At 37.0% G+C, this 72,089-nt stretch overlaps 3 protein-coding genes across 5 annotated transcripts in view; 1 reads left to right on the top strand and 2 right to left on the bottom strand.

Moving 5' to 3' along the window:
- LOC132277478 (uncharacterized) overlaps positions 1 to 12,658 on the bottom strand; it is a 15,847-nt gene extending 3,189 nt beyond the window's left edge. Inside the window, exon 1 of the mRNA XM_059779331.1 lies at positions 12,295 to 12,658. Coding sequence (XP_059635314.1) covers positions 12,295 to 12,658 — 364 coding nt within the window. The remainder of the gene's footprint in view (positions 1 to 12,294) is intronic.
- A 24,512-nt stretch (positions 12,659 to 37,170) lies between these two features.
- On the top strand, positions 37,171 to 48,044 carry LOC132280219 (lysophospholipid acyltransferase LPEAT1). Of its 2 annotated transcripts, XM_059782394.1 has the most exons (9): positions 37,172 to 37,849; positions 40,195 to 40,314; positions 40,471 to 40,508; positions 40,767 to 40,831; positions 41,472 to 41,540; positions 43,889 to 44,022; positions 45,636 to 45,776; positions 47,020 to 47,083; positions 47,504 to 48,044. In XM_059782394.1, the coding sequence occupies exons 1-9, from the start codon at positions 37,313 to 37,315 to the stop codon at positions 47,512 to 47,514; spliced, it is 1,179 nt and encodes a 392-aa protein (XP_059638377.1). In that variant the 5' UTR covers positions 37,172 to 37,312; the 3' UTR covers positions 47,515 to 48,044. The 2 variants fall into 2 exon arrangements, with proteins under 2 accessions (XP_059638376.1, XP_059638377.1); XM_059782393.1 differs by lacking the exon at positions 47,504 to 48,044 and having other exon boundaries at positions 37,171 to 37,849; positions 47,020 to 47,348.
- A 983-nt stretch (positions 48,045 to 49,027) lies between these two features.
- Positions 49,028 to 66,468, bottom strand: LOC132276233 (deSI-like protein At4g17486). 2 transcript variants are annotated; one of them, XM_059777573.1, is made up of 6 exons: positions 66,212 to 66,468; positions 63,793 to 63,864; positions 63,415 to 63,672; positions 51,406 to 51,693; positions 49,817 to 50,041; positions 49,028 to 49,447 (listed from the first exon to the last, which is right to left on the bottom strand). In XM_059777573.1, exons 3-6 carry the CDS (start codon positions 63,623 to 63,625, stop codon positions 49,416 to 49,418), a joined length of 756 nt encoding a protein of 251 aa, XP_059633556.1. In that variant the 5' UTR covers positions 63,626 to 63,672; positions 63,793 to 63,864; positions 66,212 to 66,468; the 3' UTR covers positions 49,028 to 49,415. The 2 variants fall into 2 exon arrangements, with proteins under 2 accessions (XP_059633556.1, XP_059633554.1); XM_059777571.1 differs by lacking the exon at positions 63,793 to 63,864 and having other exon boundaries at positions 66,212 to 66,466.
- Between the last annotated feature and the right edge of the window lie 5,621 nt (positions 66,469 to 72,089).

The following is a 72,089-nucleotide window of genomic DNA, read 5'->3' as shown; positions in this document are numbered from 1 at the left end:
ACTATAAATGAAATAAAGAAATGAACAATAAACAACTACGAACTAGAAAGCAATAAAAGGATAACACCAATTTCGTAGGGAACATGATTGCATTTAGCATATGCAACAAGCCTTTTAATCCCCTAGGTTACCCTTAGTAGACGAGTGAAGTCTCATGAAGGTTTTCAGAAATGATACCCATAAACATTAAGCTCTTTCTCACTAAAGAGGCACCAAAATTCCAAACAAGCATTGGGAGAAAACTACCTCAAGTATGCAATTTTTCAACCATTTCTAAGTAATCTCCCAAAATCTCAACATTAAGCAAGCAAGGGTGGTCCTCCACACATCAAGACAATGATTAAGTAAATCAAAACAAATCTAGAATCCTTTTTAAGTGAACAGGCATCAAATATGTTGCTATCTAAGCCAACTAAAGAAATGATCACATCCGGTCTCAAACTAGCACACAAATCTAGTACCGATCATCAAGACAAAGAGTGGACCTTTTATTAAAGCTTTATTCATCTAGGTGCGCTTATTCTTTTCGCTCAATTTTTTTTTTTTTTTTTTTTTTTCTAATCCTAAGGATCAAAGATGGAAGCATAGTGCAATGTGTTAATCTATTAAGCTTTTTAGCGATCTATGAGGTCGAGCATTAGGTCATTGACTCCCAAACCGGACGACTTTAGGGCATTAGGTGTTTAAACACCCCTAAGGACTTACAAGCTCAAATCAACTAGGTTACAAATCAAAACAACCTCCATCTAATCATTTCCCACTTCTCACCTTTTGGGAGAAGTCCTTACCTTTTTTATTTGCTTTTGCAACAACATTTTTTTTTTTTTTTTCAAGTTCAATTATTAACCTAGAGTTTAGGCCCTCCACCTCTCGGCACGAGAAATTTAGTTCTTGATGAATCCCGGCTACTTAGTGAAAAGAGTTTGTTATCCACCTTTATCAAGTATGAAAGCTTTCAATGCACTACTAGCTCAATTGGGATATAACCAAATTAATAATTAACAAAGCATGTACCCCACAAATGAATGCTAGTATGCGCATGTGCTAGTGTAGAATTTTAGAGTGAATCTCAAAACAATCACAAAATCAAGATGATGTAAACCACGAGTGCAAGCATGATATCAATTTTTCAAAAAATTTACTCCTAAATGGCATCCACAAGGCATACAAGGAGTATTGGACTCTCAAGTCAAGCAATTTATAAATTCTAAGCAATATAGTCCTCAAAAGATCAAAATCATTGCTAAAATGGAATTAAGTCTCAAACTTAAGTAAAATGCAATAAAGTCACTTTATCCCCAAACTTAAACTGCACATTGTCCTCAATATGCAATGAGAACAATGGAAGAGATGGAAAGAATATACCGTGGTGGAAAAAACATGAGGCTCGATAGTGAACCCTTGGAAAAAGTGCACCCCCAAACTTGGAATCAACAACCTATTTGAATTCCCACACTAGCAAACTCACATCAAATTGCAAATCGGATTAAAAAAAAAAAAAAAACAAAAAAAAGAAAAAAAAAAAACTAACTCAAGCATTCTAAGGCAATATAGCACAAAATGAAAGAGGGATATGAGATCAAGCCTAAAAGAAAATATGAAAGTAGCATGACTACACATAAAGGTGCATTTTTTTTTTTTAGAACAAGAAAAGTAATAAAAAATAAAAAATAAAAATAAAAAGGAAATATGCAAAATGGGTGCTAAGTTTAACGTCTCTAGCAAGAAGGAATGCGATTTAAAATTAATTAATTTATTTATTTATTTATTTTGTAGAAACAACTATGAACTTCGATCGATCCAAGACCTGAAACCTGCAGAAAGCTTCGAGTGATACACAGAAAGATGATTTTTCAGAGTTCCAAAAATTTTCTAAGTATAGAACTAAGATCAATCGAAAATGAAACTAGATCGAACGAGGAAACTAGGATCGATCGGAGAAGAAAGTTCGAACGATACACAGAGAGATGAAATATGCAGGGAATCTTCGCATGATGGAACTGAGAGATGAGAGTATGTAGAGATAATGTTCAATCGATTGAACTTCTATTGTGATCGATCGAACAGGCAAGAATTCATGCATGTTTCATTGCACACTAATCCAAGCAAGTTAATGATGATGAGACACAGAGAATGAATGATACCAAAGGGGAAACAAATTGAACTCCCCTTGATAATATTGTCGTGACCCGAGTTTTTTAACCCAATACGTCAGCGATGACCCGAATGTTGACCCAGTAACGGATTCAAAATGCAAAAGCAAAAGATGAAACCATAGTCCTATGAGATAAAAATCATCTCTAAGACACCAATGTGACATTCCATGATGTCACAGAACTTAAGGAGAGCGAAGAGGAAACTAGAGTTAAAACGGGCAAAATCCTTCAATGAAGGGCAAAATGGTCAATTCACAAATGAGAGGAGAAAATTGACTCTAAACAAGTCAAACAAGGTGAATAAAACCTAATATAATCATTTCATAACATTCCAAGAGGTTCTAAGAACATTGGCCAAGAATCCCACAAAATGTCCTTTCCCGATTTAGGCGAAAACTGACCCTACCTCACTAAAACATGAATATCTCTCACTGTGTTTTGAATCTAAGGATAAGATTGGTACCATTGGAAATTTGACTCAACATCTTTGAGTTTAGGCTCAAGAATCACCCCATTTGGATTAGAAACGAAGAGGTTATGGCCTTTAGAAGTTGGACTATCAGTGCTAAAACCTAACCGGAAGCTGTGTGCGAGTTCAAGCTATTTCGGTTGACCGAAATAGAGTTTTCTGTCGACCGAAATAGAGTTTTGGTCGACTGAACTGGACAAAATGTTTTTTGAAAACATGTTTTTAAGTGTTGGTTGGTTCAGTAGACCAAATTGAAGCATCGGTCGACCGAAATAGGCCATCGGTCGACCGAAATAGGACCAAACAGTGAAAATGGCTACTAGAAATGCTGCTGTAAGGCCTGCTATATGCCTAAGGTGTTAAGGTTCAACCCATACTTTGAATCCCCTCATGAATTGGTTCAAAATGAAAGTTTAAATGTGATTTTCAATGAGATTTGAGTATGTGAACATGTCAACAAGCTTCATATGCATATTTAAATGTAAAACAATGGCTCCTAGCCTCATACATATTCATTACAAGATTTTCATACAACAAACCTCCAAAATTGGTAAAAGTACATTTTTATAACAAAAGTTGGTACCAAATGGATACAACTACTAATATAAACAAGCTTGGCCCTTGGCCTCCATACATACATGCTTCTAATATCAAGAGTAAGTACTTGGGTATCATTACACATCAAGAAAGCTATATAAGCTTCTAAAATACCATACACCGGTATACAAAATATGGCATCAAAAGTAAAGCATGCTAAACACTTGCATGTCAAGATACAAAAATGTTTCAAATTACTCATAAGCCTCTAAAGATGATAAGCATCCAAGAACATAGTCTCCTTACCTAAAAAACAACCCAAACCACTAGGGTGAGTAATCAAGTTACTCGTAGGAAGAAGCATATGTGTATACCCTAAAGTTTCAATATCATTGCAAGATCAATATAGACGAATACAAGGGAGCATTCCACTTAACGTCTATGTTCAAGGTGTTCTAAGGGATCATCTTAAGTTAACTTAAATATTCCTTAGCAACACATATCAATATCAATGTACTTAACAACATCAATTCGCCAATAACAAAAATCACAAGTTACAATTAAGCATTGGTTGTCAACTTGGAATTTAATGCAAAATCAATTAGTGGAATACTTGGACATCACGTCTCGGACTAAACCAAGATCAAAATGGTTATTCCGAGCATTAACCCACTGGGAAGACTACCCTAGTGCGCACTATCTCAATTAGGGAAAACTCATACCTCCCGCACTAGAGCCAAACTCTAGCCATATCATTTGTAACAATACTAGAATTTAGCATACTACAAAATTATATAATCCTTCTACACATGTGAAAATACTAGAATTTAGCATACTACTAAATTATATAATCCTTCTACATATGGTTTATACATATCATACATGCTTAAATCAATAAACCCTAAGTCAAGAAGTGAGAGTTTCTTATAATATGCAAAACTATCATATTAAAAGCATGTATACAATATATATTAAATCCCACAGATTATAAAACACTTAAAATATAAACATACTACCACCCCTACCTCAATAGAGAATTGAATCTCTATAATTCAAGTAACCAAGCTCAAAATGGAAAATAAGTTTAGGGGGAGGAGAGTGAGGGGAAACTTTTGTGTTCCAAGGTTTTAAGTCTAGGGTGAATGGAAGGAGGCCAAAAATGAAGTCAAAGCTATTAACCAAGCTTTTCTCCAAGAGTGGCTAGGTTAGGGTTCTTAGAGAACAAGTGAAAATGAAAGGGATAAAGTGAAAATGGTGAGTGGAAGGTCTAGAAATCCTCCACTCACTATGTGTTCTTACACTACCTCTCGCACACACGCAATGCAAGACTTATTTTGGTGCCTACACTTGTCACAAATCCAAGGCTCCTTCCTAGGCTTAATCCTAAGCCTACACTTGTCAACCATCTAAGCCAACAAGTGCTACAATCCTAGGCCAACAGGTGGGTGAATCTCCACCATTCAAATGTCAAGAGGTTATACATCCAAGTCACTCCACCCCACTGTCAACAAGTGGCACCATGAGAATGTGACACTTATCACATTTTCTAAAAATTGTAAAAAGGTCCTTTTTGAAAATATCTTCCAAAATAATTTGCAAAATGGTCCCCAAGACGAAAAATAATTACTTTATGTAATTACACAAAAACCCCAAAAATAAAGAATAATTATAATAAAGTATGCATCCATGCCCTTTATGAAAAAGTAAGTAACTAGAATGTATTTTCTACAAAAGTAAAAATACAAATGTCATGGAAATCAAATAACATGAATGCATGTAAAACTGGAATCAAATCCGAGCACAAAAAGTGAGGTTATACAAGGAAAATGATAAACGGGAAAAAGACGAAATAGGGAAAAGACAAAAAAAAAAAAAAAAATTGCCGAAAAGGGAAAAGGAGGAAAAAGATTGGGTCATTACAACCTACCCTCCTTAAAAGGATTTCATCCCCGAAATCGAGTCGTACCTGAAAGAAAGAACAAATGGGGATATAGAGAGCGAACCTCCTGTTCGAGCTCCCAGGTAGCCTCCTCAACGCCGTAATGTCTCCACAAGACCTTAACCAACATAATGGTCTTGGTCCGCAAGACCTACTCCCGTGAAACAAGAATCTGGACTGGACCCTCCTCATAGGTCACATCCTCATCAACAACAACATCTGTCCATCGTAAGACATGCGATGGATCCGGCTCGTACTTCCTCAACATAGATACGTGAAAGACGTCGTGAACCCTATCCAAGTCTGGCAGCAATACCAAACGATAAGCAACTTCACCAACACGCTCCAAAATCTGAAATGGTCTAATGAACCTGGAAGACAACTTGCCCGTTTGCCGAAATCTCAGAAGTCCCTTCCGTGGAGAAATCTTGAGAAAGACGTGGTCCCCTACCTCAAAAGACAAGCATCTCCTCCTCTTGTCAGCATAACTCTTCTGCCGGCTCTGAGCTATAGCCAACCGCTACCAAATCAACTTAATCTTTTCTGTAGTCTCAAATACAATATCGGGACCTAAGGCGATTGTATTACCTACCTCGGTCCAACAAACTGGAGATCTGCAAGGTCTGTCATACAATGCCTCAAAAGGTGCCATATCGATACTGGCCTGGTAGCTATTGTTGTAGGCAAACTCCACTAAAGGTAAATAGTCTTCCCAACTACCCCCAAAATCTAAAATGCAAGCCTGTAGCATATCCTCCAATATTTGAATGTTACGCTCCGACTGACCATTAGTCTGAGGATGGAATGCTGTGCTGAAATGAAGCCCTATGTCAATAGCCTCCTGAAAACTCTACCAAAAGTAAGATGTAAACCTGGGATCCCTATCCGAAACATTGGATACCAGAACCCCGTGAAGCCTGACAATCTGCCCCACATACAGTCCACTAAGCCTCTCTGCATCATCTGTCACTTCCATAGGCAAAAAGTGAGTCGTCTTAGTTAATCTGTCAATAATGACCCAAACAGCATCATTGTGACGGCCCAAGTTTTGTAAACCCGGTGCGTTAGTGACGACCAAAAGATGACCCGATAACGGATCCGAAATGCGGAAGCGAAAGGTGAAACAACGGTCTCTAGAGATACAATGCGTCTCAAAGACACCAATGTGACCCTCAATGAGGTCATGGAACCCAAAGGAAAACCAATGCGGAAGAGTCGTTTCAAAAATGGACAAAAAGGAACCTAGGGGCAAAATGGTCATTTTAAAAAAAAATGGATTCAAGTGCTATCGAGCACACCATTGGGAAGACAATGAAAAATTAAAAAAAAAAAAAACTCACTTGATTTGGAGTCCGGATGAGGGAGAAAGGTCAAAAATAAAATCGACGTCACGGCGGCCCGACGAAGGCCGTGACAGCTACAGTGCCGTCACCCACTACTGCTGCAACTGAGAGTAAAAACGGGCATCTAAACGGACTTTTCTGGAAAAACTCAAAGAAGAAACCCCCCTAAAATCAAGTTTTCTACCTGACATATGAACGGAAACCAAAAAACTGCATTGCAAAAGGTCCAAAATACCCTCAAGAAAATCAGGTCTAGAGGTCAAAAATCGTTCCAAGCTACTGCCCAAAGAAAGGAAATAGGGCTTCGGAAGGTTTTTAAATTGCCTAAATTGAAAATGCAATCTTAAAATACACCCACAAGACCCCCGGAAGTTTCGGATCGGTCGTCACGCTTTTCAAAAAAAAGTTGATGAATAGTACCAAGTATATTTGCACTAAAGTCGGCAAAAACCTGGCAGCAATGATTTTCCGGAAAAAAATCAATTTTTGAGGGCCAAGATGGAAGTTTCTAGAAAAACACAAAGAAGAAACCCCCCTCAAAATTGAGTTTTCTATGTGACTCTTAAGGAAAAATGAAAAAAACGCATTTTGAAATACCCGAAATTCCCCTAGAACAGAATAGGGTAAAACTCCCTAAAAATGCTACTTAGAGTCTTTGTTTCATCAAGGATGGTTTTGTTTGCCAAAGTGAGCAAGCAAGCATATGTAATGTGATAAGATAGATGTGTTGCAATGGCCTATGGCCTCATGGCATGTCATATGCAAAATAGAACCCTTCAATGCATTAATCCACATATCTTCCATAGGCAACAATGAAGTTCAAAGTTAGCATACATTTCACGTAAGTGTATTTGGCCCTTGGCCTCATTACAACCACATTCTAAGAGTGTCAAAAGGTGCACTTAAGTGCATATTACATAACTTAGACAATAAGTACAAGTTTTATCAAAGTAAGCAAAAGTAGGACAAGATATGCTAACATGTGCATATTCTATGTCATCAAAATATACTTCAAGAACTCTAATGAGTCTAAGAATACTGTGCATCCCACACTAAGGCTTCTTTACCTGCAAAACACCCATTAACTTAGGGGTGAGTAAACAAGTTTACTCGTAGGGAATGCATAGGTTTATCTTTATACCAAGTTACAATCCAATACCATTTAATTTATGCTATCAAGTGACAATAGAACTTTCAACATAACACAATGAGATGTAATTTTACAAAGTTAACAACTTGGAATTTAAATGCAAAATCAGACCAAAATGGATACTTGGACGTCACGCCGGATCAAACCGACAATGTGGTTACTTTAGGGTTACTAGCCCATGAGTAACCTCCCTATGTGCGCACTAGACTTGTAGAGGGACTTTCCCCCGTACTAGAACCATGCCCTAGCCATAGTCATAACAACGACATCCCCAAGTTTTCAAAATCAACATTTTGTGCACATTACATATATGTATCAACATAACATGTATATATACAATGTAAAGCCATCAACATGCACAAATCAATTTTAGAAACACAATACATGCCCTAAGTTCTCAACTAAAATGGCATGAAGAACATTGAATGATCATTATGCTATTTGCCACTAATTACAACAATATCATTCAACAACAAGAACATAACCTCACAAGTATGATATAAGTTAAAAATCATAATTTAAACAATTTAATAAAACAACTAAATTCCCTAGATTTCACTTCTCATCCAAACATGCTCAATTTAATATATATTGTAGTACATGTCATGGTTATTATATAAATCACTTCAAAAATTGATTTAAGTCATGGGAGCATATAAATAAAAATTAATTAAATTAATTCATTAATCCCTCTAGATTTTAAAACAACTCTAAATGACCTCAAATTAACATAAGTTATGAATCAAGCCATGGTCATGTTATTTATCAAGTTTAAAGTGAATTACATACAAGTCACAATTAATCATTTATTTCTCATTTTAATACAAGACAAACATATAACTTAGATATCACTATAGGAACAAATAAAATCACTTAGAAGATAAATGATAACACCCCCTACCTCAATAGAGAATTGAATCTCTATAATCCAAGCAACCAAGCTCAAAATGGAAAACAAGTTTAGGGTTAATAAAGAGGGGAGTGAGAGGAAGCTTTTGTCTTCCAAGGTTTTATGTCTAAGGTGAGTGGAAGGAGGCCAAAATGAAGAAAAAAACTATTAACCAAGCTTTTCTCTAATGGTGGTTAGGTTATGATTCTTGAAGACAAGTGAAAATGAAAATGATAAAGTGTAAAATGGTGAGTGGAAGGGCTAGAAATCATCCACTCACTATGTGCTCTTACACTACCTCTCTCACACACATAATGCAAGCCTACACTTGTCATGAGTCTATGGTTCATTCCTAGGCTTAATCTTAAGCCTACACTTGTCTCCATCCTATGTAAACTTCCAAGACTTAATATTGAACCTACATTTGTCAACCATCCATGCCAACAAGTGTACCAATCCTAGGCCAACAAGTGGGTGAATCTCCACCCTCCACATGTCATCATCCAACGCATCAAAGTGTTTCCATACAAATGTCAACAAGTGGACCAATGAGAGTGTGACACTTGTTACACTTTCCGGAAATTGCAAACAAGTCCTTTTTGAAAATATCTTCTAAATTAAATTGCAAAATGGTCCCTAAGACGAAAAATAATTACTTTACTTAATTACCCAAAAACCCCTCAAGTTATGGATAATTACAAAAAGTCTTGTTTTCATGACTTTTACAAAGAAAGTAACCATTTAATATGCATTTCTACAAAAGTAAAAATGTAGATATCATGGAATTTAAATACCATGAATGCATGCAAAATCGGAATCAAATCCGAGCACAACAAGTAAGGTTAGGCAAGGAAAAATGAAAGAAACGGGAAAAAGACGAAATAGGGAAAAGACAAAATAGGAAAAAGACGAAAAAAGAAAATCGCCAAAAATGGAAAAGGAGGAAAAAGGCCGAGTCATTACAACCTACCCTCCTTAAAAGGATTTTGTCCCCGAAATCGAGTCGTACCTGAAAAGGAGAACAAATGGAGATACCGTGAGCGAACCTCCTGTTCGAGCTCCCAGTTAGCCTCCTCAACACCGTAATGTCTCCACAAGACCTTAGCCAATGGAATGGTCTTGGTCCGCAAGACCTGCTCCAGTGAATCAAGAATCTGGACCGGACCTTCCTCGTAGGTCACATCCTCATCAACAACCGTATCAGTCCACCGCAGAACATGCGATGGGTCCGGCTCATACTTCCTCAACATAGAGACATGAATGACATCGTGAACCCTATCTAGGTCTGGCGGCAATGCCAAACGATAAGCAACTTCACCGACGCGCTCCAAAATCTCAAATGGTCTGATGAACCTAGGCGACAACTTGCCAGTCTGTCGAAATATTAGGAGCCCCTTACGTGGAGAAATCTTAAGAAAGACATGATCCCCTACCTCAAAAGACAATGATCACCTCCTCCTGTTAGCATAACTCTTCTGTCTACTCTGTGCGGTAGCCAACCGCTGCCGAATCAACTTGATCTTCTCTGTAGTCTCAATAACAATGTCGGGACCTAAGGCAACAGTATCATCGACCTCGGTCCAACAAACTGGAGATCTGCAAGGTCTGCCATACAACGCCTCAAAAGGTGCCATGCCAATACTGGCCTGGTAACTGTTGTTGTAGGCAAACTCAACCAAAGGCAAGTAGTCCTCCCAACTACCCCCAAAATCCAAGATACAAGCCCGCAACATATCCTCCAATACCTGAATGGTGCGTTCCGACTGTCCATCAGTTTGAGGATGGAATGTCGTACTAAAATGAAGCCCCGTGTCAAGAGCCTCCTGAAAACTCTGCCAAAAGTAAGAGGTGAACCGCGGATTCCTATCCGAAACAATGGATACAAAAACCCCGTGAAGCTTGCCAATCTGTCTCACATACAGTCCACTCAGTCTCTCTGCACTATCTGTCATTGCCATTGGTAAGAAATAAGCCGTCTTAGTCAACCTGTCAACTATGACCCAAACGGCATCATTCCCTGCCTGAGACCTCGGAAATCCTGTCACGAAATCCATAGTGATATGCTCCCATTTCCACTCAGCTACTGGTAATGGTTGCAACAATCCTGCCGGTCGCTGATGCTCTGCCTTCACTTGTTGACAAGTAAGGCATCGAGCCACGAATTATGAAACATCCTGTTTCATGCCCTGCCACCAAAACTGTCGTCGCAGATTGTGATACATCTTTGTACCACCAGGATGAACTGCGAGCCTAGAGTGGTGGAAATCCCGAAGAACGTCCTCACGACAAGACAATGGAACAAACATCATCCCCTTGTACCTGAGACCACCGTTTGAATATAAGGTCCAGCCCTCTACATTCTCGCAGCCTAAAATCCGAACATGGATGGCTTTCATCTCCTCATCCTCCAACTGTGCCTCAATAACTCTGCTAACAAGTGCCGGTTGAGCCACAAGGCTAAACAAAATAGCCGGTGAAACATCCTCATAACACTGTAAACCAAGATCTGCAAGCTCTTCTAGCATCTTCCATCTATGAAGGGAAATGCTAGCAAGAGTTCCCCGTGACTTCCTACTCAGTGCATCGGCCACCACATTGGCCTTACCCGGGTGATACTGTAATTCAAAATCGTAATCCTCCATAAACTCAACCCATCTGCGCTGTCTCAAGTTCAAATCCTTCTGAGAGAAGAGATACTTGAGACTCTTGTGGTCGGAGAAAACTTCAAACTTCTCCCCGTACAAATAGTGTCTCCACCCCTTCAGGACAAAGATAACTGCTGCTAACTCCAAATCATGTGTTGGATAGTTCAACTCGTGAGTCTTCAACTATCGAGACCCATAAGCAACCACCCGCTCTATCTGCATCAAGACACAACCCAAACCTTCTCGTGAAGCATCACAAAAGAACACATAACCTAAACCACGTTCAGGAATGATCAAAACTGGAGCCGATGTCAACCTGACCTTTAACTCCTGAAAAGCAAACTCACATGCCTCGTTCCATACGAACTTGACCCCCTTGCGGGTAAGTCGAGTCATAGGTGCTGCTAAACAAGAGAAATCCCGAACAAATCTCCGGTAATAGCCGGCTAGGCCAAGAAAACTTCGAATCTCAAACACTGTCTTTGGACGCTCCCAATCCATCACTGACTCAATCTTCGTTGGATCCACTGCAACGCCGCCCCTTGACACAACATGTCCAAGGAACTTCACTTCTGGTAGCCAAAATTCACATTTCTCGAACTTAGCATACAACCGATTATCCCTAAGGATCTGCAACACTGTCCTCAAATGATACTCATGCTCCTCCACCGAAGCTGAGTATACAAGAATGTCATCAACAAAGACTACAACGAACTGATCAAGATGGTCACTAAATACACGGTTCATTAAGTCTATAAAAGCTGCTGGAGCATTGGTCAAACCAAATGGCATCACTAGAAACTCATAATGGCCATACCGTGTGCGAAAAGCGGTCTTGGATACATCCTCATCCTTAACCCTAAACTGATAGTAACCCAATCTCAGATCAATCTTCGAAAAGCATGTCGCTCCCTTCAACTGATCAAACAAGTCATCAATCCTAGGCAAAGGATACCTGTTCTTGATTGTGACATAGTTCAGCTTACGATAATCGATGCAAAGTCTCAAAGACCCATCCTTCTTCTTTGCAAAAAGAACCGGTGCTCCCCAGGGTGAAGTACTAGGACGAATAAAGCCCTTAGCTTTCAAATCATCCAATTGAGCTTTCAGCTCATCAAGCTCAACCGGTGCCATACGGTATGGTGCCATAGAAATAGGTGCAGTACCGGGAATGACATCGATGGCAAAGACAACCTCCCGAAGAGGAGGGAGTTCTGTCAACTCCTCCGGGAAGACATCCAGAAACTCGTCTACAACTGTCGAAAAAACACGGCCTAGACTGCTACCCTCGTCAACTAACAGGCTAGCCAAGTAGGACCTGTGGCAACTCCAGTCACCGATGCTGAAAATCATCATCGGGTGGGAATCGCTCCGATCTCCCATGAAGTGAAAACAATCCCCCGCGGGAGTGCAAATAGACACTCGCCCACGGAAGTAATCAATCGTGGCCCGAAAGAAAGATAACCAGTCCATCCCAAGAATGACGTCAAAACCCATCATGTCGAAAACAACAAAATCAAACTCCAACATCCGTCCAGCTATCTCGATAGCACAACCCCGACAAACACGGTCCAAAAACACTGGACCACCAACTGGTGTGTCAATACAAAGGAAACCATCCCGCTGCGTGACCTCCAGACCCAAAGAATGTGCAAATGATGCAGATATGAATGAATGTGATGCACCTGTGTCAACAAGAACTCTAGCCCAAGAACTAAAAATTGGAAATATACCTCGAACTGTAGAAGTCCCTGCGGAGGTATCGGCCTGTGGCAGTGCTTAAGCTCGTCCCTGAGCCCCTGATTGCTGTGAACTACCCTGCTGAGCTGACTGATGTCTGGAAGCAGTAGGTGTAGGGTTCCTACCTAGATACGAACTGACTGGTGCAACTGGCTGTGGTGCTTGAGGCACCCTGAAACCTGACTATGCAACTGTCAACTGTGCCGATGTGGCCTGTGGGCCTGCGCCACTCTGTGCCCTGTTCTGTAGGTGCGGACACTCCCTCTTGAAATGTCCAGGCTGCTTGCAGTAATTGCAAACCCCCTGAAGTCTCTGCGTCGAAGCTGAAGACTTACTAGTCTGAGAACGACTGCCCTGAGACTGTAACTGTGGGCAACGAGGCTTGATGTGCCCCGGCTGCTGACAGTGGTGACAAATGACTCCCCAGGCTGACCCCGAAGATACTAGACCTGCAGATGTAGACCGAGCCTGCTGTGACTGTCCCTGAGTGCGTGAACTGTCCCCAGCCTTAGCCTTCTTCCACTGACCCCCAACGAATACTGATGAAGCCTCTCCACGTGGCTGCTTATATGAACCCTTGATCCTAAGCTGATCTCGGTCCTCTACCTCAACTAGCATAGCCTTCTGTACTACCTACCCATAAGTCCTCAGATCCAACACTAAAATTCATGGCCTAATATCAAGATGTAACCCATCCTGAAACTTTTTCGCCCTGAGCTCATCGGTGGCTACCATCTCTGGTGCATAGCAGGAAAGAGAAGTGAAGCGTGTCTCATACTCAATGACATTCATCCTGCCCTGATAGACACCTGTAAACTGCACTCTCATATCATGCCTCATAGCCATTGGAAAGAAGCGGTCAAAGAACAATATCCTGAACTCCTCCCAAGTCATCACCTCCACATCGTGGATATTGGTCATAGACTCCACCAGATATCGGCATCTCCCATGAACATAGAGGCTGTCAAGGATATCCTCAATCGGTCTATAGGTACTGCCATGCTATCGAGCTTGCGTACCATGAGATCAAACCATGCCTCTGAAGCAAGCGGATCCATACTTCCTGCAAACTGGTCGATCTTAACCCTCTGTAACTTCATGAAGTAGTCCAATGCCTCATTAGCAACTGGTGCCGGTGCTGGTGCCGGTACTGGAATCTGTATCCCCGCCATTTACTGGCGAAACATCGCCTGAATGGACTCTGACATCCCCAGAGCCACTCCCTGTGCAATTTACTCCTCGTAAGTCGGAGCTCGTGGTGGATTTGGACCCGTGCCATGAACTGGAATCCTAGGCCTCCCTGGACCCCTCGTAAACTCGGTGTCATCCACCTGCTCCCCAACGCCCTGACGCGAAGACTCCCCACGTGTGACAACCATGATGCTAAACATATGCAATGAAAGAGGTCAACAATAACATAAGTTATTATGACCGAATGCAACTCGTACTATGAAAGTAAGAAATACGAAGCAAGATGAGGTATGTAACATACGGTCATGATAAGGCAATCAAGGAAGGCTGTTTAAACAGTTAAGCACTTAAGCAATATGTTAAACAAGGATGCTTCTTAAACATATAAGCATACAAACATAGAGACATATCATAATAACAAGTATGTCACCAAGAAACATGTAATCATGTTAGAATGCCAAAAACATGTTATCAAATGTATGCTAATAAATCAAAGTACACTAACAAAAGCATGCTATGCACCCAAAACCCATCGTCCTAAGGTTTTCGAACCTAGGAGCTCTAATACCACTTGTGACGGCCCAAGTTTTGTAAACCCGGTGCGTCAGTGATGACCAAAAGATGACCCGATAACGGATCTGAAATGCGGAAGCGAAAGGTGAAACAACGGTCTCTAGAGATACAATGCGTCTCTAAGACACCAATGTGACCCTCAATGAGGTCATGGAACCCAAAGGAAAACCAATGCGGAAGAGTCGTTTCAAAAACGGACAAAAAGGAACCTAGGGGCAAAATGGTCATTTTGTAAAAAAAAAATGGATTCAAGTGCTATCGAGCACACCACTAGGAAGACAATGAAAAATTAATCAATTTTAAAAAAAAAAAAAAAAACTCACTTGATTTGGAGTCCGGATGAGGGAGAAAAGTCAAAAACAAAATCGACGTCACGGCGGCCCGACGAAGGCCGTGACAGCTACAGTGCCGTCACCCACTACTGCTGCAACTGAGAGTAAAAACGGGCATCTAAACGGACTTTTCTGGAAAAACTCAAAGAAGAAACCCCCCCTAAAATCAAGTTTTCTACCTGACACATGAACAGAAACCAAAAAACTGCATTGCAAAAAGGTCCAAAATACCCTCAAGAAAATCAGGTCTAGAGGTCAAAAATCGTTCCAAGCTACTGCCCAAAGAAAGGAAATAGGGCTTCGGAAGGTTTTTGAATTGCCTAAATTGAAAATGCAATCTTAATATACACCCACAAGACCCCTGGAAGTTTTGGATCGGTCGTCACACTTTTCAAAAAAAAGTCAATGAATAGTACCAAGTATATTTACACTAAAGTCGGCAAAAACCTGGCAGCAATGATTTTTCGGGAAAAAATCAATTTTTCAGGGCCAAGATGGCAGTTTCTGGAAAAACACAAAGAAGAAACCCCCCTCAAAATTGAGTTTTCTATGTGACACACAAGGAAAAATGAAAAAAAATGCATTTTGAAATACCCGAAATTCCCCTAGAATAGAATAGGGTAAAACTCCCTAAAAATGCTACTTAGAGTCTTTGTTTCATCAAGGATGGTTTTGTTTGCCAAAGTGAGCATGCAAGCATATGTAATGTGATAAAATAGATGTGTTGCAATGGCCTATGGCCTCATGGCATGTCATATGCAAAATAAAACCCTTCAATGCATTAATCCACATATCTTCCATAGGCAACAATGAAGTTCAAAGTTAGCATACATTTCACATAAGTGTATTTGGCCCTTGGCCTCATTACAACCACATTCTAACAGTGTCAAAAGGTGAACTTAAGTGCATATTACATAACTTAGACAATAACTACAAGTTTTATCAAAGTAAGCAAAAGTAGGACAAGATATGCTAACATATGCATATTTTATGTCATCAAAATATACTTCAAGAACTCTAGTGAGTCTAAGAATACTGTGCATCCCACACTAAGGCTTCTTTACCTGCAAAACACCCATTAACTTAGGGGTGAGTAAACAAGTTTACTCGTAGGGAATGCATGGGTTTATCTTTGTACCAAGTTACAATCCAATACCATTTAATTTATGCTATCAAGTGACAATAGAACTTTCAACATAACACAATGAGATGTAATTTTACAAAGTTAACAACTTGGAATTTAAATGCAAAATCAAACCAAAGTGGATACTTGGACGTCACGCCGGATCAAACCGACAATGTGGTTACTTTAGGGTTACTAGCCCATGGGTAACCTCCCTATGTGCGCACTAGACTTGTAGAGGGACTTTCCCCCGTACTAGAACCATGCCCTAACCATAGTCATAACAACGACATCCCCAAGTTTCCAAAATCAACATTTTGTGCACATTACATATATGTATCAACATAATATATATATATACAATGTAAAGCCATCAACATGCACAAATCAATTTTGGAAACACAATACATGCCCTAGGTTCTCAACTAAAATGGCATGAAGAACATTGAATGATCATTATGCTATTTGCCACTAATTACAACAATATCATTCAACAACATGAATATAACATCACAAGTATGATATAAGTTAAAAATCATAATTTAAACAATTTAATAAAACAACTAAATTCCCTAGATTTCACTTCTCATCCAAACATGCTCAATTTAATATATGTTGTAGTACATGTCATGGTTATTATATAAATCACTTCAAAACTTGATTTAAGTCATGGGAGCATATAAATAAAAATTAATTAAATTAATTCATTAATCCCTCTAGATTTTAAAACAACTCTAAATGACCTCAAATTAACATAAGTTATGAAGCAAGCCATGGTCATGTTATTTATCAAGTCTAAAGTGAATTACATACAAGTCACAATTAATTATTTATTTCTCATTTTAATACAAGACAAACATATAACTTAGATATCACTATAGGAACAAATAAAATCACTTGGAAGATAAATGATAACACCCTCTACCTCAATAGAGAATTGAATCTCTATAATCCAAGCAACCAAGCTCAAAATGGAAAATAAGTTTAGGGTTAATGAAGAGGGGAGTGAGAGGAAGTTTTTGTCTTCCAAGGTTTTATGTCTAAGGTGAGTGGAAGGAAGCCAAAATGAAGAATAAAGCTATTAACCAAGCTTTTCTCCAATGGTGGCTAGGTTATAGTTCTTGAAGACAAGTGAAAATGAAAATGATAAAGTGTAAAATGGTGAGTGGAAGGGTTAGAAATCCTCTACTCACTATGTGCTCTTACACTACCTCTCTCACACACATAATGCAAGACTAAATGATGAACCTACACTTGTCATGAATCTATGGTTCATTCCTAGGCTTAATCTCAAGCCTACACTTGTCACCATCCTATGTAAACTTCCAAGACTTAATATTGAACCTACATTTGTCAACCATCCATGCCAACAAGTGTACCAATCCTAGGCCAACAAGTGGGAGAATCTCCACCCTCCACATGTCATCATCCAACGCATCAAAGTGTTTCCACACAAATGTCAACAAGTGGACCAATGAGAGTGTGACACTTGTTACACTTTTCAGAAATTGCAAACAAGTCCTTTTTGAAAATATCTTCCAAATTAAATTACAAAATGGTCCCTAAGACGAAAAATAATTACTTTACTTAATTACCCAAAAACCCCTCAAGTTATGGATAATTACAAAAAGTCTTGTTTTCATGGCTTTTACAAAGAAAATAAGCATTTAATATGCATTTCTACAAAAGTAAAAATGTAGATTTCATGGAATTTAAATACCATGAATGCATGCAAAATCGGAATCAAATCCGAGCACAACAAGTAAGGTTATGCAAGGAAAAATGAAAGAAACGGGAAAAAGACGAAATAGGGAAAAGACAAATAGGAAAAAGATGAAAAAAGAAAATCGCCAAAAATGGAAAAGGAGGAAAAAGGCCGGGTCATTACAATCATTCCCTGCTTTAGATCTCAGAAGTCTCATTACGAAATCCATAGTGATGTGCTTCCACTTCCACTCTGCCACTGGTAGTGGTTGCAACAAACCTACCGGTCTCTGATACTCTGTCTTCACTTGCTGACAAGTAAGGCATTTAGTCACGAACTGAGAAACATCTCGTTTCATGCCTTTCCACCAAAACTGTCGTCGCAGATTGTGATACATCTTCTGTGATACCCCCGAATTTCCGAATGCGGGTTGGCCAGGCCCACGCCTGAATACCCGAGGATATCAAAACAAATTGATAATAAACGAACACAGAGTACAAAAAAATAAAGAAGAATAAATAAAATACTGACAAGAAACTAAAATGATAATCTAATAATAAACCTCATAATATATTTCCATTAATTAATAAATTCTTCTGATATAACTGATCCTCCAAAATACAACTCAGGAATCCATACTGTGTGGACCCCTAAAAAAATCCAAACTAAACAAATGACAGTAATCTGAAACAGGAAACTGAATCATAAAGGAACTCCTATGTAGCATCGGAAGAATGAAATAAACTGATCCCCGCTCAGCACGAACAACCTTTACTCGTGACGAACACCTGAAAAATAATGGTGGGTCAGGCCCACAAACAAGTTCTACTCTACTACAGTCTAAGTAGAGATCCGATACACATATACATCCTAGTCAATGTAACAGTAACTAGTAATCCGTATATATATATATACACACTAAAGGAACCTCACTAGACTATAGGGTTGTCTCAACCTGAATAGTAGGCAACATGCAAAACGCACATATAGTGGGCATAAGTACCTAGACCTACCAGGGTACACAACTACACTATATCTAGCTACACATCCCTGGTGATATACGCGCCCTAACCATTGATCCTGAGACTCAAGCTCATATCATGGCACCATATTTATATATATATAATCTAGTAACCATCATATCCAGTATAAATTAATCCTCCATAAGTCATTCAACTTGTTCAGCTGACCTGACTTGAATATAAGTTGGACTTAACATTTTAGTTAATCCATTCCCTTATATAATAAATTAATCCTCCATAAGTCATTCAACTTGTTCAGCTGACCTGACTTAAATATAAGTAGGACTTAACATTTTAGTTAATCCATTCCCTTATATAAAATAGGTAGGACTTAACTGATAAGTTAATCCATCCCTAGAATGCCACCGTCCCATACCGGTGCATTAAACCACACAATCCAACAATTGATGTAACAATTAAGGAAATACATCAAACGTTCCATAAATAACTATGATAAATATGATATCAAGTTATCACATAATATGAATGACTTATTATTTCTTTAAACTTCTTATATCATATGTCCTACACAAACTGAATCTTATACATGATGATATTTTATTATACCGTTAAATAAGGATTCTCTATATCCAATTCATCCTACACATTTAATCTCAATTGCTAAAATATTTTAAAAGATTAAATCCATTCGTTTGTTTAAAACATTCAAATAGCAAGCATCATTATGATTGAGTCTATTTAAATTTATTAAAACCCAAACCTAGTCCCTATTTAATGTTCAGGAATCCTAAGCATGTTTCTACGTTCCATCATTCCATAGATATGAAAAATACATAATTTAAACATGTAAAAATTCACATAAGAAATCAAATCAAAATCATGCATTTTATCAATTCATAACACAAGAACAGATATGAACCAATTTCATAAAACCTATGTTCTAACCCAATTAAACATGCATAATTATTTAATTTTATGTGTTTAATAAATTCTGGAATTTCCTAGGCATGTACAGAAACACGAATCAAAGGGAAAGAGATAGAAGAAGAACTTGCCTTAAACTTTCGAATCAAAAGTTAAACTTCTTCTTCCTTGATCTTCTCTCTATAGGGTTTTTTTCTCCTCATTCCTTCATTTTACTCCTTCCCTCTCTAACACTATCTCTCCAGTATATATCACGTGAATATTTCTAACCCCCTTTTACAACCTATAGCTATATATTTATAGGCTAAATAAAATAACCCTAACCCTTTTCCTAATCCAAGTCAACTAAAAAAACTGAAAATAAAAATATTAAAAAGGTAAGCAAAATATATTACGTATATAATTTATGTATATGTTTATTGAATAAATAAATTATACACATTCCAATATTTATTAATGGATTATCCAATAATATTTAAGTTACCATAATATTATAAAGTAACTTAAAACATAACACGTATCAAATCTATGTATATTTTTATTATTTAAATAAACATATACATCAGATTAAATATTACTAACCAAATTACCATAAAAGTAATTAATAAATTACTTTATCTTTTATATATATATTAAAAAGGTAAGTAAAATATGTTACGTATATAATTTATGTATATGTTTATTAAATAAATAAATTATACACATTCCATTATTTATTAATGGATTATCCAATAATACTTAAGTTACTATAATATTATAAAGTAACTTAAAACATAACACGTATCAAATCTATGTATATTTTTATTATTTAAATATAAAACATATATATCAGATTAAATATTACTACCCAAGTTACCATAAAAATAATTAATAAATTACTTTCATTTTTATATATGTATATAATATATATCTATATATATACATACATTATCCATGGGTAATAATCCATACACATCCAACTTCCTATCCAAGTAGTCCATGGGACCCAATTGGTTGGCCCATTACTATTAACCATAACCATAAAAGAAAAATAAAATAAAATAATAAAAGAAAAGAAAACATTTAATTTACAATTAATCAAAACACTATTTAAGCACATAATCTAATTAAACAATTAACACATAGACAAATACAAATAATACATAGACACATAGTCAAATAATCAAGTAATACTTAATTCAATTAAACACATAAGCAATTAGTCAAATAATTAATTAAATAATTAAAAAATACAATTAAAACAAATAAATAAATACTGAGACTATCCTTTTAAAATTAGGGGTATTACATCTTCGTACCACCTGGATGAATTGCAAGTCGAGAATGGTGAAAATCCCAAAGAACGTCTTCACAACAAGACAAGGGAACAACCATCTTCCCTTTGTACCTGAGACCACCGTCTGAATGCAAGATCCAACCCTCTACATTCTGTCCACCTGTAATTCGATCGTGGATGGACTTCATCTCTCCATCTTCCTACTATGCCTCAATAACTCTACTAACAAGAGCTAGTTGAGCAACAAGGCTAAACAAAATAACCGGTGAAACATCCTCATACAACTGTAAACCAAGATCTGCAAGCTCTTCTAGCATCTTCCATCTGTGAATGGAAATACTAACAAGAGTACCCCGTGACTTCCTACTCAATGCATCGGCCACCACATTGGCCTTCCTCGGATGATACTGCAACTCAAAGTCGTAGTTCTCTATGAACTCAACCCATCTGCACTGTCTCAAGTTCAAATCCTTCCGAGAGAAGAGATACTTGAGACTCTTAGGATCGGACAAAACCTCAAACTTCTCCCCGTACAAATAATGTCTCCACCCCTTTAGGGCAAAGATAATCGCTGCCAACTCCAAGTCATGTGTCGGATAGTTTAACTCGTGAGTCTTCAACTGTCGAGACCCATAAGCAACTACCGTTCTGTCTACATCAAGACACAACCCAATCCCTCCAGCAAAGCATCACAATAGATCACATAACCCAAACCTCGTTCAGGTATGATCAAAATTGGAGCCGATGTCAATCTGACCTTCAATTCCTAAAAAGCAAAATCACAAGCCTCATTCCATATGAACTTGACTCCCTTATGAGTAAGTTGAGTCATAGGCGCTGCTAGACGAGAGAAATCCCGAACAAATCTCCTATAATAGCCGACTAGGCCAAGAAAACTCCGAACTTCAAACACTATCTTTGGACGCTCCCAATCTATCACAAACTTAATCTTCGACGGATCCACTGCAACACTGCTCCTTGACATGACGTGTCCAAGGAACTTCACTTCCGGTAGCCAAAATTCGCATTTCTCGAACTTGGCATACAGCTGATTATCCCTAAGGATTTGCAACACTGTCCTCAAATGATACTCATGCTCCTCTACCGAAGCCGAGTATACCAGAATGTCATTAACGAACACCACCACAAATCTGTCAAAATAGTCACTGAATACACGGTTCATCAAATCCATAAAAGCTGCTGGAGCATTGGTCAAACCAAATGGCATCACCAAAAACTCATAATGGCTATACCGTGTGCGAAAAACTGTCTTGGATATATCCTCATCCTTAACCCTTAACTGATAGTAACCTGATCTTAAATCAATCTTCGAAAAACATGTCGCTCCTTTCAACTGATCAAACAAGTCATTAATCCTTGGCAAAGGATACCTGTTCTTGATCGTAGCATGATTCAACTTGCAATAATCGATGCAAAATCTCGAAGACCCATCATTCTTCTTCGCAAAAAGAACCGATACTCCCCATGGTAAAGCACTAGGACGAATAAAGCCCTTAGCTTTCAAATCATCTAACGAACTTTTCGGCTCATCAAGCTCTGCAGATGCCATAGAGATGAGCGCTGTACCAGGAATGACATCAATGGCAAAAACAACTTCCCTTAAAGGAGGTAACTCTGTCAGTTCCTCTGGAAAGACATCAACAAAATCCTCAACAATTGCCTAAAAAACACGGCCCAAACTGCTTTCCTCGTCAACTAGCAAACTAAACAAGTAGGATCTATGGCGACTCTAGTCACCAATACTGAAAATCATTACTGGGTGAGAATCACTCCGATCTCCCACAAAATGGAAACAATCTCCCTTGGGAGTGCAAACGGACACCTTCCCGCGGAAGTAATCAATCGTAGCCCGAAAGAATGACAACCAATCCATCCCGAGAATGACATCAAAGCCCATCATGTCAACTCTAAGGTCCACCTAGCTATTTCAATAGCACAACTCCGACAAACACGATCCAAAGACACTGGACCCCCAACTGGTGTGTTAACATAGAGAAGACTATCCCAAAGTGTGACCTCCAGACCCAATGAATGTGTAAATGATGTAGAAATGAAAGAATGTGATGCACCTATGTCAACAAGAACTCGTGCCCAATAACTGAAAACTAAAAAGATACCTCAAACTGAAGAGGTGCTTGCGGAAGCATCCTCCTGTGGTAGCGCGTAGGCTCGTCCCTGAGCCCTACTATGAACTGCCCTGATAGCTTGACTGATGTGTAGAAGTAGTAGGTGTAGAACCCCTGGCTAGATAAGTGCCAACTGGCTCCACTAGCTGTGGTGACTGAGGAACTCTGAAACCAGACTGAACCACTACAGACTGTGCCGGTACCATCTGTGAATCTGTGCCACTACGTGACTTATTCAACAACCTTGGACAATCCTTCTTGAGATGACATGGTCGCTTGTAATAGAAGTAAGCTCCCTGCTCTGTTTTTGTAGAAACTGAAGTCTGACTGGCCTGTGCCCGAAGCTGTGGGCAGCGAGACTTGATGTGCCCCAGCTACTGTCAATGGTAACAAACCACTCCCTGGGCTGATCCTGAAGATACAGGAACTGTGGGTGCAGAATGATTCTGCTACGATGCCCTATGCGAGTGAGTATTGTTCCCTGCCCTGGCCTTCTTCGATTGACTCCTGGAAGATGATGGATTATCTCCGCGAGGCTGCTTATGTGAACCCCTGATTCGTAACTGATCCCGTTCCTCTGCTTCAGCTAGCATAGTCCTTTGGACCACTTCTCTGTAAGTCCTCAAATCAAGAATTGAGACCCGTGGCCTGATGTCAAGATGTAGTCCATCCTGAAACTTCATTGCCCTGTCCTCGTTTGTTGCTACCATATCCTCAGCATAACGAGAAAGAGAAGTAAATCGTGTCTTATACTCAATGACACTCATAGTGCCCTGATAAAGACCTGCGAATTGTGTCCTCATCTCCCGCCTCATAGCCTTAGGAAAGAAGTGCTCAAAGAACAAATCTCTGAACTCATTCCAAGTCATCAACTCAACATTATGGACATTGGTCATAAACCTCCACTAAATATCTGCATCCCCCATGAATATAGAGGCTGTCAAAGAAATCATCAACCTATCTGTAGTTACCGCCATACTGTCTAACTTGCGAACCATAAGGTCCAACCAAGCTTTTGAGACTAGCGGATCTGAACTCCTTGCAAATGGATCAATCTTGACCCTCTGTAGTCACATAAAGTACTCTAGTGCCTCATTGACTATCGGTGCCAGTGCTGGTGTAGGAAACTGTATCCCTGCCACCTGCCTACGCATCAACTCCTGTAAGGATTCAGCGATCCCCTGATTGATTCCCTGAACAACCCGTTCTTTGTAAGTCGGTGCCCGTGGCGGATTAGCATCCACGCCACGAACTAGAATCCTGGGCCTCCCCGGACCTCTCGTGAACTCGATGTTAGCCACCTGTTCCTCAGTGCCCTGACGTGAGGACTCTCCACGTGTGACAACCATGGTGCTAAACGTGCAAAAGAAGGGAGGTCAGTAATAACACAAGTTATTATGACCGAGTGCAACTCACACTTTGAATGCGCGAAACACAAAGCAAGATAAGGTATGCAATATATGGTCATGCTAAAACAAACAAAGAAAGCTGTTTAAAACAGTTAAGCACTTAAGCAAATAAGCATACATGTCAAACAAGGATGCTTTTAAATATATAAGCATATAAGCCTAAAGACACATCATACTACTAAGCGTGTTATAACAAAACACATAAACATGTTGTAAAGCCAAAACATGTTATCAAAAGCATATGAACATATAAGTGTAAATCAACAAAAGCATGATATGCACCCAAAACCCGTCGTCCTAAGGTATTCAAACCTAGGAACTCTGATACCATTTGTCGTGACCAGAGTTTTCCAACCCGATACGTCAGCGATAACCCGAATATTGACTTAGTAACGGATCCAAAATGCGGAAGCAAAAGATAAAACCATAGTCCTATGAGATAAAAATCATCTCTAAGACACCAATGTGACATTCCATGATGTCACTAAACTTAAGGAGAGCGAAAGAGGAAACTAGAGTTAAAACGGGGCAAAATCCTTCAATGAAGGGCAAAATAGTCAATTCACAAAAGAGAAGAGAAAATTGACTCTAAACAAGTCAAAAAAGGTGAATATAATTTAATCTAATCATTTCACAACATTCCAAGAGGTTCTAAGAACATTGGCCAAGAATTCCACAAAATGCCCTTTCCCGGTTTAGGCGAAAACTGACCCAACCTCACTAAAACATGAATATCTCTCACTGTGTTTTGAATCTAATGATATGACTGGTACCATTGGAAATATGATTCAAAATCCTTGAGTTTAGGCTCAAGAATCACCCCATTTGGATTAGAAACGAAGAAGTTATGGCCTTTTGAAGTTGGACTATCAGTGCTGAAACCTAACCGGAAGCTGTGTGCGAGTTCAAGCTATTTTGGTCGACCAAAATAGAGTTTCGGTTGACCAAACTAGATAGAATGTTTTTTGAAAACATGTTTTTAAGTGTTGGTTGGTTCGGTAGTCCGAATTGAAGCATCGGTCAACCGAAATAGGCCATCGGTCGACCGAAATAGGCCCAAACAGTGAAAATGGCTACTAGAAATGGGTTCATACTGTGCAATGAAGTTTCCAATTGCTGACCAAAACACCTCAAAATGCTGCTATAAGGCCTGCTATATGCCTAAGGTGTTAAGGTTCAACCCATACTTTGAATCCCCTCATGAATTGGTTCAAAATGAAAGTTTAAATGTGATTTTCAATGAGATTTGAGTATGTGAACATGTCAACAAGCTTCATATGCATATTTGAATGTAAACAAATGGCTCCTAGCCTCATACATATTCATTACAAGATTTTCATACACCAAACCTCCAAAATTGGTAAAAGTACATTTTTATAGCAAAAGTTGGTACCAAATGGATACAAGTACTAATATAAACATGATTGGCCCTTGGCCTCCCTACATACATGCTTCTAATATCAAGAGTAAGTACTTGGGTATCATTACACATCAAGAAAACTACATAAGCTTCTAAAATACCATACACCCATGGTATACAAAATATGGCATCAAAAGTAAAGCATGCTAAACACTTGCATGTCAATATACAAAAATGTTCTAAATTGCTCATAAGCCTCTAAGGATGATGAGCATTCAAGAACATAGTCTCCTTACCTGAAAAACAACCTAAACCACTAGGGTGAGTAATCAAGTTACTCGTAGGAAGAAGCATATGCGTATACCCTAAAGTTTCAATATCATTGCAAGATCAATATAGATAAATACAAGGGAGCATTCCACTTAACGTCTATGTTCAAGATGTTCTAAGGGATCATCTTAAGCTAACTTAAATATTCCTTAGCAATACATGTCAATATCAATGTACTTAACAACATCAATTCACTAATAACAAAAATCACAAGTTACAATTAAGCATTGGTTGTCAACTTGGAATTTAATGCGAAATCAATTAGTGGAATACTTGGACATCACGTCTCGGACTAAACCAAGATCAAAATGGTTATTCCATGCATTAACCCGCTGGGAAGACCACCCTAGTGCGCACTATCTCAATTGGGGAGAACTCATACCTCCCGCACTAGAACCAAACTCTAGCCATATCACTTGTAACAATGTCCCAAGAGAATCCAAAATCACAATCAAGTTCAAAACTCAAACACTATAATTAAGGCATATAAACCACCTTCCATGCACAAGCATTTTGAAACCACACAAACCATGTCTTAGGATTCCAAGTCTAAAATGGCATACCAAATCACAAGTCCTCATCATGATATTTTGTACAATATAATACCACCAACCCATCAATTTAAAGCATGCCTCAACAATAAGCTATATATACTAGATTTCAACATTATAGTATTAAGTTTCTAAAATAATCACAATTGTCATCAATAAGATCATAGAATTATCACCACCATAAATATAGCAATTCAAGTCAATAGGAATTGTATATAACATTAATAATTCTACTAGAGTTCTATATCACTACACATGTAAAAATACTAGAATTTAGCATATTACTAAATTATATAATCCTTCTACACATGGTTTATACATATCATACATACTTAAATCAATAAACCCTAAGTCAAGAAGTGATGGTTTCCTATAATATGCAAAACTATCATATTAAAAGCATGTATACAATATATATTAAACCCCAAGGATTATAAAATACTTAAAATATAAACATAATACCTCCCCTACCTCAATAGAGAATTGAATCTCTATAATCCAAGCAACCAAGCTCAAAATGGAAAACAAGTTTAGAGTTAATGAAGAGGAGAGTGAAGGGAAACTTTTGTGTTCCAAGGTTTTAAGTCTAGGGTGAATGGAAGGAGACCAAAAATGAAGTCAAAGCTATTAACCAAGCTTTTCTCCAATAGTGGCTAGGTTAGGGTTCTTAGAGAACAAGTGAAAATGAAAGGGATAAAGTGAAAATGGTGAGTGGAAGGTCTAGAAATCCTCCACTCACTATGTGTTCTTACACTATCTCTCACACACACACAATGTAAGACTTATTTTGGTGCCTACACTTGTCACAAATCCAAGGCTCCTTCCTAGGCTTAATCCTAAGCCTACACTTGTCAACCATCTAAGCCAACAAGTGCTCCAATCCTAGGCCAACAAGTGGGTGAATCTCCACCCTCCAAATGTCAAGAGGTTATACATCCAAGTCACTCCACCCTATTGTCAACAAGTGGCACCATGAGAATGTGACACTTGTCACATTTTTCAAAAATTGCAAAAAGGTCCTTTTTGAAAATATCTTCCAAAATAATTTACAAAATGGTCCCCAAGACGAAAAATAATTACTTTATGTAATTACACAAAAATTCCAAAAATAAAGAATAATTACAATAAAGTATGCATCCATGCCCTTTATGAAAAAGTAAGCAACTAGAATGTATTTTCTACAAAAGTAAAAATACAAATGTCATGGAAATCAAATATCATGAATGCATGCAAAACCGGAATCAAATCCGAGCACAAAAAGTGAGGTTATGCAAGGAAAATGATAAATGGGAAAAAGACGAAATAGGGAAAAGACAAAAAAAGAAAATCACCAAAAAAGGAAAAAGAGGAAAAAGACCGGGTCATTACAAATATTGAGTGCATCATTATATCTCTTCATAGATAGGGTCCACCAAGAGGGCGGCTTCCATATGTCTTTGAAAAACTTGCCCCTCAATGTACGGTTTCAGCCTTTGTGCATTCACTTTGAATGTAGTTCCATCTTTTCAGCTTTGTATTTCAACTGCCCCATGAGGCGCAACAGAAATGATCTCATTTGGACCTTCCTATTTTGTCCGTAACTTCCCATGAAAGAGTTTTAATCTAGAGTTGAAAAGCCATGCTTTTTGACTTGGTTCAAAAGATTTCTTTACAATGTGTTTGTCATGAAAATCTTTAGTTCGCTCTTTATAGAGTTTGGTATTGTCATAAGCATTGTGTCTCAACTCTTCTAACTCATTCAATTGAAGTAACCAATTCTCTCCGGCTTTATCAAGGTCAAGATTGAGCTTTTAACCGCCCACATAGCCTTGTGTTCTAGCTCAAATATCAAAGATCTCAACAATAAGAATATTTGTCAAGGGCATCATGTCTCTTCTTGACATCGACCCCATCTTTTGACATCTCTCATACTCCTTGCAAAAATTATAGGCATCTCTATGGATGGTGGGCCAAAATAACCAACTTTAAAGAACCTTCAAGGCGGTCTTCTTTGCACTAAAGTGCCCACCACATGCAAGGGTGTGGCAAAATACAAGGACACTTGGAATTTCACTCTCCGGAATGCATCTTCTCACTATTTGATCCGGACAATATTGAAACAAGACAGGATCTTCCTAGTAGTAATTCCGGATGTTGGCAAAGAAACGCTTCTTTGCTTGCTTCGACCAATTAGTTAGAAGTTTGCAATTGCAAAAAAGTTCACAATGTTGGCAGACCAAGGCATTTGTCCATTAAAAATTTGGAAGAGTTGTTCATCTGGAAATGAATCATGAATTGGTGGGCTTGGGGAAGATTCTACCACTAACCTCGAAAGATGATCGACAACCACATTTTCAATGCCTTTCTTATCTTTGATCTCGAAATTAAATTCTTGAAGAAGCAAAATCCATCTTATCAGTGAGGTTTTATTTCTTTCTTTGTCAAAAGATGCCTCAAAGCAGCATGATCAGAATAGACAATGACTTTAGACCCTAAGAGATAGGATCGGAATTTATCAAAAGCATATACTATGGCAAGTAATTCTTTTTCGATAGTAAAGTAATTCAATTGAGCTCCCGAGAAAGTCTTGTTTGCATAGTATATGACGCATGGAAGTTTTCCTACCCTTTGTCCTAAAACTACTCCCATGGCATAATCAGAGGCATCACACATGATTTCAAATGGTAATAACCAGTTGGGAGGTTGCATAATAAGAGCAGATGACAATAAACACCGGAATGTATGAAAAGCATCTAAGCATGCTTGATCAAAGATAAAAGGGGTCTCCTGTAATACCCCTAGGTTTCAAAAGGATAAAATGGCAATGGGAATTTAATTTTTAATTTTGATTTGTATTTCATTTTTTTTTTATTTAATACTTGGACTTATTTGTTATTTGTTTAGCTTAATTGTTTTATTTGCTTAATTGGTAATTGTGTTTGTTTAAATTGATTGTAATTGTTTTAATTTACTTTTTGGTTAATTTAAATATTTGATTATTGTTTTAATTTAATTTTGGGTAGCTTATAAAATTATGTGTGTTGTATTTATAGTTTAGGGTTAGGGTTTTATTTCATATAGTAGCCGACATATCATTAGGCTGGATCTAGGATTAGGGCTTCATAGAAGGCTATATATATATAAAGTTATAAGCAGACTTAGGATTGGGGACGGCAATATATATATATATATATATATATATATATATATATATATATATATATATATATTCTTTTATGTCTGCAACCCTATTCTTGTAATATCTTGAAAAGGAAAAAAACAGAGGCTCTGGAATGTGAAGAGAGATACACAGTGAGGGTCTTGAGAGGTGAATTAAGGGGATTGTGCATGGGTTGAACCAAGACATAACAAAGGTAGAGAACAGTGATGAGAGGAGGGAACAGTCTTGGAGAATTTAGCAACGGCGTTGAAAGGTTTCGAACCGAAACCTAAAGGCAAGTTTCGGACTATCTCTTTCCCCATAAACTTGTGTTCTGTGCATCTTATATAGACTCCAGGAACTTAATTAAACTATTAAAAACGGATTTTATGCATTGCTAGATGATTTCTGAAATCTGTTCTGTGTTTTTAAAGTTTAAACCCGTTGTTGCTTAAACTATTCTGTTGTGAGTTTAATTTATGTCGTTTGATTTACACTGGAGTATGAGAGGTTCTAGGACTATAAGAACTTAAATAGTATCCAAAGAATGCTACAAAAGTTTGGAATATGACACTGGACTTCGCCGGAAGCGAAGAAGAACTAAATTGGTTGGTTGCATAAACTGTTTTTGTCTTCAAATTAGATTTTTGCCAAACTATTCCTAGGGAAATCAAAGGAGTTTCTAGGAGTATTAGGGCTTAAATTGAACTATTAAAATCCTTAAGGAACTTAGGACAGACAGTTGGAACTTCTGCCGGAAGCAAAGACGAAGCAATGAAGCAGAGAGGGGCTCTCAGGGGTGAGAGCCGGCTCCTAAATGGTGGGAGCCGGCTCCCATGAAGAGAGAGCCGGCTCTCCATGAGGGAGAGCCGGCTCTAGAAGCCTAGGAGCCGGCTCCAATAAAGGGGAGCCGGCTCCCATGGAAAAAAACCCCTACGGGTGTTTTCTGTAATTTTTCTGAAGTTCAGGGGCTTAAAGGTAATTACTAAAAGTGATGGGGGGTTTTAAATGATTAAAATTAACTTGTTAAAGCCTTCAAATAGTTGGTTTATGCTAAGGTGCTAAACCTAAATGCATGTCATAAAACATAAGCTTATAATAGGCCTACTATCAAGGAAGGAGGAATGTTTGTTTTGCTAAGTTGTTTTGACAACTTAATTTGGACTGACATTGTAATTACTGTTAGAATTTATATCAATGATATATTTAGCGTAGCTCAGTTCTAGGAATGTTGGTTATGACGTCATGTACCCTTATCTAATAAGCTGCATATTGTCGGGAGTAGTGGAAGATTAGTTGCTAGTTTTGTGTTAGCAAATTAAATGGAACTCATATAAAATACTTTTTGAAGTTTCATATGATGTACTTAAACTTTGGAGTGTCATTATATCCGACACAGAATTTATAATGGGGAATTACATAGATGCCATGAGATTTAATTATAAATTTGCATGCCGTAAAGGATATGGGAGGATTTAAATGCTAGTCATCATTTTAACATCTTAAACGAACTAGTATGGATGTGTTGTTTTGGAATTCTAGTATAATGTGCAGTTTAAAATTCTGATATTCATTATATTATGTTATGAAGGATAATTGCTGAACTGTCTTAATTTTCTGTTCTGTCAATTACATGAAAATGGATGGTTTAAATTGTTTATTCTTATTTTAACAATTTAAAAGGAGGATCTATGAATATAATCATACACTGGATGCATGATAGGAGCTTATTTATATCTGATTTCTATTATGTTGGTTCTGGATATACTTGATGTTCATTTTGAGTGTGCATCATGTGTGGATCATATGCATTATATATACCGGTATGGGACGGTGACATATCAGGGATGGATTAGATCAAAAAGCTAAGTCCTACCCCTTTTATACATACGGAATGGATTAACTAAAATAGTTAAATCCTACATGGATGCATGTCCTGTCAACTAAAACAGTTGAACAACATAACGGATGTTTGTTTTATTTTTCTGCATTAGGAAAGAATTTATATATATTTTTATGGTACCGTGAGTCTCCTGATCACGGTTAGGGTGCGTATATTGCAAAGGTTGAGTAGCTAGATATAGCTAATGTTCCCTGGTAGGTCTAGGTACTTGGTCGCTGAAAAGCGTGTTTTATATGTCACCTTTTACCCAGGCTGAACTATGTTATAGGCTAGTGAGCATCCTATAGTGTGTATTTATATATCTATGGACTATTGTAGATATTGCCGAGCTATCTAGGATGTATCTGCGTATCGGGTTTATGTACGGATTGTAGTAAGATGGAACTTGCATGTGGGCCTGACCCACCTTTATTTTTCAGGTGTTCGTGAGTACCAGGCTTAGGGTTTGATCGTGGTGATGCAGATACAATCACTCACTCTTCCGACTACATATGATTTTCTTTCTTATTTTGGTTTTGGATTTTAATTCTGTAAATGTTTTACCAGTTGGAAATATTAGGGGTCCAGTAGATGGATTCCCGAGTTGTACGGATTGGAAAGTTTATTTATATTAAAACTTTTATTTTGGAGGTTTTACAATTAGAATTCTTTTCAGCGTATAATTATTTTATTCTTAATTCAGTTTTATTCCTGCTTGTTTATATATTGATTGTCTGGTATCCTTCGGATCTGTGCCCGGACTTGATCACCCGTGGTTCTAGAATCGAGGGGTATCACATCTCCTTAGCGAGAAGATTGCACAAGGGTTTAGCAATTTTACTAAAGTCTTTAATGAAACGGCAAAAGAAGCCGGCATGACCTAGAAAGGAGCGAACCTCTCTCACCGTAGAAGGTGGAGGTAATTCAGGAATGAGCTTAACTTTTGCTTTATCCACCTCAATTCCCCTTTTTGAGATGACATGACCAAAACAATACCTTCTTGAACCATGAAATGGCTCTTTTCCCAACTAAGAATGAGGTTTGTTTCACGACATCTTTTAAGTACCAAAGATGGATTTTTAAGGCACGTATCAAATGAAGACCCAAAGACGGAAAAATCATCCATAAAAACCTCTAGTTACTCTTCCACCATGTCCTATAAAATTGACATCATACACCTTTGAAATGTAGCAGGAGCATTGCACAAACCAAAAGGTATCCGTTGATAAGCAAATGTGCCAAAGGGACAAGTAAAGGTGATTTTCTCTTGGTCTAAAGGGTCAAGGGCTACTTGATTGTAACCCAAATATCCATCAAGAATAATGTTGTTACCTCGCCAATCTCTCTAGAATTTGATCAATAAAGGGCAAAGGGAAATGATCTTTTTTAGTGGAGGCATTTAATTTACGGTAATCAATGCATACATGCTATGAATTGGTGATACGCTTAGAAATTGCCTCACCTTTCGAATTTTCAACCACTGTAACCCTTGATTTCTTGGGAACTACTTGAGTTGGACTCACCCATTTGCTATAAGAGATTAGATAAATTATACCGGCATCTAAAAGCTTAACAACTTCCTTCTTAACCACCTCTTTCATGTTTAGATTCAATTTCTTTTGGGCATCCCTAAAAGGTTTTGCATCATCTTCTATAAGAATGCGGTGCATGTAAATAGAAGGGTCAATTCCCTTTAGATCCGCCACACTCCATCCAATAGCTTCCTTATTTTCTTTAAGCACATTTAAAAGATCATTCTTTTGGTCGTCTTCAAGGCTTGAAGAAATGATGACCGGAAGAGTCTCTTTTGGGCCCAAGAAAGCATACTTAAGATTAGAAGGAAGAGTTTTAAGATCAAGAGTGGGTGAAAAGACTAAAGATGGGACCAGTATATCACCATGTAATACAAATATGCAATGCATAAGAAACGAAAAATGCTAGAAAAGGATAAATAAACCCAGTTCTCTCAAACAACCCCTGTTATCTAAAAATATGGTCCAAGTATACCATACACTATAGTATTACTATTTAAATATTATGCATAAATATAATGTGTATATATATATAATTATTATTATAAAATAATAATCTATATATATAATATCTTATAAAATAAAATAAAACAAAATAAAAGAACCTGGAAATAAGTCGAGGCTAGAATTTGATTCTCTGTCCTTAAGACAGATTCGCCCCGCTATGATGCTAATGGACTCAGTGGCATCTAGCTCCCAAGATACAACAACTTTTACTTCTTTCGATAGTAGCACTACAAACCAAAGAAATAGGCGAACCGGCTCGGTGTAATACTCTCTAACTCAAACTTAGACTCGGAGTGATTGACTAAGGCTCAAACCCAAAGACAAGGGCTCGTACCCACAGACACTTGCAGAAGAAGAGAGAGGAAAAAAAGAATTCAGAATTAGAGAAAAGGATTCTAAATTGAAATACTTAGGAATGAACCCTATGGGGGGTTTATATAGGCCTCATGGTACCTTTAGGTTTTAATATTTTTTTGATGTGGGACAAACATTTCCCACATTTTGCAAACCCATTTATGCTTATCAAACACCTTACTTTGGAGCTAATTTCTCGTTCACCCAGAAACGGATTTGAGAAAGTAAATATATCACGTTCATCTCCTTGCGGAGAGGAACGCGCTCGTCTATAAATCCACAAATAATTCTTAGCGGAATCTATTCAAAATCTGATCCAAAGTTTATGTTTTTAATGCCTTATTTCCAACAAACCCAACCCCCCCCCCCCCCCCCCCTTTTCCTTTCTCTATCTTCCAGGTACCTCCTTGTAGGTACAAAATATCACCTTAACAAGATATTTTCTCCTCATGTCACTCTTTCTATTTATATCATTTCCATTTACCCTAGTTTCCTTACTCAGCTTCTACATTGTGGGCCTCATAGGCCTTGATTCCCTTCGAGTTCTACTTCTTATATAATCAATACAACGGAGCAAGGCCTCTCAATGGGCCTTATTTCCCTTTTGGGCCGGACGATGCCACTAAGCTCGTCTCCGGGCCTAGTTGGGACTGCTTTTATTGGGTTGAGACAGATCTACCACTCCCATTCTTAGAATTCCTTCCATTCAAGCAAGAAACTTAAAGGCTTCCATTTCAGAGAAACTAGTAAAAACTGTTAGTCGGTCGCCATGAAGTTTCTCGACACTCAGCTAGAGATTCCATCGTTGAAAGTCGAAGCTGAAGAGGGTGGACACAACACCAACTATATGGTTCTATGGTAGGTACTTTGAGCTGTTAATAAGTTCTAGTTTGAAATTGTCTCTTAATTTGTCATCATATTCGTCATGGGTTATATATTCATCATAGAATTATCTCTTATCATATATTGATTGTATTGTTACTATTACTCCAGGATTGCTTGATTTAGTGATTATTGTATGACAAATATACATGTATTAGAATTTAAGTTGATTATATTGTATTTATTTTAGTTTGTTTTTGGGTTATAAGTTGTGTTTCTCTTTTATGCTTTTCATTATCTGAAACATGATTGCATGAAATTCCTTCAAATATTAATATAAGTTTTTAATGTTAAACTCTATTTGGAAATGTTTATGTCTGTGTTTTTGTTTTATGGGTTTTGATAGGATTCTTTTAGTGTTTGGATTTCTTAGATGACTCATATACATTGGCAACCTATTTTTTTTTTTAATCTGATTAATTTTATTGCAATTTCCTCTATATATTGACTTACTGTACTCTATTTCATTTTTAGGTTGTAGTTAAGTTTATATTTCATGCATGAACAATAATTAGGGATTTCGTTCTATTTAGGGCTTGTGGGGCACAAGGAATCTTTTTATGGCGGTTATTCCTTCTAATGACTGGCATATCTATGATGCGGTTGGCGTTGACTTCCGACTTGGGCCTCGAATTGCAACTAAACCATTGTTTCTCATGGAAACTAGTAAGATTCTCACAAACGACACCAATTGTTGATGCAACATTCCGCTACAGCCAGGAACGATGTCGTACCTAAAAGAGAAAAGAAAAGAAGTCGGAGGGGTACCAATGTGGTACCGGCCAAAGAGTCTCCAATGATCAAGTTACCATTAGATTGGGAAATAAAAGGACTTTTTCTAGGGATTTGTGTCATACTTTTTGAGTTGCTCTAAACACCATCTTTATAAAGGCCGGTAGTAGGATTCAAGTAGGGGCTTCATTTCTTTTACTTCTCCAGCACGAATAGGAAAATTATTCATTCTCCAACAATTTTATTAATTGTAGTTTATTCGACTGCTAATCTTTCGTGCTGATCAAACTCCATGTGAGTTCAAAGTCCGATATCGGTATTGATTCGATTAGATGAACATCACCCTAAACCACTCGTGTGTTTAAGTGTGTGTTCTAAAATATATAATATTAGATTTCTCTGAAAACGTCTCTTAAAAAGCTCCAACAATGATACAAAAATAAATCTATGTTTTTCCCAATTGAAGCATATTAGGGTTGGAGTATTGAGAGGTTTACATAGACTAGAGAGTCCTCAAAATATATGAAAATATATTTAAAAAACTTCCATGGACTTCTCTAAGAGTTTTGGTGCAAACTAAAAAGTTTAAAAAAAAAAAAAAAAAAAAAAAAAGAAAGAAGGAAAGAAAGAAAGAGAAATCCCATAATACATATTAGCAAAGTGCAATCGGTTGGACTTTGATGGAATTGAAAAATTGGATTCCAAGCAAGTGCAACGACTTCTGTATCATTTGAGGTCAAACGACTTTTGTTTTGTTTTTTTTGCTACAGGTAATGTATTGTAACGAAGCGAAACACGGAAAGGCGTTTGGTATTTTTTGTTGCCATTTGAATAATACTGCATTTATTGTTGAAAAGTGGTCGAGATTGAAAATACTATTGGCATTTTCTAATATTTTCGAATGGTAACAAAATGGGGTGAATAATATTATAAAAAAAAAATTAAATAGCCTTTTAAACTAATTATTTTTATTTATTTTTGATCTTGCAACATTTTTTTTTTTTTTTGTCAAATATAATTTTTTATTTCTGCTTTTACATTACCAATTGCGGTTCAAATCACTACTGCATACATTTCCTAACGTTTAAAATGAAAAGCACAAAAGCAAAATGGAGATCGGTTAAGTTGGACAAATCCTTATATTTGTTGTGTACTTTGCGCACTTTCTGAAAGGCCATATAAAAAGGCTTAAAGCCATCCATCTCTGGCATCTGGGTTTGTTAAATTTGTTCCACTTAATCCACGGCTATCAACCCGAGCTCACGAGTGTTAAAATAGATTCATCAACATTGAACCAACACCCCCATATGGTGGGCGTGTTTTAACTATTCACGGTCACAAGTATCCGCATCTGCAACCATCACGGCAACGTCACGACAACAAAAAAAAAAAAAAAAAAAAAAAAAGATAAAACTTTCCCAGATCCACAAACCCACCCATGTCTCTCTCCGTTTTCACAACAATGGCGAGATCCAGTAGAATCTGATCCAATCTAATCTAGGGTTCCAAGAAATGGAGTCCGAACTCAAAGATCTGAAACCTAAATCGGCCCCTGAACCACCTAGGGCGGAGCCAATCGACGATCGCTCCACCAAGGACGATCGTCCCCTCCTGAAATCGGACTCGATCCCGAGCACGAGCCCGGCCTCCCAATCGCCACGCTCTTCCGACAACTTGGAAGAGCTCGAGAAGAAATACGCCGCGTATGTGCGCAGCGACGTGTACGGCACCATGGGACGCGGCGAACTGCCGTGGACGGAGAAGCTGCTGCTCGGAGCTGCGCTGGTGACGCTGGTTCCGATACGTGTGGTTTTGGCGCTGGTTATATTGGTTTTCTATTACTTGATTTGTAGGGTTTGCACCATGTTTTTGGCTCCGAATCGGGAGGAGGAACAGGAGGACTATGCGCATATGGGTGGGTGGAGGAGGGCCGTCATTGTTCAGTCCGGGAGGTTTCTTTCTAGGGTTATGCTTTTCGTTCTAGGGTTTTATTGGATTAAAGATACCTATCGAAAGCCCGATGACGCTGGCGAAAATTTGAATGCCGAGGTACTTTCTTTCTTTTGTGATTCAGCTAAATGAAGCGTAGAATGAGCTTTACCACTCACACATACATATGTATTGTGATAATTGATATGTATATACTTTTAGATGGATATGGATATAGATATAGACATATCTTGAGCTATATCAGAGTTTTGGTTGCTGGACAATGCCATTTCCGTGTAGAGTTGAGGATTAATAACCCTTTTCTAGGAGGCCCTTCTGTACGTGTATTCAAGAGTGGTCTACTATTATTAATTTGGCTCTGGGTTGTAGCATGAGAATATGCTAATTTATTGCTCTGGTTCACCCATTATAAGTTTCCACTCATGGCTAGCATGTATTTGGCCTCTCCGTGGCAACTGTGCTGCTAAAAGAACCTTATGTTGTAATTACTTTGGAGAAAAAATAAATAAATAAAATAACCTTATGTTGTGAAATCAGTAGAGAAACATTGATGGGAGATGGTTAGAGATGAGTGTAAACATCATTGAATAGTTAAAGAAAAGTTCTATTGGATATTTTATTGCCTGTATATTAGCTAGCTTATACTTCCAAAATTTTAAGAGTTAAAAAGACAAGCAAAGTAAGAGGTTCTATGGAAATCCAAGGAACCAGGCCTGCTGACGATATGGTTGACTGGTTCTATGTTAGTTTATGTTTGGTTAAAGAAGCGTAATTTTAGATTGGTTTAAGTTTGCATGAAAATAATGCAAAAACTTGGTTTTCCTATAAACCAGCATAATAAAATGAGATCTAGCCTAAACTACTTCTTTGAATTCCCAATTAGGCCCTAAACGTTTAAATTTGAAAAGCAGGTATTTAGGTAGGTAAATGACATACGAATTAAAAAATTGGCTAATATTCTAAAGGAATTTAAGATGACGGGGCTTAAAATTTCTGGATATGGTTTCTTCTAGTTGATTTTCTAGCTGTTTTCTTCTTCGTCCATCATTGTATATTGTGGCGCTTGTTTGTTGAATGTTCAAAATTTTATTACAATGTGATGTACCTATATGTCACCTTTCTCTTGCTTCAAATTCTCAAAAAATGCATATAGAGCTCTGAAATAGTTGCACTTTTGCTGGAAAGATGATGTAGAATTGATTGACGAAGCCTATATGGCCTGTTTGGACCACCACAAGTCCCAATGCTATTGCCGACACAATATGTTTTTGAGTGTTTCGACGAGCCAGTTTTGACCCGAAAAGACCCATTCTGGATCGAAAATGGATCAACGATCAATACTCTCTTTGCTTGTGATGTATGTTGTTTTTCGGCTGAATTCCAACATTTAAGGTCCCAAAATCGCGTTTTCTAGTCCTATAGGAAAGCTATTGAACGTTTTTGGAATTTTTATTACAGGTCTAAACGAATTTGGGTTATTTTGATTTTTGTTATTTAGTAGTTTTAGTGATAAGGTTTCGTATCCTATTTTTTATTTTATTTATAAAGAGTTGAATTTTGCTTTTTTTTTTTTTTTTTTTAACAACTTTTTCTTATTATTTTAAGTTTTAACTGACGGAATGGAAGCAATGAACGTTCACGAATGAACAATGAACAACTTTGAATCCAGAAAGTATAGACAAAGTGAACTCCAAAATATTATTAATCAATGTATTCCGCTCTGTGCAGTATATATATTAATAATAAAGAAAACATAACAACATAAGGAAAGCTAAAAATAAGCCTAAAATTCAACCATCTCTAAACATTATTAAAAAAAAAAAAAAGAAAAAAAGATAAGAAACCTAATCACTAAAAACTACTAAATATAAAATATCAGAATAATCCAAGTCCATTTAGACCTCTAACAAAAATCCCAAAATATTCTACAGTCTTCCTTAAAAATGCTATTTCGGGGCCCTAAACGTTGGAATTCGGCCGAAAAACAGCGTACATCACAAGAGAAGCTAGTGTATATTGATTCTTTGGTCCCTATTTGATCAGGAATGTGTCTTTTTCGGGACAAAGCGGGCTTGTCGAAACTATCCTGAATATTGTGTTAACATGCTCGTTTGGACTTTTGGCGGCCAAACTGACCATAAAGGCTTCGACAATCAATTCTACATCAAAAGGAAACTTTCCTGATTGGGGAATGTAAATATATAAATTATGCTCCATTTATGAATTATGGTATACCAAGCTGAAATTCATTCTGTGCTTTCTATATTTTTAAAATTACTTGATCTTTACATGTTTAGCATAACTTAGATTTGGGTTATGTTCTAAAATGATTTGTCTTAGTCAATTATTTATTTATATTTTTGTCTCTAGTAACTCATGGGAATGGTATGCTGATCCTCGTTTCCTTTGTTCTCTCTTGCTCTTGCTTCTTTCCAATTGGTCAGGCTGAGGCCAGAGATGAATCTGAAGAACCCGAACGACCTGGGGCAATTATTTCTAACCATATATCTTATTTGGATATATTGTATCACATGTCCTCCTCATTTCCAAGTTTTGTTGCAAAGGTGTGTTTAACTCATTTTATCACAAAGTTAGTTGCCAGCGTATGGTTTGCATGTGCGAGAACTTCGTTAAATCTATACTGAAACTTTCTGGGTGTTAGCTCTGACATATTTCTTTTCTAATATGTTCAATTGTACCCCTGGATTTTATTGCTGAAGAGATCAGTGGCTAAACTTCCTCTAGTTGGTCTCATCAGGTTGGTTCACGTCATATTTGTTAATTCTCTTGTGGGTTACTATCGTAATGTGATAAAATAAATTTATGTTTTTTGGTAGGTAAGTTACTCATGCACTTAATTCACCCACCCACTACTGATAAAATAAATTTATTTTTTGAAACTTTACTTCATGATGTATGTTATATATGTACATATACATGTATTTGTACTATTATGTTTTAATGAAAATTGGTCAAGGGGGGCCTTTATTTGTTTTTTATTTTCTGTTTTCCACAGTAAGTGCCTTGGATGTGTTTATGTCCAGCGAGAGTCAAAAGCATCCGACTTCAAGGGAGTTTCTGGTACATGAATCTCTGATGTCTATGCTGTAATTACCTCTGTTCAGAATATTTATGAATGTTTACATTAATTTAAATGTCTTTTCAACATAATTTTTCTACCCATTTTGTTAGGATATTATCTTTCTTTGAGAAGTTGTCATTACAAACTTGCATATGATTATCACTCCAAGAAATAGAAAAATTTATAGTTTTTTATTTTTTAGTCAAGTCTTCATGGTTTTTGTTTACGACTCTATGGAAATGTTAACATCACTGTTCAGCTTTGTTACATGAGCACACTCATGGAACACTGGACTTGGATGCCGGCATGATCTTCAAGATGCAGGATATGAATGTAACTAAGACACATCATTATATATTCTTATGTAACAAGTTTATAAGTTTTTTCTACTCATTTGTAATTGACTAAAGTAATAGTCTTCACATTCTCAATTAATAACTTATATAAAATGGATTAAAAAAATGTGGGTCATGGCCAAGTCTTGGTTCCCTTTAATCGAGGGGGTGCTGGAAGGAATTAAGCTAAAAGCAAAACACACCATCATAAGTGGTTTGGAGCACAAGTCATGCATCTTAAATATATTTGGATTGGATATAACTTTATTTTCCATATATTTTAACCCCCTTCTGCTGCTTGCAGGTGTTGTCAATGAAAGAGTTCGAGAAGCTCATCAGAATAAGTTTGCCCCAATGATGATGCTTTTTCCAGGTTCTCACTTTGATTGCTTGAATTCTTTGGGTGTCTGTGATCCCTGCTTTTGTTTCATGGTGCAATGCTCGTAAGCCGCTTATGTTCTGTTAAGCTGAAACATTGTTGACAAATCCCTAGTATTAATTGATAAGGACATAGTTATATATTTCTGCTAGGAACATATTAGATGTATATTGGAAAAAAATTAGCGAATGGGATTTTATCTTTTATTTAGCAGTACTGCTAAATGAATTTGTCATACGTCATTGGCTTCCTCTGTGGTGCTATATGACACTATCCACCAACCTAGTGCCCTATGTCTCCTTGGCGTGTTCAAAGTCCTATAAAAATTGTTTACGAGTTTAGGTCATAGAAAGAAGCTGTACCCATCTCTTTGGTGTACACTACAATAATTCGACTGGTAAATGCGACTCAGTCGTGAAATGTGGGGTCTTTTTTTATTTGAAGCTGAAGTCACTCCTGATCTTTCTTCGCGAGTCATCTTTGGTTCTGTTTTAATGCAAGTTGCATACCACCTTTGAGCCGCCTTTTTGAAGGCTTCATTCCCACCAACAGTATAGGTTTTTCGGGAGACAAGGGCGCTTGGCCCTTAAAACAATGGATTTGCACTCTCCCACGAGAGATCCTCTGTTTGGTAATGCCTGCCCTTTGCAATGCTTTATCTTTCACTTCCCTTTCATTGGCAATGTCAATACTACTATCTCATTCATATCCTAATTCATATTCATTCTCAGACTAGATTGAGTGTTCAAAGCAAGATTTCAATCAACTACCACTTCAAAATAAAATGCAGAATTGGTCTTGTAATTGCTTCAAGCTCTGAAATATTACAACCATTTTTTGTTTTTTTATTTAATTTTTACTCCCTCCGTCCCAATTTTAAAGTCCATCTTTCCTTTTTGGGCTGTCCCAAAATACTTGTCCCATTTGAAAAGTCAAAGTATTATAAATCCATATTTCCATAAATGCGATTTAAGTGTGGGCACATTGCGCCTGGGGTGAGAGGTTTTATGACACATATGTGGGCACCCCCTAACCATGTAGATGCGTTTTGAAAACCGTGAACACGGAGAGTGTGCAAAGCGGGCAATATCTACAGGGGTTGGGGCGGGTTGTGACAAAAACTGAACCAAACAGGCCCTAGTTTATTCAATTTGGATCATATGGTCTCTTGGTCAGTCACCATCTATATATTGTGGGATTTATAAAGTTTGAAGCAAGATATAGATGTGATCTTTGGTTCAGTCTTTAATCTCTATTTCACAACTTCAATGTGATGCAGAAGCCCACTGAGTGACACCACATACAGACCATGAGACAATGTTTGCTCACTAAATATGGCAACACAATGTATATATAAATATTTTTATTTATTAAGTTTTCAGAATTTGCGAACACTTGACACTCTTTCCTAACAGGATCTTTTAGGTTTTGCAGTCTGGTTTCATTCTTGGTTGGGGTTTAACTAAAAGACATCTGGTTACTCGCCTTTAGGATTTATCATCACCTTCTATGTTACATGGACTCTTAAAAATGCATTTAAGGATACATGTTGGACGCACGACATTGGACATGGGAATGGGATGTGTCAGAGATGTATGCTTTTGTAAGCTGCAACTAGCAAGCATATTCAATAATTTAATTTTATTACATAATTATACATAAATATCTTTTATTTTGTCCCTTTTACTCCCAAAAATAAAATAAGGATATTAAATAATATAAATATTTAGCAATATTATGGTGTCCTTGTGTTCGAGGATTTGGTAAATCCGATGCTTAGACACAAATCTGCACTGGACACATGTATCAAGTCCATGTAACATAGATCATCTTGAAGAAAATATAGTGATGGATGCATCAATACTTTATATTTTAGCAGAAGTGTATATGATTGTAGTTGTAGTTTCTGTTGAAGTAATTTTTTTCATCGTATAGTCCCTCCATTTCATTTTATTTGTTCATCTTTCATCTTTTGGATATCCCATGTTAGATGTCAAGTTGTCAACTATGAAAAGTCAAACCGCATAATGTCGTAACTTTCCTTTGTTTATCCCTTTCTTCTTTGACTTGAGTGGTCACTTGTGCAAATGAAAAAAATAATAATAATGCAAATGATCAGTGGAATATGAGATTCTGAAATCTCATGTTAGTGTGGCACTGCCCTTTGGCTATTATGATCAATATTTTGGTGGGGATTGTCAGGATTATATAACTATGCCCACAATTTTTTTTCCTTTACCCTCAAATTCATCGGTTAGTAGCTATTTATTTGCACATGATCACACATACCTGTTGAGAGGACTGGTTTATAGTTGTTCAAATGATTTTCTATTTTACTGCAGAGGGCACAACTACAAATGGAGATTTCCTCCTCCCATTTAAGACTGGTGCATTTTTGTCAAAAGTTCCGGTGCTTCCTGTGATTTTGAGATATCCATACCAGAGATTCAGTCCTGCCTGGGACTCCATATCTGGGGTGAGTACTACTGTAGCAGTACTACCAAGTTAATCCATGTCATGTTAATTCTTAATCCAAAATTATGTTGGTCACATTATGACTGTTTTTAGGCACAAAGGACATGCTCACACTTTTGTTTTACTTTTAGCAAATTATCAATGTGCGTGGTCCATAATTGTTGTATTGAGTGCTAGATGTAATGTTGAAAAATTCTCAAAGAAAAATTAATTAATATATAAAAGTAAGAACACAAAAAATAATCCATCTTGATAAATGAAATACGTTAGCTGGTACATATACTTACAAAAAGAAAAAGAAAAAGAAAAAGAAAAAGAAAAAGGAAAACATGGTTTAAATGATCAATACAAGTGTTAATGATTCTTTTCCTCGTATTGCTCTTATATGTCATGCTCTTTATGTTCCAACATATTAAGTAGTTCATTCTTTTATAATATACATATAAGCATAGTTGTTCGGTTAATTCGCTTTTTTGTTTCTATAGTTGTGCAGAAATTCAAAATTAGCCATGGGACTTAATTTTTAATTTTCATAGTGAATCATATCATATTAGCCAACCCCATTCATAGGGGATTAAGGCAAGGATGATGATGAATTAATCATATCATATATAGATCTATAAAAGTATAATGAAATTTAGCTATTTTGTTCAGTTTAGGAAACTAATAGTAAAATACATGGATACTAATGAATCTAACATGGAACATGTAGATATTTAAAAAACTTACATAAAAGGGCTAGATCATTGCGGGATCTGAGGAAAGTCGGATGTATTCAGCCTTACCTACACATGAGGAGAGGCTGTTTTTTGTTTTGAACCTGTGACCTCCATGTCACAATGGGAACAACTTTACCGTTGCGTCAAGGCTCACCCTAATTTAACAAACTCACAAATGTACAATAAAAATTAATAATTATGAAAACAAGTGAAAATTACACCTATTTTATTTTATTGAAAAAATCCAAGTATAAAGCACAAGAAACTCGCAGGGAGAGAGATTTAGCTTACGAGGCTTGGGGAAGAAAATATTTCGTATATGAATTTTGAGTGGATAGAAGTGCAGCTGATTTTGTTGGACGAAGTTACCTAGAGGACTTGACTAATTTTGTTGAGTTTTGGATTTTGTATATGCAAGATGGCGGTGTTGTTGAGTCATCTCTCGATATCTATGTGGAAATAAAATTACATATTTCTATTTACCCGTTGCTTTCAGATAAGGCTTGTTTCACTTGTTTCTGAATGAAAAGCAAGAAAATCCTCTACACTGATGTTTTGTTTCTCATGTTGTTATAACCATTTTAGAAAACATGATTTAAACCAAAAAGAATAGGAGAAAATTTGGTTTCCAACTCTCTCAATTATTTAGAATGCATAAAGCAGAAGATGTGTACAACAAGAATATAAAGTAAAAAGATTATGGACGAATCTTTTAATGCTTGCTAATTATTTCTTTTAATGTGCTTCTCTTTTTATGGATGGTCCCAGCCTGGAAACTCACATTATGCATGTGTTCAAAATATACATTATCTGGCACTAAATTTGGGGAACCTGTCAATTTGTCCATGATATTGGATTTTATACTTATAGTTTCAATATATATCTTCATTTGCAGGTGCGCCATGTGATTCTTCTTCTCTGTCAATTTGTAAATCACATTGAGGTTAAGCAGTTACCTGTTTACCACCCCTCACAACAGGAAAAGGATGATCCGAAACTTTATGCTGATAATGTGCGAAAGTTGATGGCTTGCGAGGTACGCATTTCCTTTCAGCTCTTGTTGATGTAAGACATATATAAATGGAATCTCAGATGTAGAATTTCTCTTTGAGAGTTCGACCCTTGACAACTGTTAAAAATTTTAAGATTGAAGAGAGAAATTAAACATGAAGAACACAAAAATATGTGGTTCGGCCACTATGGCCTACATCCACGGCACACAAAGCCCAAGGGGCTCCGTATCTTTTCTTATATACTCTCTTAATATTGTTTACAATGACCACCTCTCTTTATTGGTGAAAGAATATAAACACGTCATAAATTTGCAAAATATATTGATTGAAAGATTCCTTAAATCGATCCCATTTAATCACTCCTATCAATATTATATCAAGGGCTTAAACAGCTCCTATAGTGATATTCTCCAACACTCCCCCTCAGGTTGGTACACTGTCCAACTTTAAACAAAATACGAAGCTGTCCAGAGTCCATGGTTTCAGGTTTGTCACCCATGATATTCGAGACGAGTAGATCCGATCACAAAATTCAAGCAAGACGAGGAGAGTCGAATGAGATCATATAACTGGGAAGATTGGTGCTGGTACAGTAGGGAGAGAGGTTGAGTCTGATACCATGTCAGAAAATATAAGATTGAAGAGAGAAATTAAACATGAAGAACACAAAAGTATAATATGGTTCGGCCACTACAGCCTACATCCATGGCACGCAATATGTGTTAACTAATACTCAAATTTCAGGTTGTGGATCAGATCTCAGGGCATCTTCATAACATGTGTAACTAAATACTCAATTTTCATGCTTTCTAAAGCAGTAGATTATTACTGCCTAAAACATAGTAGCTGAATTCTGGTTCTTAGCTTGTAATGGTTTGAACCAGGCTCAGTTGTTTACTTGTTGGCTCGATCTAATTTTCTCTAACATGGAGTCCTGGTTCACAACACAATACCACTAATTTTCGGGGGTCCTCTCATTCTGAAGCTAAACTATAATGAAACTTTGCCCCATATTCCTAGATTTATGGAGGCAGAAGTCCTTGTACATGAAAGGAATACGAACATGAATCCTATGAAGCTATGGCCTTAAATAGAGGGGAATGGAAACATAGGATTCATGTGACCGACCCCAACTAGTTGGGAAAAAGGCTTGATTGTTGTTATTATAATGAGTTTGTATCTGAATATTGGGCTTTTGCACTTTCTGAAATGCTGCAGTTGAGTTCCATGTTGTGCCAACTCGTTTCATTTGCTGTTTCTTTGCAGGGTAATCTGATATTGTCAGATATTGGTTTGGCAGAGAAACGAATATATCATGCTGCTCTCAATGGTAATAATAGCCTGCCTAGTGTTTTGCATCAGAAAGAGGATTGATAATTTCATGGCCTCGCTCCCTTAAGATATATAGTCCTGGTTGAGTTCTGTAGGCCCTGCTATTTGTGTTTTTTTTTTTTTTTCCCCTTCTGATATAGAGAACAGATGGGTGATTATTGAACTTATTTCCACCCACTAAAACAAACATTGGTGTGCTATTAGACTCTTGTAATTTTCTAATTTATATGAAAAAGGTCCATCAAGGAGTGTTTCAATGTGCTTGTGGATATCTGTTGTCAAAGAATTCTGTTTTAAGAGTTTCATGGATTTTAGTGTTTTATGCTTTCTTAATGTATTTGATTATTTAATGCCCTAGCACCCTTGTCGAAAGAAATATGCACATGTAATCTGAAGTATCTCTTTCGTGTTCCTGCAGGTTTGTTTTGACAACGGTAATTTGGATTCTTCCTCTGTATATTCATTCTATGATTCTATTACGTACAAAGAACTAAAAAATTGTATAGAAAATATGCTCCGAATGAGCATTCTTACTGTCTCATCAGTTGAATATGTATCTATCTGGAATATTGTTGCGGAGCTCAGTGGCACTTTAAAAGCTGGCACTTTCCTGAGGTTTGCACATTTCCTGTTTGGCTTAATAGAGATCCGGAGAGTCAATCTAGTTGGTTAGTGTGTGTTTTGGTTTAATCCAGCAGCTATTGTTGCCTTATAACTTCTGTTGTAATGCTTTGAAGGTCACACTAGTTTAGGGTTGTTGGTCTGTTTTACCTGAACTGGCACCTCACTAATTAATTTCCTTGATAAGGAGCTGTAATTTTGGTTTGCCAATGGCCTTTGTATGTACTATATCAGTGTTTGTTTACCAGCTGCTTCTACCATGTGTATTTAGAGCTCTATGTGGTGGAGCCAAGTCTGAGGAATCAAATATGTCAGTTACTACTTTTAGCTCATTATAATGAACTTGTTATGTGGGAATTTGGATCACCTGTGATGCATACAAACACAGAAAACACTATTTATAACTTGGCTTTTTATCATCCTTGTATGCTTGGAAGTCTTGAATTTGCGTCCAATCCCCATACTGCCATTCCAAATGTGTTAATCAGTTACTTTATTTGGTCTCTTCACTTCTTTTTATTTATTTTTATTGGTTTTTGTGTTTATATTTTTGGTCGTTTGTTGCCCATTCACTCGGCAAATTTAAAAAAAAACTGGAGACGGACGGCAGGATGGGACAATAAAATATTTTACAATGTATTATTATATATTCAGCAAGTCCTCAGAAAGACTGGATAGCCATTGCATAATTTATAAATTTGAAGGCTGCTTCCTGAAACCTGCTCAATTTGCATTTAAACTAATGAACCCAGATGTCCAAATATGGCAAAAACAAATCAATTAATCCATGGTCCTCTTAAAATATTAAGGTGGTTGCTTAGCGAACATATATATATATATATATCTCGCTCTCTCTCTCTCTCTCTCTCTCTCTCTCTTAAGGTGGTATGTTCCAGATTGACTAATGGACATAATATATTTGGAAAATAATTATAGCAGTATGTGAAAATGATTTCATAGCTAGTGGTGGCTCTATAACCTTGTACCACATACCCATGTTCAATATTGCTTGACACCTACAAGATTGATTTTTTCTCATTTAGGGTTTTTCGCACCAGGCACCGACCTACAAAATCTCAGTGAAATGTTGGATTGGCGGTTACCAGTGGTAGAAATGGGTGGTGAACGTCGGTGGTGGTCTTGGTGGTTGTGGGTGAGGGTGACAAGGCTTAGGAGATGAAGTGCAGAGAAAACAAACATGTAGGGGCCACTGGTAGTAGACGCTAATGGAGACTGACCACAGGTGGAGCATTTTATAAAACCAGTAGACACTGTAAAGAAAAAAGAAAGAAAACAGGGTTCATCATATTCAACAGCATCAGAATGAATGGACTGCTTTCAATTGGATCATGCCAAAGCTTACTTGCAAAAAAAGAATAATAAATTTGACAGAATCACAAATGAATTACGTGTCACGGCTGTCGTCTTCCTGTCCCACCCCCTTAATCCACATTTAGAGGAGGTTTAACCACGAAAAAAAAAAAAACAAAGAACCTTCAAAATATCAACAACAGTTTGGTTCAGATCAACCAAAAATTCATCCTTGAGAGCACGAAAGAGAACCGGCTTTTTTTTCCCGTTGGCTTGGGAATAACCTCCTCGATTCCACCAGAATTTGCAACCATAATTCTTTTCCAGAATCTGCAGCTATTTGGTTTTGCCTATAATGATGATGACTACAGTTGAAATTTTTTAGTGTTCTCATCCTTCTACTGCTTATAATTGTGAAGGGCAGCTACATCTGAAAGATTGAAATTGAAATGTTCTATAAGCACAAAGCAAAAGTTTCGCATTCTAGGCTCCAGAGCAATTAAGCCATAGCCATTTCAGACCGGTGACACAATTGTCAGGTCAGTTATTTAATATGCCAAAAACATGCAGAGCATGAACAGGACATGGGTAATTAGACGATTGAGTGGCAGAATGCAACACTTCGAGGATCCTGATAAAACAGCGTATTCTTTTCTTGCGAAGAATCAGTTAGCATCAAAGGATTAAAGACCAGAATATAAGATGACAGCCATCATCCTACGAAAGCAAAAGAAACCTTCCAAACAGTACTTGCTTACAAGATTTCAAAGGACAAGGATTTCTGTAGTCATCATCTTACCTTTCCTGAACCTTCTCAATTCCCATGATGGTAAGCAGCCTTTTAATGGAGACTGTAGAAACAACGACGATGTTGACAACTGTCTTTGCCTCATTGAGATCGAAGACAAGCAACTGAAGGAACCTCTTAGCCTTCTCTTCTCGCTGTCATATGGATGGTAACTGGGATCATGTCGCACAGAAGAAATTTTAAGGGATTCAGGCAGCACACAGCTGAAGACTGAACCTGAAAGGAAAATAAAAAAGAATGAAGCAAGTTATGTATATATATCAGTAATTTAGATGGCAAGGTCATAGATCACAATGGTGACTTGTGCTTTGATCGATCCAAATCCAACCTAGGAGATCGATCATCTCATTAATTCTATTCTCTAATCATACTTGAGACAGAAATGCCTAGCTAGAGAAAATTGCAGGTCCTCATATTCACAAAGTTCTCTACCAAGCACACAGTGAAGATGGTACAATTCTGTTAAATAATGTGCCCCCAACAAAATGACCTTCCATCCACATTTTCTCATACATCCCATCATCCAAACAACCCATAGAAAGAATAAGAAGAAAGGAAAACCTGGAGAAGGGGGTCTGGTAGAACGTAAACATACTATTAGGAGAGGTGGGAAATATCTCCGAAGTGACAAATAAAGACCACTACCTTGTCCTGGTTTGGCCGATAGAGGATGTTGGGAGGGTAAGCCCGAAACAAAACGGATCTTTGGCACCATTTTGCATAAATTGGCTGCTCTTAAACTTGAACCTGTCCCCATATGCTTCTTAGCTCAAGATTGTACCATTGCACCAAGCAATGGCCCTATGTCCCAGGTGATGCAGCAACAATAAAAATCCAGAAACAATATTTTGTGCGCGTCCTATATTTCTTCAATGTGTTTGAAAGAAGTAAGTTTGTGCAAATAGTGCCAAATATTTGGTTTATATCCAGCCTCTCTCTATCGGAACCCCACATTGGCGGGACAAAGATTCGGTAATTGTCCTTTCTTTTCTCAATGTTACAATTGTTTCCATATTTGACACAAATGGACATCAGAGGCAGCTTTATGGATGCCAATTTGCTTTTCATTTATCAAATAGAAGCCTCGCATTCAGCAAGAGGAGAACAATGACATGAAAACACACACACACACAAGGGCTTCTCAAATAAAAGCCTTCTAAAAATTAACCAAGTTTTTATTTTTTATGTTTAGAAGTTGAATGAGGTTGTAATGAAATAAATAAAAAACACTATGATTTAGCAACTTAGGCAATTTGATTTCCATTCATCACCAAGCATTAACTTGAGCAGAATTTTCATTACCTCCTGAAAATGAGGCTGAGGATTCAAGTCCCAGTTAGACAAGATGGGTGTGGCGTGTGTGTGTCTTACCTATCAGAAGGGTAAAAAAAAAAAAGTTTTTCATTCTCAAGTACAATGAAAGAGTGCAAACTGTGGATGTGATAGGTTGCAGAACAGCCATGGGAACCCACATGCACAAATGCTCAAATGCAATTGTTAAAACTCAGAAGAAATTTTTGCATGTCCAATGAAAACTTATTCTTCTCCAAGTGGCATTTGGTATGATGAGGAAAGACTACCTATTTTTGCCAGGCGATTTACCCATTTTGGAATTCGCTTCCCAGTCAGCTTGTAGCAAATGTCATTACAGAAATGGTTGCAGTTCTTGACAATCAAGTGATATGTGTCACCATAGTAGTTTGCACAGTGGGTCTCCATGAATTCCCTAACCTGTAAAGGGTCCAAGCATGTAGTCCCAATGAGTATTGACTTTTTAAACTTGTAGCCTGGGCATTGTTTGGGTTCAACCTCAAAGACACCACTAGATGGATAATCATGAGCTCCAAATGCATATTCTACACCATGAACTGCAAAGAGTATGTAGGGTCAATCAAAGATCATTTATTTCATTTTAAATTTAGGAGCAGTATAATATACTAAAAAATTTAATAACAACGTATATTTGTTTCCACAACAGAATCTACTGATCTGCAAATAAATGCAAAAGATATCCCTCCAGTTCACATAATTTTCTTATCTAAGTGCAGCAAAGAGAACAAGGTATCATGTTTCTTGATTTCTGGATAAATTATCGTTTCATGCTCATCTTTTTAACAAGACCTGAGGACGACGACGATAACAACAACAACAATAATAGGGAAGACACGACAATAAAAGATGGAAATCAAAAGCATGGGCTCCTGCTATGGAAGAAACTGCTATTGCAAATTTCCAAGTTCTTCACTCCAAATATTTGCCTGCCTATCAAGCCATCAACAAACGTCAACTTACAACATATATCAAACATATGATGTGTCAACTACCATCGACTCCAAAAGCTTACGCTTTTAGAGAGTGTGTAGCTTAAATACATAAATCCTTCAACATGCCCCCTCACGTGTGGCCTTCTTTTGGTCCAACACGAGTTTTTCAATATTTTAATTAGGGTGACGGTGAGGTTTGAACTCGAGACATTTGGCTCTGCTACCATGTTAACTACCATTTACACCAAAAGCTTAAGCTTTTAGAGAGGGTGTAACTTAAATATATAAATCCTTCAACATGATGCAAGTTCAAATTGCATCCATATGCATGTGTGAGTAAGAAGCCAATCTACAACTTGCACCAACACTTGGAGCCAAAACAATCTAAGACCCTAAATATAGAGCAATTCTGTCAAGGACCCTAGTTCAAAGCTCAAGGTGTTGATCCTTCGACCTGTTAAACTGTTAGAATGTTTATATCCTCCATAATATTGGGTCCTTATATAATTACCCATAGTAGTTAGGCTTATTGTGTAATTAAGCAATATTGTGTAATTAAGGTGTATAACCCTTGTTCTTTATATAAGCCTTACAAGAGAAGGCTGAAGACAATACACAGAATATACATTACTCTCTCTCTCTCTCTCTCTCTATCTCTCATGAATCTGAACATGGTATAAAAGCAATATAGATTCATGGGTGTGGGAAACGACAAGTGTGTTGCCCTTGTATGAGATTGGACTCGCGATTGGAATCGCGAGTGTGTTGTTGGTGTCTTTGCCGGAAGTTCTTGTCACCGGTATGCTGAGAAGATCACTCGTAGTCGTCATCGTCCTTTGTCGCCGTCAGATCTAAAGCCCGTAGTCGTCGTTGTCAGATCTGCAGCCTCCTTCGTCGCCGTCAGATCTGAAGCCCCTTGGCTGCTTGTGTTGTTGCCATGTTGATCGTCAGCAAGCTCGCCGACATCCACCGTCGTTGTTTGCAGAGGTGAGGCTTCATCGATTCGTCCTTTTTCTTGGTTGGAAGTTGTGGAGGTTCTGATTCGGTGTGGTGTCGCCGCTGTGTGCTTGCCGGAGTCTGTTGGTGGTTGTGAAGAAGAACAGCCTTGTTTGGCTACGCGGCAGATCCGACCCTTGACCTGGTTCTGATCCAACCCGGTTGCCCAGATCCGACCCATTTGCAGATCCAACCCGGTTACCGATTCTGCAATTTTTTTTTTCCCAGGTTCGTCTGTGTTTTTTTTACCTTCTCCATGGCTTCCAGTTCAGACCTGTTATCTTCTAGTTCCTTCAATCCTCCCATGACTTCAGTCAAGTTTAATGGAAAAAATTACATCTTATGGGCCAAGTCAGTAGCCATTTTCCTGAAAGCCAAAGGCTTTGGTGCTCATTTGGTTCAGCATAAACCCAAAAGCAGTGATACTGATTTCAGTTCATGGGAACAAAGGGATGCTCAAATCATCTCCTTAATGCTGAATTGTATTGAATCTCATATTAGCTCCAACTTGTTATATCTGGACACTGCCAAGGAGATATGGACCCGACTCCAACAGTTATATTCCGATGCTGGTAATATAACCAGAATTTATGAAGTGTGTAGACAATTTTTTGATCTCCAGCAAGGGACTCACAGTTTAGAGGAATACCTCTCACGGGCAATGGGACTTTGTGAAGAAATGAATATGTATCAACCCATCACCTCTGATGTGAAAAGCATGCAGTAGCAGCGTGAGGATTTTAATGTTGTTCAGGTTCTCACAAGATTGTCACAAGAGTATGAACCTATTTGTGCACAGATTTTGGGGAGCCTTGCACTTCCCTCTCTACCTGATATGTTATCTAGACTCCAGCGTGCCACTTTATCTAGTGGCGCTTCAGGAGGGGCTTCCAATGGTGTCACTGCTCCTCCTAGCAGTGAACGATCTGCCTTAGTTGTGAACCAGGGTGGCTTTCAGTCTTCTCGTGGTGGTGGTGGTCATTTTACTCGTGGCCGTGGTCGAGGCAGAGGCCGAGACTCAAAACTTTGCACTCACTGCGGTCTTACTAATCACACTGTCAATTATTGTTGGGATCTTCATGGGAAACCACCACCTTCTTCCTATGCACATCAAGTGACTTCTAATGATAGGGATTCTTCTCTCTCTGCCACACCCACTGCTCCACATGTGGCTGTTGAGACTGCTATGGTCACGATTCCCCGCGATGAGTATGCTCAGTTTCTGTCTCAGCAACGGTCTTCCGCCTCATCTTCCATGGGGTCCTTGGCCCAATCAAGTAGTGCCCCTGCATGTCTTTTGTCCTCTAGTCAGAGTCCCTAGATTCTTGACTCTGGCGCATCCGATCACATGACTGGTAGTTCTCATCTCTTATCTGATTTTCAGTCTGTTCCTTCCTCTCAAAATGTTACTTTTGCTAATGGATCATCAACTAAAGTTTTGGGTTTGGGAACTATTCATCTTACCTCTTCTATGTCCCTTTCCTGTGTTATATGTTCCTCAATTCCCTTTTAATTTGTTGTCCATTAGCAAAATTACTAAATCTCTTCACTGTTCTGTTACATTTTATCCCACATGTTGTCTTTTTCAGGATCTCAAGACGAAGAAGAGGATTGGTATGGGACATGAAGTAGGTGGCTTGTATTACTTCGATCTTGCACCATCTCCCACAGCTCTTCAATCATCTTTGTCTTCTTTCCAGTGGCACTGTCGTCTCGGCCACCCATCACTATTAGTTCTGCAGTGTCAAGTCCCCGGTCTTAGTCGTATTGAGTCCATGTCTTGCGAAACATGTCAGCTTAGTAAGCATTGTAGTGTATCTTTCAAGCCAAGGGCTAATAATCGTGTTGCTAGTCCTTTTCAATTAGTTCATTCAGATGTATGGGGACCAATAAAACATATTTCTATTAATAGATTTCGTTATTTTGTGACCTTTGTGGATGATCATTCTCGGATGACTTGGTTGTTTTTAATGAAAAATCGTTCTGAGTTGTTTTCTATTTTCAAAATATTTCGCAAAGAAATAAAAACTCAATTTGGGTGTTCCATTAAAATTTTACGTTCTGACAATGCCAAAGAATATTTCTCGGACCCATTCAAGACTTATTTTCATGCTAAAGGCATCATTCATCAATCCTCTTGTACTTATACTCCGCAACAAAATGGAGTAGCTGAACGTAAAAATCGTCATCTTCTGGAAGTCTGTCATGCCCTTTTATTTCATATGCATGTTCCCAAACGATTTTGGAGTGATGCCGTTCTTACGGCATGTCATCTTTTTAATCGAATGCCCTCATCCATGTTAAAAGGTAAATCTCCTCATTCTGTTTTATTTCCCGACTCCGTATCATTTAATTTGACTCCGCGAGTCTTTGGTTGTGTGTGTTATGTCCATAACCTTGGACCAGGTCTTGATAAACTCGACCTTCATGCTACTAAGTGTGTTTTTCTTGGGTATTCTCGCACTCAGAAGGGCTATCGTTGTTACAGTCCTCATTTTCAACGCTATTTCACTAGTGCTGATGTAACATTTTCTGAGTCTCTCCCATATTTTTCTGATTCTACTACTCCTCTCGATATTACTTCTGAGCCACCTATGCCAATGGTTCCATCTCAGTTTCCTACTTCCGCACCTCCTCGCTCTATTGTCCCTTTGCAGGTTTATACTTGACGACCTCGACCGCCTACTTCGCTCCCTCCATCTCCTTCGGAGTCTTCGGATCCGACGCCTTTACCTGATGATTTGCCTATTGCTCTCCGTAAAGGTATTCGGTCGTGTGTTATTGCACATCCCATTTCTAACTTTGTCTCCTACCGTCATATTTCATCATCTTTATCTTGTTTTTTATCCAAAGTATCTGCTACTTTTGTTCCCAAGACTTTGCAGGATGTTCTCTCTGATTTGGGTTGGCGACAAGCCATGGTGGATGAAATGGATGCCCTTCACCGTAATGGAACATGGGATCTTGTTCCCTTACCTCCGGGCTCCAAAACGGTTGGTTGTAAGTGGGTCTACACAATTAAATACCTTCACGATGGGTCTATTAAGCGGTTGAAGGCTCGTCTAGTGGCAAAGGGGTACACTCAGACTTATGGTGTTGATTATGATGAGACTTTTTCCCCTGTTGCTAAGATTTCTTCTATTCGGGTTCTAATTTCCATTGCTGTCAATTGTGACGGGCCGTTGTTTCAATTAGATGTCAAAAATGCCTTCTTACATGGTGACCTGGTTGAAGAGGTTTATATGGAGCAACCACCTAGGTTCGTTGCTCAGGGGGAGTATCGTCACACTGTTTGTCGCCTTAAAAAGGCCCTGTATGGATTGAAACAATCTCCATGGGCTTGGTTTGGAAAATTCTCCTAGGCAGCATTAAACTTTGGTCTTAACAGATGCCAGACAGATCATTCGGTATTTCACCTGCGCACTAAAGCTGGCTTCATTTTTCTTGTGGTGTATGTAGATGATATTGTAAGCACAAGTGATGATTCTGCAGGCATTGCTAAGTTGAAGTTGTTTCTGCAAAATCGATTCCACACTAAAAACTTGGGTAAACTTAGGTACTTCTTGGGTATTGAAGTTGCTAGATCCAAGGAAGGTATAAGTTTATCTCAACGAAAATATGTGTTGGACTTGCTAGAAGAAACGGGTATGTTAGGTGGTCGTCCGGTTGATGCTCCTATGGACTCAAATACAAAACTTGTATCTGATAAGGGTGATCTATTTAATGACCCGGCCAGATTTCGTCACCTTGTTGGGAAATTAATTTATCTCACTATCACTCGACCTGATACTTCATATGCAGTTAGTGTTGTAAGTTAGTTCGTGGGAGCTCCTAGAATGTCACATTGGATTGCTGTTTTTCGGATTATCCGATATCTTAAGCAAGCTCCAGGTTTTGGGTTACTATACAAATCAAATGGTCATCTCAGGGTGGAAGGTTTTACAGATGCTGACTGGGCTGATTCTCCTTCAAATAGGAGATCTACTACAGGCTACTGTACATTTGTAGGAGGAAATCTTGTTACGTGGAAAAGTAAAAAGCAAACGGTGGTAGCTCGATCTAGTGCTGAAGCTGAGTACAGGGCAATGGCCCATACCACTAGTGAGTTGACATGGATATAACATTTTCTAAAAGAACTTGGGTTGACAGTTGAAGCTCCTACTCCATTGTTCTGTGATAACCAAGCAGCTGTTCACATTGCATCGAATCATGTGTTTCATGAGAGTACCAAACATATTGAGGTTGATTGTCACTTTGTTCGGGAAAAACTATTAAGTGGGAACATCTCTACTCCATTTGTGAAGTCTGAAGATCAACTAACTGATATGTTTACCAAAGCACTGGGTCATAACCGATTAAGGACTATCTATTCCAAGTTGGGATTATTTGATATATATTCTCTAGCTTGAGGGGGAGTGTTAGAATGTTTATATCCTCCATAATATTGGGTCCTTATGTAATTACCCAGAGTAGTTAGGCTTATTGTGTAATTAAGCAATATTGTGTAATTATGGTGTATAATCCTTGTTCTTTATATAAGCCTCACAAGAGAAGGCTGAAGACAATACACAGAATATACATTACTCTCTCTCTCTCTCTCTCTCTCTCTCTCTCATGAATCTGAACATAAACAAACTGCTTTTTTGCTTGAAGGGTCTTCAAGAATTGCACCTTCCAAAGAGGTGTTATATATTCATAAATAGGTGTAAAGCTCACTAGATATTAAATGTTAGCCTGTTGAAACTTTTTAGTATATACAAGATTGATTTAGATTAATATCATTATTCATACATAAAAGTTTTACATAAAGACCATTATGCAGTGTCTTCATCATCCTTTTCCTGGTCCGAATTGAAAGGGACCATCCACACAAATATTCTTCTTTCATTATTTTCTATTGCAAACTATTTCATCAACTATTAGTACTAAAGTGTATTTATTGTGACTTCATTCTGTACCAATTTCGATCTACCTTTGTGTCTCTTATATTCTACTATTTGAACTATTTTCCCATTTTTCTTCTTTTTCTTTTTCATTAGTATATATACCAATCTACATTGTATATTTCAATACCATGTACGCCTTCTTATTCTTATTTTATAGCTATATGTAATTTCTCCCTAACATGTTGATTATTAATTATATCTTTGTCTAGTTACCTCTATCATCCATCATAGCATTCTTACCTCAACGACATGGATGCATTATTCTTATTTCTTTTTTAGTGCTCTACATACTCTGTATAAGATAATTGACCTGGTGATCATCCTATAAAAGTTTCCTTCACTTATCATTATAGGATATCACAAGTTTGTCTCTACTTTGTACAACTGGTTCCAATCCTGCTAGTTACATCTTATATATCTCCCCGTCTTTTGCATTATTGATCCTAATTACCCAAAATAATTATTTTGAGCAACCCTTTGATCTTGAATTATTGTCACTATATTAGAATTTTGTTGAATTTAAATTCTTTATATTCTATTTAATTCACCAAAAATAATTATTTTGAGCAACCGTTTGATCTTGAATTATTGTCACTATTATAATTTTGTTGAATTTCCATTCTTTATATTCTATTTAATTCTACTAATCTTTAAATCATTTGTTTGCGATGTATTCTCCAAGTTCCATTTTTATTGCTAGTTCTCCTCCTACAAAGTATCTAACAAAACTTGCCATTAGCAAAAACATGCAGTAATGAAAGTCACATTATTTCATTTAAGACTACGGTGAACAGATTTGGACTTAGTATCGATCCTTTGTGTGATAGTACCTCTATTTTGAAAAAAAATTTATACACAAGGTACAAACTCAAATCCTTGAAACTCTATGCATACACTCAGCTTAACTGAATAAAGCCTTTTTTTTCCAACTACTTGGAGTCAGTTACATAAATCATGTTTTTCCATTGCGGGCTTCTATACATATTCTGGATAAATCTAATAAATTAATAGGAATTCATTTTCTTTGTAGAGGGCCCCACATAATATTTCACGGTACTGTATGATATGCCTTTTCTAAGTTAATAATATTTTTCTTTTTACTGATACAATCTTCTTCCATCACCTGTCTTATTAGAATTAAATTCGCAGGAATTCCCTGGATCTTTCTACAACAAGAAGCAAACTTTTGACCCACACAACATCATCACTAGAGCATGCCAAAGGCTCATTTTACGAAGCATTGACATGAGTATAACACGACATATATACGTCTATATGCTGAATCCGAAAAAATAGAGACAAACAGTGAGGCATAGCAACAAAGGAACTTTTCAGTGTTCTTTACTACGTAACAAAGGTGAAATCTAATTACACAAATAAACAGGTGTTGAAATTCTATATCCTTATTTAAAGAAATACTATCTCCATAGTTCAAATAATCTGTCTCCTTGCCTTCAGCTTAAGCGTGACTGTGAGCACGAGATTTGCTGAACCCCGTTGGTTGGTTGAAGAGGAATGGTAAGCATGGAACTTGAAAAGGAAACCTTTGTCGAAATTGGATGCTATCTATACTGGATTTTAGCGGTCATAATGGAATTTCAGATAACAGAGAATGCCCCCCAACAAGACTTTACAATATCATTCGAAAAGCAGTTAATAGCCAAAGAACTAGTTGCAAAATGCCGTAAGGGTGCCCATAAAATTCTGAGTCCGGAAGAAAGAAACATCGTAAAACAGCTCCAAGAGGTCATAAAACACGGGGAACACCTGAATTTAATACCATCATAATCATGTGGAGAGCAAGAATATTCATACGTTGCAGTCACTCTCTTCTTAGGAGCTTAAACCATCAGAACAAAAGGAGCTTAAACCACATATTTTGCCTTCAGGAAGAACCAGCTCCTAGATCTCAACTCTATAAATATTGAAGCCTCCTCGGAGAATCCTCAGTTATCGGATATATTACATCTATCTGATTGAATTCCTAGGAAGCACAAATAGCACAGGCCGAAGCACAAACAGAACTCCTTTATTGTGTTTTTACATTTAGGTTTTGGAATCCTGTTTAATTTGTTAAAAAGAAGAAGACAACTCTTATTTTGTTTATTAGTTTGTATCAAAGACTTTTATTTTGTAAATTCTACAATTTAATTGGGATTTTTGTCTTTTTGTTAGCAGTCATCCTTCAGATAACAAAGGTTAGTAAACCATCAGTCGACAAAGTAAACCATCAGTCAACTAACAGTTTGGGTTAAAAATAGGAGTGATCCTTAATTAATTTTTAAAATGGACCGATGTAAAAACACATGCAAAACTGTGGGACTGAAGTCAAAATTAATCTGTTAATATATTATAAAGATTATATAATACACAATTACTGTATAATATGTAAATTTAATATCCTATCATTGTATTAAAGTTGTAATATATCAATTATAATAATCAATGATACCTCATATAGCAGTGACGTATACATGTATTGTGTGTATACGAGGATAGCATATACACATACCTATATTACATCAACACTTTTAAAATGCGTCAATATTCGTGTCAGGCACACAACACTCAAAATATATATTGAACATGTTTCCGACAAGTTTGATTGATCATACACCTAACAAGCATATCCAATAATTCAACTTTATCATACAATAATATATCCATAAAACTCTTTTACTATGTTCCTTTAATTACACTTGCTTCAAAACGAGTGAAGTACCTATTTTTTTACCATTCTAGGCTATATTGTTCTTGGAAATAAAAGAAGAATATTAATCAATTTGAATATTTAGCCGTGTCCCATATCCTTAGGTTTGTGGAATTGATAAATCCTTTACTTAGACACATACTTGATATATGTACCCTAGTCCATGTAACATAGGTACATAAATAATATGATGACTTTTCTCCAACTCATATTTCCACTTCGTTGATAAAATATTCCTATATTTTACCTCTGTTTTTTCTTTATTCTGTAAAGCTTTTTATAAATTTTATAGAAACCTTCAACTTGTTTTAATCTATCACTATAAACTTTTTTTCCTTCTAAAAGATAGTAATACCAACGCTGAAGGCTCACAGGTCACATGTTGGTAACTATAAGAAGTGTTGGCATGTATATGGAAGAATTTTACTTTTAAATAAAGGACTTCAAGATGTGACCAACATGCATTTTAAGAGTTTCAAGAAGTATGCAACACGTGTAGCACGGACGCAACTCCTATTGACTTTTTTTAATGCTTTTAGGCTCACTGTTTTAATACTGAATTGTTCATTAGCAAATCAAAAAATCATAATTGAAAAATATCTTGCTCCATTTAGTAGGTTCCACCTCACCTTTACGGAGGCAACCTGTTACATTGTTTGTTAACCAACCATAGCATCAAAATGATCCTATCAGGTTAAACATGTATTTTTGTAAAAATCTCCTTAGGAATGAATTTCATGGGTTATATGCCGTGTGCTAGATGGCTGTAGTGTTTTGGGCTTTGCACAGACTCAGCTGAAGAAGATGATGATTATAATGACAGTGAAGTTTGTAAATCCAAAAACTATGAAGCATGGAACACAAAGAAAAATATATATATATATATATATATATATAGAATACTAGCAATACTGAACAGTAGAATACTGGTGGTACTAGAATACCATCAAGATTTTTGATAATTTATTAATTGATTCTTTTTTATATTTATACATCTTTCCATGCTTAAAGATGATCCCAATGTTCAATGTTGTTTCTCATGTTTACTGAGCATCCATTAAGTTTTGATCCGTTTTCTAAATTAAGAATTTTATCTTTGAATAATGAACACATCCAGGATATGTCGAACACATTACAGGGAGTGTACAAGAATGTCAGTGTCAAACACGAACCAGATACAGACACAAGTCTTTCTTAAAAGTGTTTATATCCTTCGTACAAACCAGGGGGGTAGAAAGAGGGAAAAAAAAAAAAAAAAGAGGAGGATACAGAAGTTGCATCTAGCAACCAGATTCCACTTTTCAGCCTATTAACTTGTGACAGGTTTTAAGAGTATTTGAGGTACAATAGAGCCCTTCCCACCTTAAAACGGAGCCAAGAATCTGTTTCACTCCCCAAAATTTGTCCGTCTTTCATACCTAAGCAGTCTGCAGGCCCTGCACCACAACAACCCCCCCCCCCCCCCCCCCCCCCCGCGGCCACTTCCATCAAGAGTACTCAATACCCTGAAAATCCTTCCTTTTTTTTTTCCTTCACTTTTTGGTTTTTAATATGTCAAATCCTAGATCCTTATTTTGTAAGGAAGAAAGTCATTTATATCTCCTGAACAGTGCAGATGTATTCATTTATTTATTTATTTAGTTCATCATTTTACATGTGATAACAATGACATCAAACCAATTACTCTCTTATAAACTAGGAAGCATGGGTACAATACAACATGACACGCGTAGTGCCAAAACTACAAATCTAAAAAAAATAGAAATGGACATGGCCAGGACACAACAACAAAGAAATTTATTTTAAGTGTAAGTATTGTATTATCTATGGAAAATACGAAATTTATAACATTTATTATAATTTATAATCAATAATGGCCCCTGTTACATGGACAGTGACATAAAATGACATGATATCTAGGTTTATGGATGTACGCATACAACTGTAAATAGGTATAACAAATCTTTATGTACATGCGCAATTTTAATATCTTATCTCCTATTGACACTGTGTTAAGTATGATTTCTTTATTATTTTTTATTATTATTATGGCCTAAAGCTTGAAAAAAAATTTATATAAACCTTTAGTTTGACTTTCCTCAAAATTACACTTAATCCCCATGCAAATAACCACACAATGTCTAGAATTCATTAGACACGTGTTGACAATTGACGAGTGTAACAGAAGTGTCAACAAGTTGTTGAAAATTAAGATTCATACTTATATGTAGTCCCGACAATACTTCTACATTGGCTGTCTAGCTACTTGATGCAACCATCTTTTTTCCAGGCTTGGGACCCACTATGTGAAGATAAGGCACTAACACATCCTGAATAGTTTCGGAGAAGTGATAGTGTATGACTGTACTGTATCTCTTCCATAGCCCTACTTCTTAACTAGTGATAGTGTACAACACCTCCTCTTTACAAGTGCTTGTACTTCTTATAAAAAACTACACAAAATACATGTTTATCAGTTCAAATACTCTGTTCAAAGCAATAATAAGTCGAGACAAGCTGCAATTCAGTAGAACCTAGAAAGACAAGAATCATAATGTCCCCAGTCCTTGATTGACAAACTGTGGTCATTCCTAGACTAAAGACAGTAAAAGTAGGTTTATTGTAAAGAGAACGAAGAAAAATGGGCAATAAGGAAAACGTAGGTAAGCTTACCCTCCACACCAGAGTGAAAAATACCAAAGCCAGCCCAATAGACATAGCCATTCATAGGTGTCAAGTCATACACGTTGAGATAAACCGGTGTATTGCCTGGACCATAACCAGCTGGCTTCACTTTGGAGAACATACAAAAATGGGTAGCTGATTTGCCTTTCAAATAGGAAGGCACTATTGACTTCCATGTTTTCTTTGATCCAAATTCCATGTTGCTACTAACGATGAAACAAGAAGTCAGTCAAAGCCAGTCACAACCTGCATACGTGGAAAGAAATAGAAGAATAAGACATTTCATATAAAAAAATTATTATAACAATAACAAAAGGGGAAGCGAAAAAGCATAATGAAAAACAAAATGAACATATATTTACTCACAAAAGAATATAATTATAGATTGTTGATATTTGAATTTTCCCTTTGGCATCTCAAATTTCTCTATTTTCATAACTGCATTAGTTACAATGTAAAAGTCGAGTCAATTTCCTCATACATAATAATTAATTATGTAGGCCAGTTATATCTAAAAAATTTACTGATTATATATTATCAAATACAACTCAATGGTTGGAGCTATGATTCCATATGTTTGACATCCCAATAAATATATATCAACTTATCTCCACTGTTATGGAAGTGATTGAATCAGGATCATCCTGGCATTTTAGTATTTAAAACATTGAATATCATTTTGCAAGTAACTAAGAAGAATTTGAGTAGGGGAAGATGGATTTACTTTTTAAACAGCCGTCTATTCTACATAGTCTATAGTGCACGTTTCTCTCAGTTTTCTGAATGAATAATGACAACACTAAAACGGTGTTTCCCAGTAAAGGAAGAAGGGGGAAGGGAGAATCTGTTATAGAGCTAGACAGGTTCGGTAAAACCATAAAACAAGAAGCAAGACTGACAATGTATAATGGAATCACCAATCCAGATTGAATACAAAGTGATACTTTTCAAGTAGGATCATATGCACAAAGACAAGATGTTAAGAGAGCATAACAATAACGTGTTTGTTAGAAGTTCCCGGTTAAAAATGGTAGAGTTAACTAGAGAAATATAAACTTTTATATTTCAAGAAAAATAAAATTTTCCTATTTCATTTCTAGAGATAATGAGAAAAGGGGCAGGTGGATAAGTGTCATAGTCTGCAACAGTCAACTCATCAATTAGCAGAATTCCTCAAAACAGCCTACGGCATGATTCAATAATATCTTTTGTTCAAAGGGAACTTATGTAAATAAGATGCCTCATTAGCTAAGAAGAATCTTCGAAACCCATATCTCATGTTAACATGCCCATGAGCAAAAGCCACCTCTATTCTTCTGGAATGACAGTGTAGCTTTAAGAAGTTTCCTATACATACTGCCTTAAACAATTTAATTACACCCAAGATAATAAAGAAGTACTTTATTCACAGATAGCTGATGCTCCGTGGTCTTTTCTTTTTCATATACAAGAATGGATTCTTAACACCTTTGTATTACAAAGCAGACAACCACGTAAGTGGGGTTCAGTTTCTCTCTGAACAAGGGCCGTTTCCAGAAGCCAACTCTTCCTTTGAACAACTACTAAATAAATATACATCACGAACTTCCTCGATTGCAGTTGGCCTCTCTTAAATTAGTGTAATCATGTAATGTCTGTGGATAAACTAAGTCTAGCCATGCCCTTCTCCAACTACCATTCAGTCACCTCCAATCACCTGAAACTTAGTTAAACAACTCAAGTAAGCTGACTTTGATACTACTTGCATATTGGATAAACACCAGGAACCTTGTGTTAGAGGGCAAGCTTTGGCGCATCAGTAAGGTTGTTCCAATGTGACCTGACCTGGAGGTCAGGTGTTCAAAACAGGAATTAGTCTCTCCGCATACCGGGAGCCACTATTATAGTGACCCATCTTAGATCTAATTATATATAACCAGAATTTCAACCCCTAATTATAAGATTTTTTATATTTATTGGAAAAAAAAAATAGTACAACTAAAACTGGAGCAAGTAGTGGGAGGGACCAGGGAGGGAGATATACAACTCAAGTCAAAACCTCAATATAATGCTTACGCAAACTACTTGGGTTTGGCGAACAAAAAAACATTTAAAACAACTCCATGTACAATTACGATATGGGAAAAGAGAACAAGAATCTACAATTTCTATTGACCTCCACATGCTATGCACACTGCATAGATACTATAATTCCCTCTTTGCTCTCTTGTTTGAGGCCGAAGACCATTACTACAATACAATTCCTATAATTGTCGCCGCAAAACATAATGTCATTGCCATAACATACAATTATCAAGTTCAGACTGGGAAAATAGCTCCAAACCACGGATAATTTCAAAATTAATTTACCCAGCAATTTTTATCCCAAACCAAAATTTAAATTCTGCATTCTCAAGTGACAAAATTAGAGAATCCATCACCAATTAAGCTAAGATTTGCGCCCTTTTATTTGTCAAGAACATGAAAGAAACAAACATATTGAGTAATCAATAAAAGCGGAAAGTATAATTAATTACTTCGTACATTAGATCTTGTTAAAATTATTTCCAACAGAAAATATATATATATATATACACACATATATATTAATATATAGAGAGAGAGAACAAAACAATTAAGCTACTTTAACTAATGCTCCTACTACCCAATAATATAAAGAAAAAGGGGAAGAGAAAAGATAAAGTAGAAGTGCTTCGATATAGACTCAGAACACAAAAACTTGAGAAAAACAAGAAAAAGTAAGCTTGGTGTGTGTCTGTGTGTGATATATAGAGAGAGGACTCACAGATTTGGAGAGGATTGCCATTAGAGAAGAGAAGGTTAGCAATTTCGACCACTCGTTGGCTGACAAAACCCACGTAACAGCCTCATAGACACTGCAACTCCAGAAACCACAAGAACAAAATAAAGATGATGCCAAAATTCAACAAAGTTAAGGCAGACTGTCAATCTCTCTCCCTCTCTCCACTTTTTTACGGAATATCTTTTATTATTACTGTTAAGCAAAGTAAAACAGTGAATTCCTACGAAATCAAAAATCCTGTTTACTCCCTCTGTCTCAAAAACAACGCTCTCTTTTTGCGTTTTGAAAACTGGGACAGGAAAGAGTATTAAAGGAAAATAACAATTGAGCACATAATTTGTTGCTTTTAAAAAGACAAAAAAAAAAAATTATTATATTCCCAAAAAAAAAAAAAAAAGCACACGAGTATTGCAAATGGGATTTGGGTGTGCGTTGAATTGGGCATGTGCTTAAAAAAAAAAAAAAATCAAATAAAATAAAAATCAAATAAAATAAATTATACGGGAAAAATAAAGGCACATAGAATAGTAAAAGGAGAGAAAACCAAGATACATGTAAATAAAAATAAATAAAAAAATTTAGTATGTTATTTACATTTCAGTATACTATTATCATTACATTATTTTTTTAATATATAATAAAGATATTATAAATAAATCTTTTAAAATATATAATAAATATACTATAAATAAGTTTTTTAAATATTAATATTATTATACATTATATTATTTTTATTTGTAATAAGTTTTTTAATATTAATATTATTTTTAACCATTCTCTATCAACTACTGTATTATTAACTAAATTAATTAAAACATAACTCTATCAATTAAAAAGTCTTTTTGATGTAAACTAATGAGTGATTTATTTTTTACTAATTTATTTCCTTATCTAATTCCATTTTCCTTCTTAACATAAGCTCTTTTTATAAATAAATAAATAAAGTCTTTTGGAAGTAAACTAATTTACATAAACTAAATAAATAATTTACTTTTAAATAATTTATTTCCTTATCTAATTTCATTTCTTATAATTTTTCAATCCTCACTATAAAATTATTGTGTATTTTACACAACTATTTTATACAGCCACATCAACTCTCTTCCCACTTTCTTATTACATTAACGGATAAATCACATATTATTTCATTAAATAATCAAGCCTATATTAAGAAATTTGTAAAAATTATATGGGCTCAACACGTGATTAATTATTATTGAGATATACATTTTTATACAAAAAATATAAAACAATGACTGGAGTTAAAAATGAGTAATCCAAAATTTATATATAAATCTATTATAATACAGAACCGTTGGAGATGCTTAGATACTGAGATACGTAAGAAACTTCCTAAGTAAAATTTATAAGGTCAATTTTACACTTCTAATATCTAAAACAACATTTTTAACTTTATTTACCAATGTGGAGTACAAAATTACCATTAACTTATTAACTCAAAAGTACAATAATATCCTTCACTTAAATATGTATATAATATATACATATGTGTGTGTGAGAGAGAGAGAGAGAGAACAACCATAAACACCCAAAGTCAAAATCCAAATAAATAAAACCCAAATCGGGCCGCCATCACCAAATTAACTCTCTCTCTCAATCACAAACAACATCACTAGAAGAACCATCATCTGGACCATTTTCTAACGCCCGAGTAGATCAACCTGTTTAGTAGGCTAACGCACACCGGAAAGTCACGCTTGACAGTTCCGCTCATTCGCTGACGGTTACAACCTTATAGACCACTGCAAATCCCGAAACCATAATAACAAAATAAAAATGGTAATAAAAGACGATGCCCAAATTCAACAAAGTTAAGGCAGATTGGTAACTAGGACCTTGTGATCCAATGATATTTTTTTTTATTTTTCAAAACGAAAGATAAAAGTTGAAATTTTTAAACAGGGTGTATGTAAGTTTCTTAAGACAGACCGACAATCTCTCTCTCTCCACTGCTTTACGGAGTCTCTTTTATTATTACTTTTAAGCAAAGTAATACGGTGGCACGCTTTCTTTACGTAATCGAAAACTCTTTTGTGTCAAAGGAAAATGACAGTTGAGACTACATAATTTGTCGCTTTCAGAAACACTCCATTAGTTCTTGACCATTCTCATTAAATTTAACTATTATATTCCCAAAAAGAGAACCATCAAATAAAATAAATTATACGTGAAAAAAAAAAAGAAGGCACATAGAATAGCAAAAGGAGACAAAACTAAGATTCCTGTAAATAATAAATTACTTATAACTATATATTACTATTGATAAGAAAAAATATAAATCTACCCTACTCTCGATAAGATTAATTAGATTTCATTATCAAAATATAAATCTACCCTACTCTCGATAAGATTAATTAGATTTCATTATCAAGGATAATGAAATTAAATCTGACGTAGTTCAACAAGTAAGAATAATCCTATTATAACTGGAGGAAGTCAAAAAGATTAAATCATATCCCAACAAATCTGGTAATAAATCTCCTATGATTTCGCACAAGCGGAAGATAAGGTCAACCATCGACATCAGCAGAACGATTTTGATTCCAATCGACAGCCATAAATAGGGCATCAAGCCATTAAAGAAGGTACTACGTAAAAACAATTATTAATCCCTGTCTTCTTTTTAGACCTCCGTGGCTAATTTGATCGTCGGAGAGCTCTTGGCAGGCACCACACCGGTTCCGTCAAGGTTAATCGATCTTCTCCTCTCTTCCTTGCATAAAAACGGTATCGTATCGGATTGCACGAATTTCAACCTCAACAGTTGGCGCCGTCTGTGGGAATCACGATTCCCTTGAATCAATTAATTACTCGTTGGGTATATACGTTTGCAGTCCGGTATGGTTACCGAAGGAACACCGTCGCAGGGATCTGGTCAAAGGGTAGAGTCGGGTGAAAACCTGGACGTCCCAAACGACCAGGCACGGCTTGTAGCGTTGGAACTACAGGTTCAAACTCTGAGTCAGGGTATGAACCAGTTGATCCAGCAAAATGCAACGCTCTTGCAACACCTTGTTCCACCAGTTCAACAAAACTTTCCAGGATAAGATCTCTCAAGTCCAAACGGAGGTAATGGGAATCTTGAAGAAAGGGATAATCATTCCCTCCAAAATGAGACTGAAGTGGAACAAAACCAGGTGGGAACCCGACATAGAGAGGTGGTTCACCCATCTCTCCTACGGAGTTCCCGACCTCCTGAAAGCATAGCTTTCTGTCTTAAGGAAAAGACAAAGAAAGTTACCCATCTCGACTTGCAGATCAAGGATCTGAAAGGGAAAATGGAAGATGTAATGCAGGCTATGAAAGGGAAATGTCCTGCCGTTGTAGATGACCTGGTACAAAGGACCAGCTTGCCTTTCAGCCCCGCCGCTATGAAATGTCCACTACCTAGCAAGTTCAGGATGCCCTCGTTCGAAAGCTTCGATGGGACTAAAGATCCCCTCGATTACCTGGAAATTTTTCAAGCTCTTATGCATTTACACGCAGTGCCAGATGAAATCATGTGCCGAGCTTTTCCCACTACACTTAAGGGATCAGCGAGAGTTTGGTTCAACAAGTTGAAGCCAGGAACCATCAACACCTTCGAAGAATTGAGTAAGCAGTTTGTGAGCCACTTCATTACAGGTCAGAGGTATAGGAGGCCGGCTACCTACCTGTTTACCGTGGAGCAACAAAAGGAAGAGTCGATTCGGGAATACATCACCTGATTCAACGCAGAGATGTTGTAGGTAGAAGAGGCGGACGACAAGGTAGCTTTGACCGCTTTCATAGGAGGACTCCAAACCTCCAGATTCTTGTTCTCCTTATCAAAAGAACCTCCCACCAACATGATAGAGTTGCTGGTCAGAGCGCAAACACACATCAACGCTGAAGACACCATGAGTGCACGGAAGGAACGAGAGAACAAGAAGAGGCCAACCCCTCTCGCCAGGGATGAAAATAATACCAAATATAAGAAATCGTTCTTCAGCCAGAGTGACAACACTTATCATGAGAATGACTCAGATGAGTATACATACTAGAAATTGTCTCGCGATTGGAATTAGCCTTATCAAGTCATTCACAATAAAGACTGGGGGCATCTTAGTTAATCATTTTAAATGGAGGGTAGCTCCATCACGTGTTATTTTGTTTTTAATAATGATGGTCTTTAATATAATAAAATTCCTTTTAGTTTATACGTGCAGTATTCCCGTACTATAAGGGATAGTAAATGAGTGTCATGTATTACAAGGACCCGAGCTGAATGAATCCCGTAATCCGTATCCCCGTACTATAAGGGATAGTAAATGAGTGTCCTGTATTACAAGGACCCGGGCTGAATGAATCCCGTAATCCGTATCCCCGTACTATAAGGGATAGTAAACGAGTGTCCTATATTATAAGGACTCGGGCTGAATGAATCCCGTAATCCGTATCCCCGTACTACAAGGGAATAGTAAATGAGTGTCCTGTATTACAAGGACCCGGGTTGAATGAATCCCGTCATCCATATCCCTGGACTATAGGGGATAAGTATCTTGTATTATCAGGACCTGGGTTGAATGAATCTCGTAATCCATATCCCTGTAATATAAGGGATAATAAATGAATGTCCTGTACTACAAGGACCTGGGTTGGATGAATCCCATAATTAATATCTCCTTACAATAAGGGATAGTAAATAAAAATCCTTTATTAAAGAGGTGAGCTGAGTAAAACTCGTAAAGTTCAATTCCCTTACTAAAGGGACGAGCTGAGTAAAACTCGTAAAGTTCAATTCCCTTATTAAGGAATGAAACTCGTATAATTTATTCCCTTATAAAAGGAAGAATACTGTTCCCTCGGGTGCAAAAAAAAAAAAAAAAAAAAAAAAATTATTACTATTCATGAACAGTACCCGCGGTACTGTTCATGCACAGTACCCGAGGGTACTGTTCCCTCGGGTGCAAAAATAATAATAATAATAAAATATTATTACTATTCATGAACAGTAAAAAAAAAAAAAAAAAAAAAAAAAAAACCTGAGTTACTATTCACATGAATAGTGCCCGCGGGAATAGTACCTACGGGTACTGTTCACAGGGGTATTTAAAAAAAAAAAATTCCCTGAGTTACTATTTACGTGAATAGTACCCGCGAGTACTGTTCACCGGGGTTGACAAAAAAAAAAAAAAAAAAGAAAAGAAAAAGAAAAAATATTATTATTATTTATTACATTCCCAAAACTTGACGGGCAAGCTTAGGAATGGGGGGCAACTGATAGAGAAAAATATAAACCTACCCTACCCTTGATAAGATTGATTAGATTCATTATCAAGGATAATGAAATCAAATCTAACGTGGTTCAACAAGTAAGAATAATTTTAGTATAACTGGAGGAAGTCAAAAGGATTAAATCATATTCCGACAAATCTGGTAATAAATCTCCTATGATTTCGCACAAGCAGAAGATAAGGTCAACCATCGACATCAACGGAACTATTTTGATTCCAATCGACAGCCATAAATAGGGCATCAAGCCATTAAAGAATGTACTACGTAAAAACTATTGTTAATCCCTGCCTTCTTTTTAGACCTCCATGACTAATTTAATCGTCAGAGAGCTTTTGGCAGGCACCACACCGGTGCCGCAAGGTTCATCGATCTTCTCCTCTCTTCCTTGCACGAAAACGGTATCGTATCGGATTGCGCGAATTTCAGCCTTAACAATTATTAAAAGTATAAATAATTTCAGTAGGATATTATTAAATTTTAATATTTTAGTATATTAATTTTTTTAAATATATATATATATACAATAAACATATTATAAATAAGTTTTTAATACATTTATTTATTTTTAAAATATATAACAAAT

Source organism: Cornus florida, unplaced genomic scaffold (genome assembly GCF_030987335.1).
Source record: "Cornus florida cultivar Cherokee Brave unplaced genomic scaffold, ASM3098733v1 CherokeeBrave_3.0.0_Hap2_Chr10, whole genome shotgun sequence".
NCBI lineage: Eukaryota > Viridiplantae > Streptophyta > Magnoliopsida > Cornales > Cornaceae > Cornus > Cornus florida.
Note: the sequence above shows the minus strand (reverse complement) of the source record. Positions and strands in the feature narration are given on the sequence as shown.

Bases quoted from the DNA above. Each gene is read 5' to 3' on its own strand.
- LOC132280219 (XM_059782393.1), top strand. From the start codon at position 37,313: ATGGAGTCCGAACTCAAAGATCTGAAACCTAAATCGGCCCCTGAACCA. The intron at 40,509-40,766 runs GTTGGTTCACGT...TGTTTTCCACAG, and splicing joins CCTCTAGTTGGTCTCATCAG to TAAGTGCCTTGGATGTGTTT. The intron at 41,541-43,888 runs GTTCTCACTTTG...ATTTTACTGCAG, and splicing joins AATGATGATGCTTTTTCCAG to AGGGCACAACTACAAATGGA.
- LOC132276233 (XM_059777573.1), bottom strand. From the start codon at position 63,625: ATGGAATTTGGATCAAAGAAAACATGGAAGTCAATAGTGCCTTCCTAT. The intron at 51,694-63,414 runs GTAAGCTTACCT...TACTCTTTGCAG, and splicing joins TTTTCACTCTGGTGTGGAGG to TTCATGGTGTAGAATATGCA. The intron at 50,042-51,405 runs GTAGTCTTTCCT...TTTTCCTTTCAG, and splicing joins AAATCGCCTGGCAAAAATAG to GTTCAGTCTTCAGCTGTGTG.